At 38.5% G+C, this 72089-nt stretch overlaps 2 protein-coding genes across 2 annotated transcripts; both read left to right on the forward strand.

Moving 5' to 3' along the window:
* The first annotated feature begins 4416 nt into the window (after positions 1-4416).
* On the forward strand, positions 4417-6485 carry LOC145148419 (EEIG1/EHBP1 protein amino-terminal domain protein). Its single transcript, XM_079075140.1, has 3 exons — positions 4417-4917; positions 4999-5148; positions 5238-6485. The coding sequence occupies exons 1-3, from the start codon at positions 4537-4539 to the stop codon at positions 6360-6362; spliced, it is 1656 nt and encodes a 551-aa protein (XP_078931266.1). The 5' UTR covers positions 4417-4536; the 3' UTR covers positions 6363-6485.
* Positions 6486-27303: 20818 nt separating this feature from the next.
* LOC145148435 (vesicle-associated membrane protein 711-like) lies at positions 27304-28926 on the forward strand. The gene is made up of 4 exons (XM_079075141.1): positions 27304-27737; positions 28094-28284; positions 28392-28555; positions 28645-28926. The coding sequence occupies exons 1-4, from the start codon at positions 27521-27523 to the stop codon at positions 28733-28735; spliced, it is 663 nt and encodes a 220-aa protein (XP_078931267.1). The 5' UTR covers positions 27304-27520; the 3' UTR covers positions 28736-28926.
* The last annotated feature ends 43163 nt before the right edge of the window (positions 28927-72089 follow it).

Here is a 72089-nt window from a genome sequence, read left to right on the forward strand (position 1 = left end):
TTATAAACGAAGAAGAATTTGTGAAAAGATGTCTAGGTGAAGGTGTTTTAGGAGATTACACCTTCAAAGAACATATCCGTGAAGGATTTTTAGGTGAGAATTCTAGTTGAAAGAGAGTAGTAGAATATAAGGAACAAACTACTAAACCTCTAGCCAAAGTATATCAGGTATATAAATGGTCTTAGGGCATCATAGCTACTGGAGGTTTATTTTTTTTTTTAGGTTTTTAGAGGGAAAATATGAAGTTGTCAGATAAGTTTTTTGAAACAAAACCTTTGCAAATATACAGATCTGTAGAGAGCTTTGGACAAATGAAGCTTATGAAGAGCATATTTTTGGAGATCTTTGAAGAGATAAGACCTTTGAAGAACCAATCTATGGAGATCTTTGAAGAAATGAAGTTAAACCTCGGGCAACAATGACTGTTTGCTCGGGTCCCGCGAATGGCACCAATTGATGTAACGTCAGCTCAGGTCGTCGGGTCTTGGTGTCGGATCTAGACTTGAGATATGGAGGTGGTGCCGCTAGCGAGTTTCCAACTAGATACCTAGCTGCCATCACGGTGCAAAGTCCTTAGAACCGCCCATGTGACTGTGCCCCAGGAGCAGACTCCGATGATCAAGTCAAATCGGTTTGTGAGGTGAGGTGGTTTCTCCTGGCCGGAGAGAACCACCTTGGTGCAATGGGAAAGTGCATGTGCATGGTGGAGGTTGATCTCCCAAGGTAATAGAGGCCTGAGTAGTAGAGGTCAAATGTGGGAGAAGATCCCACTTGGAAGTGGATGTCCCTCTCCATGGAGGAGAACATGTTTTATTTATAGGAGACAATCAGGCCAGGGGAAATTAGGTCAGACCATGAGCCAACCCAATTCAGTCCCAGCCAACCAAGGGCTAGACTGAGTTGTCAGACAATGCTGCCGGGCGGGGATGTTAGACATGGCCGTCGGGGAGGGTCGGCTTGCCGTAGCGCCGACAGTCAGATCTAGCAAATAGACCTAACGCCAACACTACGCAATTAATATTTTAATAATTAAATTATTAAGAAAGAAAATAAAAATACATTAAGTATAGTTGAGTGCTAACCATAATTTCAACTGGAAAGGCTAGAGAAATCTTAGTTATGAAAGTTATTTGAAAATATGCTTTTAACATATTAGTGGGATACTTGATGCTTATGGAAGTTATTTGAAACTTTTGATGGTTGTGGCTGTTATTTGTTCAAGATATTAGGTATTCAGAGAAGGTTATCTTTGACTTTTTACTTCCTTATTTGTAACATTTTAATATAACCATGTATTTGCTTAATAATTAACATTAATTTTTATAAATTTTATAGAAATTATGGAATCTATCATGAAAAAGAAGACAAACGATCAAGATGAAAATTATACTGGACATGATAGTAGTGAAAGTTGGATTGCATACCAGTTAGAAATCAATTATTTCTAATGTTTTGTATACACAAATCTTTGTGTTGGTGTTATGATCATATTATTTTCAAACTTGAACAGTTATTAGAGTTTTTATGTAATTTTATTAGAAGGATTATGGGATTTTTAATTTTAATATTTTTAAAAAGAAAGTTTAAATTGTCAACTCCAATTTAATCCGTTTATTAAATATGTTGTACTGAAGAAGAAAGAAATAATCACATCAACACGAAAACATTTAATAAATATAACTGAATTGGATTAAAATTTTCAACAAATTTAATTAAAGATATAAACCCAAAAATGGTCCAACCAACCAATTGACATCCTACCCAAGAGTAATCCTTACTTTTCTTTAAAGTTCACCATGAGTCGTCCAAACCATTTTTTTTTCTTCTGAGTCGTGATATTATATTTGTTGAGTAAGTTATTTAAGTTAAATTCTTTTTTATATTAGTCTTTTAGTCGTCATTCGTCATCCAAAGTGATTAACTATTGATAATATATTTAATAATAACAGAGTATTTTTGGATTGTCTTCATGACCCAGTTGGGCATAAAAAAGTTAGAAGAAAATAAGTTTATTAATTTGTTATAGTTTAATAAAATAATTGAAATTATTTTAAGAATTAATTAAATAGTTTTAACTAATTAAAAGGTTAAATATTAATTAATTAAATGTTAATTAATTGAAATATTTCAGAATTCTTAAAATGATAGGTAGGAATTCTACTCCATCCCACATGGGATGAGAGATGAAATTAAGACAAGAATCCAAAGATATAAATAGGATATTAGGGATCTCATAATCCTTTGCATCTTGGCTTGATTTTTCGCCATCTTCTTTTCTCCCCTTCTTAGTGGATGATTTCTATTCATCTTAGGGTTAGTGAAATTGACCCTCTTCCTAGTTTATTTTTGGTTACTCTCTTTGAGTTTTGGATATGAAACAAAAGAGATTCTTGCTATTGGGTACTCTTCATCCAAAGCAAAGATGGTTGTGACCAGAACTCAGTTAATGAATCTTCAAAAAGATTAAGATCATCAAGAGGTTAGTAATCCTTCTATTGTTTTTTGATAAGTAGGTTGTTATAATAGAATAAGCTTAGATCTTTTAGGGTGCATGTATATATAGAGTTTTATATTGCTTTCACTGCCATATAACTAGTATGTATAGAATTAGTATGTATAGAATGTTAGAAAACCCATCATTTAATATTGTTTTACAATTATAGTATGTAGTTTCCACCAAGTGTTACATAATGCTCTATTTTTCTCATCTCTACTATAATTTGTCATTACTTTTTAAAGAAGAAAACAATAAAGATAAAAATTACAAAAACCAAAATATAACATACCTTTGTACTTAATCAGCTATTATTTCTATTTTTACACTTACAATAAGTATTAAAAAAAAATAATTATTAATATGAAGTCTGAACCCAAATAATATATTATGAAAACAAATGTGATGAAGAATTACGAACTGTAAGAAATATATCATAAACTGATTAATTTGCAAAATAAAAAATGATATTTTGGCCAATATTTGTATTTATCCAGAATTCAAGCCAAGTTGTGAAGTATTTAAGTTTACAGCGAAGCAGATATGCTTGTTTTGTCACAAATCAAAAGATTTTTGGTAATCAGCAAAACGTAAGTTTATAAATAGTTGAGGGTTGACTAGTAACTTTTTTATAAAATGAAAAAGCACTTCCAGAAGTTCAGCCTTCCTCACGCGATTCCATTACTCTCAAACAGGAACTTCTCCTTCCTCACGTGAATAAACCTCTCGAGGTTTACAACTAATTTGCAATTAAAACCTCTAACTTAAAAAATTGTATGAAATCAACCCTAAAGTAAGTTTTTTTATCTGATTCAACACTCGTTCGTTAGAAAAATATAACAATGAAATATTCTCACAACATATTACTGTTGATAATAATGCAAATATATATATATATATATATATATATATATATATATATATATATATATATATTAATTGTGACATCCATGTATTACATGAGTTAATTTAAAAAAAAATTAAATATAAATGTCAAAATATTTAAGAACTTTAAATTTATAAGAAAATAAGAAAAATAATGATTTATTATAATGAAAATGTTTTTTTTATTTTTTAAATTTAAACAAATAATTTAAATAAAGAAAAGAAACTAATGAGCTTTAATTTTGAGAATTTTGAAATTAAAAAGTAAGTTTATTAGTGAAATTGATATTCATTTATTACTACATTTATTGGTAAGTTTATTAGTGAAATTAATATTCATTTATTAGAGATGATATATATTATAAACCATGGTTGTTAAAATCGCGATCCAGATCGTAGGATCGTACAATCCTACGATCCTAGGTATGAAAAACGATCCGGATCGTAAAATGATCGTATTTGGGGTAGGATCGTAAGATCGTAGGTAGGATCGTAGGATCGAGATCCGATCCGATTCTACCTTCCCTTGATTTTTTTTTTGTTTGCATATGAATTTTTTTAACACTTTATATCTTTTACACTTTACCAACTTACCATTTATCATTCATTTTGTATTGTGGCTTATGACTAATATTTTGAAGTTTTTATAACTTTTGAACGAAAAATTGAATGTTTGAAATATTTTTCATAATTAAAAATTATAAATTAAAATTATATTTTATTTTGTGGGATCTTAGGATCTCGATCCCGATCTTACGATCTCGATCTTGCAAATCCAAAAACGATCCTAGGTAGGATCCCGATCTTAACAACCTTGTTATAAACATAGCTAGTGTACAAATAGAAATAAATATGATAGAAATGTTAATCGATTTTTCTGGAATTGATCTACACACAAGGGTAGAATTTATAAAAACTCCAAAATATGGTGCAAAGTCCACAAATTGATATAAACTAAAGGGTCTTTTTGTAACTTAACTGAAAAAGAAATTTTCAATAAATGTTTCCCCCACGCCGCGTCCAAAGTCTAAAAAACATGGTGACTTTCCGTGTTTGTATCCCTTCAACGCCGTCCTCAAAACCATGTATAAAACAACCTTAAATTCTCCCTCTTTTTCAACAAGATTTCTATTTTCTGACAAAATTCTTCAAATCAAATGGTCGTAAAGATGAAAAAATGGTCTCCGTGGCAGCATCAGCCGCCGGTAGTCACGGGATCCAAGAAGTTTCGAGTGAAGGTGGAGCGGATAAAGCTAGAAGGATTCGAACATGGAGGCGGAGGCGGAGAGAAGGTTATGGGAGTGGAATTAAGGTGGAAAGGGGAACGAAAACATGGTTTAGCGGCGGTCGGGTTTCACCGGCGGCGGCCGGGAGAGAGGTGGTGCAAGGAGAGGATTGTGAGGAAAGGAGAGGTTATCGTGTGGGAAGAGGAGGATGATTTGGAGAATATTTGCTGGTTTTCAACGGTGGCATCAAATGCTTATGATTTAAATCAACACAAATTTGCACCATGGATTGTAACTTTCAAATTCACCTATGTAAGTTCCATTCCTATGGAATTGCAAGTACTATTTTGCTAATTTGCTACAACTGTATAACTCAATGATGGATGATTGCAGGGAGAATACAACAAAGGAAAAACGGCGGTGATCGGAAAAGTTTCACTGGATTTGGCTGAATTAGCTTCGAGAATTGATTCTCCGGTGATCGAAAAGAAGCTTCCCGTTGATCTCGAGGTCGCCGGATTCACGACGCAAGCTACAATCTCGGTAAGTTTCTCGATCGGAAACATTTAATTTTGCAGAAAATGTCCATTAGCCAACCATTACTAAACATCTATTGACCACAACCACAACAGGTTTTGCTGAGTTTTGTAGAAATCTGTGACTCGGTCCAACTCGCTCACGAGGCAACACAATCCGAGGATGTTGTAGAAGTTGCAAAAGCCGAGAAGAAACAGTCGAGTCTCGAGGAGATGATGTTTTCGGACTCGGATAACTCGGTCACATTCGACTCGGAGGGGACATCCGAGTCACGAGACGTGACTCCACCACGGTCTATGGTTGCCGTTCAGCCGGAGTTGGACAAAAAGGCTAATTTCTTTAACTGGAAGAGGCAACGACTGAACCATCGGCGGGAAAAATCGAAAGTCGAAGATTCCGGCGAGTCAATCGTCTCCGGTTCAGAGCAAATAAATTTAATCCAAAATTCATTTCCTAACACATGGGATGCAAGAAACTTCGTTAGTCGAGATGGAGAATCAAAGCTCAACACACAGTCATTCTTCGCCTCCTTTGATCAACGGAGTGACAAAGCCGCCGGACCAAGCGCCTGCACCGCCTTGGTAACAGTTATCGCCCATTGGCTGGAATCAAACGCCGCCACCACCACCATGCCAACTGTCCAACAATTCGACTCTCTCATCATCTCCGGCTCCTCCGAGTGGAGAAACCTCTGTGAAAAAGAGACCCACGTGGCAGAATTCCCAGACAAACATTTCGACCTCGAAACCGTTTTACATGCCGGAATCCGGCCATTATCAGTTTCTCGAGGGAAATCATTCGTGGGGTTTTTTAGCCCGGAGAAATTCGATTCGTTGACAGGAGTGATGTCGTTTGATGAGATATGGGATAACGAGATTAGTCGAAGCCCTGGGGTTTACATCGTGAGTTGGAACGATCATTTCTTTGTGTTGAAAGGGGATGAAGATGGTTACTATATTATCGATACTTTGGGTGAACGGCTTGTTGAAGGGTGTGATCAAGCTTATATCTTGAGGTTTGACCATGGCTCCTATTTGACTGAAAGTGGAAGCAACGAGGTGATTTGCAGAGGCAAAGAGTGTTGTAAAGAGTTCATCAAGAGGTTTTTAGCAGCCATACCACTAAAAGAGCTTGAAATGGAGGAGAAAAAAGAGGCTGTCCCTTACTACTCGTTGCACCACCGTCTGCAGATCGAGTTCAACTTCTGTAGTACGGTGTAACCACCACCTTGGTGCGGTTTCCGACGACCAATGAGGTGGTGGACTTGTATATTTGTGTATATAAACTAAATTATGAAAGCAACGGTAACAAATTATGAAATGATAATGGAACTTGGAAGGAAACTCAATAACTCGTATACTAGTTTTTGGTAAAGAAAAAACTTTTTTCAACCAATCAACATGAAAACAAAAACATATTGTTTTAATGCCGGTTGTAATTAATTTTTGTTATGTCATTTTATCAACATATGAGGTCGTGTTAAAAATATAATTTTAGTTTTAAAAGAAAAGCATCAATGTAAGGAACTTTTAATTTTGGTTACATTTAGTCATTAATTTTTTTTGTGTTTGATTTACCTTTGAATTATTATAAATTCTTCATATTTTATCCTGTAACAACCGGCCATAAGAGTAAATATAAACAATTTCAAATAATTTAATGGTAAATCAAGCACAAAAAAAAATACAGTGACTAAATATGAACAAAGTTAAAAGTTTATTACCCTTTCAAGGCATTATACATTTTTGTAATAATCTGTTAGTTTATTTTGTCTATTGGTAGCAATTACTTAGATTAATAATTTTGATTTCAATCATTACGATTTATTTTGTGTTGTCTTTGTAAGGAATATTATATAAATAGAATACCTACCACAACCATTTTTTAGTTCATGACTTTAATCCTAGTTCATGAGATAAACGTTTAACTAGAGTTTATTTATTCACCCATAAGTGAAACACCAACCCACACAAAAGAAATAATCAATAGAGTTTTACAAAGGCAAAAAGACACATATACGACAATAAAACTAAAAATAAGATCGAAAATCAAAAGGAGTACAGGGAGAAGTACATATAGAACCAACATACGAATAGAAAAGGTAAATACAAGTAATAACTAGGAAAAAAATATCTACAAAACAAGTTGAAAGCAAAATAGTGAAAACTGGGTGAAATGTACAAACAATGTAAAGGAAACTAGCACCTAGACTACTAATGTACTGCTCCACGTCCATGATCTTATACGTCCACACACTCTAATCAAAGCATGTGTCCTTTTTAAGAGAAAAACTTCATTCAAATCTAACACCACATTATCTTCACATTTCTTTATCCTATGTTCTCTCTTCTTCGTACAATCTACAACGAACGTCTCCGTCCACTAGAGTGAAAACCGTTGCCTATGTCCTAAGTATATGTCTGAAACCACCACAATCTTTTTTTCTTCAGTTTCTATGTGATTGAAGTCGATTCTAATGCATTTCCAAGTGTTGTTTTTGGTATCTTATATAGTAAAAGGTATATCATACAAGTACTACAACATCTTCACTTTTGTGACCTCCATATTCCGTTTGTGCTTATTCTTAATAAAATTTAGAACCATTTACAGGATAATGACTTGAAAGGGTAACAAACTTTCAATTTTGTTTATATTTAGTCATTGAACTTTTTCGTGCTTTATTTACCGCTGAATTATTGAAATTGTTCACATTTTACCCTTATAACCGGTTGTTATCGGTCATAAGGGTAAAATGTGAACAATTTCAAACAATTTAAGGATAAATCAAACACGAAAAAAAAATTAGTGACTAAATGTGACTAAAGTTGAAAATTCGCTACACTTTCAAGTCATTATCCGTACAAAAAACATTGAATAAAAAAACCTAGTTCCTAACATAATTTTTTGCTTTTGGGTCGAAGAAATAAACTCATAATTTAAAATCTACTTTAAATAAATATTTTTTTTTAGATTTTAACAAATCAAGTACTTTTAAACATAAATAATTCATATTTATATTTTTAGTAATTATCTTACGATTAAATATAAATATATTTTAATAATTTTGTTATTTGAAACAAAATATATATCCTATACGATTAAATATAAATATAGTTTAACAATTATGTCGTATTTATTTGAAACTACCATATCAACGAATTTTATAATTTATTAATACGCATCTAACAAATAAATATTCATTTGAGTAAATTACACGAATGGTCCCTATGGTTTAGGGTAATTTGTGTGTTTGGTCCCTAACTTATTTTTTAACTCGGAAGGTCCTTACTGTTTGTTTTTGTAACGCGCTTGGTCCCTATCTTACCTAAAAAAATTATTTTGCCATTGACTTTTTAATTTATTTAAATAAACAAACCCCCAACCCCACTCATCACCTTACCTTACCTACCTCACCATTTTCCCTATTTAAATAATAGACTTTTTAGGTAAGACAGGGACCAAGCGCGTAATAAAAACAAATAATAGGGACCAAACGCGTAACAGAAACAAACAATATGGACTTTCCGAGTTAAAAAAAAAGTTAGGGACCAAGCGCGTAAATTATCCTAAACCATAGGGACCATTCGTGTAATTTACTCTATTTATTTATTAAATGTGTAACACCTTATTTCGAATCGTTCTGTGATTCAGGACCGTGGACCGTAATTTGGTTATGTGTAGGCTTAAGGGCTTTAAGGAAGTAAGGTTTAACCTTTATTGGAAGAGATTATTGTTGGTAATGAGATCAAGGCCTGTGAATTGTATACTTGTAACCAAGGATGAACTGTGGAAAGCTAAGCGCCAGGCCGCTTGCGAGGGCTAATGTTTTAAGTTCGAAATGTGGTGAGCTAAAAGTATCGATGTAGACGTGTAGAGCTCTTCAATACCTTTCTGTGGATATAAAGAACGCTGAAATCAAAGTTAAAACAAAAAAGTTGTGATTATTTGAAGTTAGACAGTAATTTGATGAAAACTCGTCCTCACGAGGTGACAGATTGTGTCAAGACGTGAGGGGCTATAGTGAAGGAAAAGTGTCTGCATCATGCTCACGACGTGAGCTATGGATGCTCATGACGTGAGATGTTTTGCAGCCTTTAGGGTTTCCTACGTATTTAAGCTCATCTAACTCAATTTTAGGGTTCATTTCTCACCCTCTATCCCCCCCCCCCCCATCAACCTCAGAAAAACCCTAATCCTTTCCTTCTTTGTGGTTTTGGCTTATTTTGGGTAGATTTGGTGCCCTTGGAAGGAAGTGAGGTAGTATTGGTGCAAGGATCAAGCAAGAAACACCTTCCCATCTTGGTTATCACCTATTAGACCATTTGTAAGGATTCAAGTCTCTACATTTTTAGTTATTCTCGTAGATTTAGGTTGTTTTGGTCCCTTCTTGGTTCACAGAGTTGGTTTGAGTGAACGTATGGAATAAAGTTGACAACTTTATTGCTCTCTAGTGTCCCTTGAGCATCATATCTTATAGATCTAAAGTTTGGTGGTGATTTGTGAATCTTGCATGAGTTTTAGGCCATTTCCTTTCCATTTGACCTAAATTGAGTTGAGAACATGCATGAGGCATGCATGTCTATCAAGTAATCATTTTTATGGACCTTTGGTTCCCCACTTAACTTCTCGAAGAGTTAGGGTTGAAGACTTATTGGATTAAGGGCTCAAAACATTAGGACTTTACATCAGATGAAGCTCACAACGTGACATAGGGAGTGTCACAACGTGAGAGCAGCATATCACGACTCTTTTGACCTGATGTGCTCACGACGTGACTAAGCATAATTCACATCGTGAGGCTGCCGAGTGAATCATCCAGGATCGAGTTGCCGAGTTGAGCTGAGATGAGTTGGAATCAGTCTGAGTGAGCTCTCACGATGTGACCAAGGGCTAGTCACGATGTGAGGCTAAATAATTGACACTTTGACTTTGACCGTTGACTTTTGATCGAGATTGACTGTGACATCCCCAAATTCACGGTCATATTAAAAATTTTATTTATGCTTATTTTAAAATCAGAGTAACCTTTTAAAGAAAAGTGTTGCAGAATTTGTTCCCATAAAAACATGATAAATATATTATCAAAGCATTTCCGAAGAAATGTATTTTATTCCTTTTTAAAACATTGGGATGTCATCGTTAATACAGAAACATAAGCATAAACAGACCTTACATTAATTTACACTAGTGATCTACATCTCCTTAGTCTCTGTAACGCCCGCAGATCCGGGCTAGTCAATTTAGAGACGATGAGCATCAAAAATGAGTTTTTGATGGAAGTTTATTTAGAAGGATTAATCTTAACCAAGTTGTAGTATATGTTACAAGGGTTCCGTACATATAAAGAACGCCTAAATCCGAGTTATAACGAAGAAGTTATGGCCCGTCGAAGTTTTTCGGCAAAACCGGCACGGCACCGGGAAACGTAAATAGTGAATTTACGATAGAGCGACTTTTAGCCTTAGTGATATAAACGAAAGTCGTAGAATATGTTAAACCGAGAACATCCATAAAAAAACGCCCAAATTTGACTTCGTATGAGGAAATTATGAATTTTTTAAGATTTGGCAGAGCAGTGCATAGCCCGAAACTCGAATTTTAGGTCAAGCGGTTTTTGGCCTACGCGACCTAAATGAGAGTTGAAGATCTCATTAATAAAAACTCAACGATAAAAAGACAGACGAAAACGGAGTCCGTATGTAGAAGTTATGAATTTTACGCGGACATTTAACAGTATAATCTCCTCCTACTGTTAAATTTAAGATCGGTCGAGAATTAGCCGACGGAGTAAAATGAAAGTTGTATATTTTATTTTTACCTATGCGTGGATATAAATAACGTCAAAAACGAAGCTCGTATGCGAAAGTTATGGACGAAGCTTAGTCTCTACTTTTCGAGCGCGGCGAATTCGATACAGTTTTGTAAATCCGAGATAGAATGAGAATTAGCCAACGGGGTCTAAATGAAAGTTGTGGTACTCGTAAATACCAACGCATGGATATAAATAACGTCGTAAACGGAGCTCGTATGCGAAAGATATGGACGAAGCTTAGTCGCTACTCTTCGTGCGCGATAAATACGATACAGTTTTTGTAAATCTGAGATAGAAGGAGAATTAGCCGACGGGGTCTAAATGAAAGTTGTAGTACTCGTAAATACCAACGTTTGGATATAAATAACATAGAAAACGGAGCTCGTACGCGGAAGATACGGACGAAGTTTAGAGACTACTCTACGATAAAATCCGTATAAATAAAGGATAAATCATTCATATTTTCTTCACACCATAACCTCTCTTTCTCTCTCAAACTTCTCTCTAGCCTCCCTAAACCCCTCCCAAGTCTAGGGAACCTCCCTAGCACGAGAAGGAAGCCACGGAGCGCCCGACGGCTCCGAGAAGAAAAGCTTTCGGCTCGGAAACGCTGCTCCAGCGAAGCCCGGTTTTTAAGAAAAACTCGCTGTAAGTGAGCTATGCCTATACTATATTTAATATACCTTTTATTTAAGTATAACAATGTTATTAGGACCTTATAATAATTATTTTGACTATTATTATGGTTTATATAAGTGTCGTTATAATATCTTTTTAACCACTCGCGGTACGGAGAATCTGGTTTAGAGGGCCGCTTGGGTTGATGGATTCAGAAGTGCTATATGCCAAAATGATCCTACCCTCCGGTGTTCCATGTCTGGCCCCTGTCTGTACATAGTGGGTGAAGAGTATTGTTTAACGCTTATATAATAGTAATAATAGCTAGACTATTAATTAGTCTCGATGAATATTAGACTAAACTCTAGTGGTAATGATACTAGGTTTTGTCAAAGGAAAATTGTTTTAAGAGTAACGAACCGCTGTCCGAGTACCGAGTCACCACCTTATCAGGTGAGTGCATAGTTACTTTCATCTTACACATAGATATGAAGTATTTAATATAAATTACATGCTATGTGTGCATATTGTCTGTATACTTACCGTCTATGCTGGGTGAAAGATTTTTATACATGTTTTAAATGATTTAAACTGTATATGTATTTTATATCTACAAAATGTGTTGGGTAAAACATGGGTAGATGAAATAGTTGTTGTGTGACAAAAACAAAATGATGAGAGGTGATATAGACCATGAGATAAGGGTGATAGGTAAACCATGAGAGAAGCCTTTTACCTATGTGTTGGCCCCGTCATTCAGCAGAGTATGAATGACAACCACGAACTATTCTAGACAGTCCAGTGGACACTAACAGGCTCGCAACCTGTAGGTGTTTTGAACTGTGTATTCACCAGCTGTACTCTAAAAACCCATTGGCATGTATTGCGAGTGGATTCTCAGAAACGATACTGTCGATAAACGAGATAAAAACCCATTGACATGTATTGCGAGTGGATTCTCGGAAACGATACTGTCGATAAACGAGATAACCCTGGTAGCTATGGATTTAGTCCCTGATGAGCAAACCCTGGCAACTATGGATTTAGTGCCTGTTGAGTAAATCCTGGCAACGATGGATTTTGTGCCTGTTCCTTAGGATAATCCTTAGGAAAGAATGAACGAGGAATAGCTAATTCTTAGGGTAAATCCTTAAGAGTAAAGAAGATAATGTGGATGAGTAATTGGGTGGGGATGGGTAATTGGGTTAATTGTTTGATGATTAAACATAATAATTATATTATTGTGGGTTAAAAACCCTATGTACTCACCAGGTTTCCCAACCCGACCCACTCCAGCTTATTTCTATCACAGGTGTCGATATGAAGCTACTTTACACTGAGAGATTTAAAAGAGATGTAGATCACTAGTGTAAATGAATGTAAGTTCTGTTTATGCTTATGTTTCTGTATTGACGATGACATCCCAAATGTTTTGAAAATGAATAAAAATACATTTCTTCGGAAATGCTTTGATAACGTATTTATGTAACGCCCACAGATTTCGGCTAGTCAATTTAAAGACAATGAGCATTAAAAATGACTTTTTGATAGAAGGTTATTTAGAGTAAATAATCTTAACCAAGAAATATTACATGTCTCAAGGGTTCCGGAGATATAAAGAATGCCGAAATCCGAGTTATAACGGAGAAGTTATGACTTGTCGAAGTTTCGCGACATAACCGGCATGACACTGCATGACGTAAAAGGTGAGTTTACGATAAAGTGCTTTTTTAGCCTTAGCGATCTAAACGGAAGTCGTAGTGTTCGCTAAACCGAGAGCGTGCGTAAAAAGAACATCCAAATTTGGCTTCGTATGAAGAAGTTATGATTTTTCCAAGTTTCGGCACAACAGTGTGCAGCCCGGAGTTCGAATTTTAGATCGAGCAATTTTTAGCCGATACAAACTAAATGAGAATTGAATATCTCATTAATAGAAGCTCAACGATAAAAAGACAGTCGAAAACGGGGTCCGTATGTAGAAGTTATGAATTCTACACGGTCGTTTAGCAGTGTAATCTTCTCATACTATTAAATTTAAGATCGGTCGAGAATTAGCCGATGGAGTCTAAAGGAAAGTTGTAGAGCATGTTCCTACCTACGCGTGGATATAAAGAACGTCTAAAACGGAGCTCGTATGAGAAAGTTACGGGGTTTAGAAGTCGGCAGGGTACTGCAGCGAAATGGGTGACGTGGCGCAATCTGATGACGAAACGTGGCACCAACTCGACGAGTTGGACCAGCAACTCGACGAGTTGGGGGTCAGAAACTCGACGAGTTGGGCCAGAAACTCAACGAGTTGGAGCCTTTTCCAGCCTATAAATACCACCCGAGAGCCCCTTCGTTTCTCACACTTTTTACCCTTTCTTTCCCTCTCTACTTACTCTCCAAACCTCCCAAAACATCCCCAAAAGCCTAGGAAACTTCCCTAGCACTTGAAGAAAGCCCCGGAGTGCTCGGAGTCTCCGAGAAAAAGAGTTTTTCGGTTTGAAACTCTGCCCGCGTAGAGTCCGATTTTCAAGGAAACCTCTCGGTTTCGTCAAAGAAGATTATTTTGAGAAGCGAAGTGTTGTCCGAATCATCATCTTATCAAGTGAGTGCATAGTCCCTTTCATGAACATGATTTTAATACAAGTACTAATTAAAGTATTAATATCTGTTAAAGAATTAAATATTTGTTAAAGAGTTTATGTGTGCATATTATCTGTTTACTTGAGATATGTGCTAGATGAAAGATTTAAACTTCTTTGTTTTTCAGATCTAAACCATAGATGTATTTTGTTTTCAGATCTGAACCTTTTTCTTCAGATCTAGGCTGTAGATGTATTTTGTTTTCAGATCTGAACCTTTTTCTTCAGATCTAGGCTGTAGATGTATTTTGTTTTTCAGATCTAGTCCTTTTACTTCAGATCTGAATCGTATATGTAATTTCTTTTCAGATCTAAACTTTTTCCTTCAAATCTGAAGTGTATATGTATTTTATATCTACAAATATGTTGGGTAAAACATGGGTAGATGAAATAGTTGGTTTTGATACTGCCTGGAATACGTGTTAAGAGCATATCTGATAAATATATGATGATTTAGGATACAGAGTAGGCCTAAATAAATTAAGAGGGATATTGGGTAGTATCTCCTTGTGAGTACAAATGAGATATACACGGAGGGAATAACTTTAAGACTTGCCATCTATCTGAGAGTATGGATTAGGTAAGAAGGTAAATTTTAGATCCTGGAGTATGGATCAGATTTACCCGATCCGGGAGCATGGATTAGGTAAAGAGGTAAATTTTAGATCCGGGAGTAAGGATCAAACATACCCGATCCGGGAGCATTGATTAGGTAAAGAGGTAAATTTTAGATCCGGGAGTAAGGATCAGACATACCCGATCCGGGGACAAAATTCTGCAACACTTTTCTATAAAAGTATACTCTGATTCTAAAAATGAAGCATAAACAAATCGGTCTTTTCTGGCCGTGAAAATGAGGATGTCACAATTTATCATGTTTTTCCGGGAACAAATTCCGCAACACATTTCTTCAAAAGGGTACTCTGATTTTTATAAAGCATAAACAAAATCGGTCTTTTCTGGCCGTGAAAATGGGGATGTCACAGTTGGTATCAGAGCATTAGTTTAAGCGAACTAGGAATAAGGATTTATTTCTAGACTTAAACTTAGAATGCTAAGCGATGATCGTGAGGAGTGTGTCTTATATATTTTAGGAAGTGCACCTGAATAGACACGAGCACTAGCTCATTTAGGGAAGATGTCTAAATTGCTTTTATGTGCTAAATGATTTGTGATGCTTTATGATGTTATCGTTTGATCGGATTTATGGTCTGTTGCCGACCGGATCTGGAAACTTTGTGTGTTCAGATTTCTAAACGTTTAATTACGATATTAGAACTGTAATGTAATTTTTTAAAGTAATGAGGAGGAATACGCGTCTAAAACTTCCTCTATCTATATTCTCGTCTCGATACACCAAACGACTGCTTTGGTGTGTAGAACATCATGGTGAAGACTCGTAGTGAATTTAGTAAATGGAGGAAATGAGAAGGCTTACGATATTGAATGGTACCTATCGGAAGATATCGTAAGAGTGATATGATGCCTTTAGAATGAGTTTAATAAATAATACGTCTAGTACGGGAGAAGCACACTTTCGATTAGCAGAAAGAAAGATTATCCCATCGTCTGAAATTTCCATCACCAACCGAGTTGAAGCAGAATTAATGATTGAAGATATACATGGAAGAAGTCCTAGTTGAGTCTAGGGAAAATTATATGATTGTTTGGACACATTTGTATGTGTTAAAATTGTTTTTGTGATAATGACTTGGAGAACTGCGAGACAATACTTGGGACGAGTATGAGTAGGTGTGAATGGTAGTAGAGGCCTATACTACCGGAAGCACAAGACTCACACTTGGATCAGGGAAAGTCACAAGGTTACCAAGAAGCTAGTTTTTGATACCATTTTATTCAAGTATGTTGTTACCATTGTTTCAGTAATGACTAAGAAGATTGTTGTTATTCCGACCCTAGTGGTCATATCGAATTGAGTCCGACTAAGACAAGTATGATACATGGTTCAGAGAACCAAGTCCGATGTAGCATCTGACTTAAGCTAGAAGATTAAAGTGAAAGATAATCAAAGCGATCAATAGAAGTATCGTGATCGTTGTTAAAGAAGCTAGTAGCTAGAAATGCTACATGTTAAAATGTGATTAAATCACATTAGAACATGAAGGAAAGTATATTCCATTATGGAATTTGACTCTAAGAGACCTGAGTCTAAGCGTTGCAACATACGATGATAGGTCATTAGAATATGACACATTGTTCCACTGTAGTAATAAAAAAAACTTATCTTAAGTTCGTATCCAATGAGGATCGAGATTGTGACTTGAAGGTCATAATTTGGAGTCTAACGCTAGATAGGGAGCAAGTGCAAGATCGAGCACCGCCTGCAGTCGAGAAGTCCAAGAATTAGATACTCATTCGAAGGAACATAGAAGTTACAATTATTACCTAGGATAAAGAGATAACGCACGGAGTCATTATACAACCCTGTTTCGTTGATGATTCCAGGATGTAATCATCCTAAGAGGGAGATAATTGTAACGCCCGCAGATCCGGGCTAGTCAATTTAGAGACGATGAGCATCAAAAATGAGTTTTTGATGGAAGTTTATTTAGAAGGATTAATCTTAACCAAGTTGTAGTATATGTTACAAGGGTTCCGTACATATAAAGAACGCCTAAATCCGAGTTATAACGAAGAAGTTATGGCCCGTCGAAGTTTTTCGGCAAAACCGGCACGGCACCGGGAAACGTAAATAGTGAATTTACGATAGAGCGACTTTTAGCCTTAGTGATATAAACGAAAGTCGTAGAATATGTTAAACCGAGAACATCCATAAAAAGAACGCCCAAATTTGACTTCGTATGAGGAAATTATGAATTTTTTAAGATTTGGCATAACATTGCATGACCCGAAACTCGAGTTTTTAGTTCGAGCGGTTTTTGGCCTACGCGACCTAAATGAGAGTTGAAGATCTCATTAATAGGAACTCAACGGTAAAAAGACAGACGAAAACGGAGTCCGTATGTAAAAGTTATGAATTTTACGCGGACATTTAACAATATAATCTCCTCCTACTGTTAAATTTAAGATCGGTCAACAATTAGCCGACGGAGTAAAATGAAAGTTGTATATTTTATTTTTACCTACGCGTGGATATAAATAACGTCAAAAACGAAGCTCGTATGCGAAAGTTATGGACGAAGCTTAGTCTCTACTTTTCGAGCGCGACGAATTCGATACAGTTTTGTAAATCCGAGATAGAATGAGAATTAGCCAACGGGGTCTAAATGAAAGTTGTAGTACTCATAAATACCAACGCATGGATATAAATAATGTCGTAAAAGGAGCTCGTATGCGAAAGATATGGACGAAGCTTAGTCGCTACTCTTCGTGCGCGATAAATACGATACAGTTTTTGTAAATCTGAGATAGAAGGAGAATTAGCCGACGGGGTCTAAATGAAAGTTGTAGTACTCGTAAATACCAACGTGTGGATATAAATAACGTAGAAAACGGAGCTCGTATGCGCAAGATACGGACGAAGCTTAGAGACTACTCTACGATAAAATCCCTATAAATAAATGATAAATCATTCATATTTTCTTCACACCATAACCTCTCTTTCTCTCTCTAACTTCTCTCTAGCCTCCCTAAACCTCTCCCAAGTCTAGGGAACCTCCCTAGCACGAGAAGGAAGCCACGGAGCGCCCGACGGCTCCGAGAAGAAAAGCTTTTGGCTCGGAAACGCTGCTCCAGCGAAGCCCGGTTTTTAATAAAAACCCGATGTAAGTGAGCTACGCCTATACTATATTTAATATAGCTTTTATTTAAATATAGCAATGTTATTAGGACCTTATAATAATTATTTGGACTATTATTATGGGTTATATAAGTGTCGTTATAATATCTTTTTAACCACTCGTGGTACGGAGAATCTGGTTTGGAGGGCCGCTTGGGTTGATGGATTCAGAAGTGCTATATGCCAAAATGATCCTGCCCTCCGGTGTTCCATGTCTGGCCCCTGTCTGTACATAGTGGGTGAAGACTATTGTTTAACGCTTATATAATAGTAATAATAGTTAGACTATTAATTAGTCTCGGTGAATATTAGACTAAACTCTAGTGGTAATGATACTAGGTTTTGTCAAAGGAAAATTGTTTTAAGAGTAACGAACCGCTGTCCGAGTACCGAGTCACCACCTTATCAGGTGAGTGCATAGTTACTTTCATCTTACACATAGATATGAAGTATTTAATATAAATTACATGCTATGTGTGCATATTGTCTGTATACTTACCGTCTATGCTGGGTGAAAGATTTTTATACATGTTTTAAATGATTTAAACTGTATATGTATTTTATATCTACAAAATGTGTTGGGTAAAACATGGGTAGATGAAATAGTTGTTGTGTGACAAAAACAAAATGATGAGAGGTGATATAGACCATGAGATAAGGGTGATAGGTAAACCATGAGAGAAGCCTTTTACCCATGTGTTGGCCCCGTCATTCAGCAGAGTATGAATGACAACCACGAACTATTCTAGACAGTCCAGTGGACACTAGCAGGCTCGCAACCTGTAGGTGTTTTGAACTGTGTATTCACCAGCTGTACTCTAAAAACCCATTGGCATGTATTGCGAGTGGATTCTCAGAAACGATACTGTCGATAAACGAGATAAAAACCCATTGACATGTATTGCGAGTGGATTCTCGGAAACGATACTGTCGATAAACGAGATAACCCTGGTAGCTATGGATTTAGTCCCTGATGAGCAAACCCTGGCAACTATGGATTTAGTGCCTGTTGAGTAAATCCTGGCAACGATGGATTTCGTGCCTGTTCCTTAGGATAATCCTTAGGAAAGAATGAACGAGGAATAGCTAATTCTTAGGGTAAATCCTTAAGAGTAAAGAAGATAATGGGGATGGGTAATTGGGTGGGGATGGGTAATTGGGTTAATTGTTTGATGATTAAACATAATAATTATATTATTGTGGGTTGAAAACCCTATGTACTCACCAGGTTTCCCAACCCGACCCACTCCAGCTTATTTCTATCACAGGTGTCGATATGAAACTACTTTACAGTGAGAGATTTAAAAGAGATGTAGATCACTAGTGTAAATGAATGTAAGTTCTGTTTATGCTTATGTTTCTGTATTGACGATGACATCCCAAATGTTTTTAAAATGAATAAAAATACATTTCTTCGGAAATGCTTTGATAACGTATTTATCATGTTTTTCCTGGAACAAATTCCGCAACACATTTCTTCAAAAGGGTACTCTGATTTTTATAAAGCATAAACAAAATCGGTCTTTTCTGTCCATGAAAATGGGGATGTCACAGTCTCTCAGTGTAATGTAGCTTCATATCGACACCTGTAATACAAATAAACTGAGTGGGTTAGGTTAGGAAACCTGGTGAGTACATAGGGGTTTCAATCCCACAATGTTATATCATATATATAATTGAGAACTCACAAAATATACAATTTCACAATATATATATATATATATATATATATATATATATATATATATATATATATATAAAACAACTCTTACCCCACCCCGTCGATCCTCACAACGACACTATACATACTTTCGGACCTTAAGATTTATCTCTTTACTTAATCCATACTCTCGGATCTAATCCATGCTCTCGGATCAATAACTGTGCCCATTCCATACTCTCGTACTAGGGACAAATGTCTAAATCTATACTCCCGGATTAATGTCAAATAACTATGTTCTATCCATACTCCCGGACTAAGAACAACTGACTATGTTTTAATCCATACTCCCGGATTAATGACAACTGACTATGTCTTAATCCATACTCCCGAATTAATGACAATTGACTATGTCCAATCCATACTTTCGGACCAGGGACAATGACTGTGTCTAATCCATGCTTCCGGATCAATGACATATTTTAAAGTTCTATTCTATGTGTATAACTCACTTGTACTCATAAGAAGATACTACTCAATATTTCCCATAATTAATTTAGGTTTACTCTTTATCCTAAATCATCATATATAATCAGGTATGTTCTTTAACACGTATTTCAGGCAACATCAAATAACTCGCACATACATATATTTAATACTTCCATCAATACTTGTATTAAAATCATGTTCATGAAAGGGACTATGAACTCCACTTGTTAAAGTGATGATTCCAAACTCGGGTAGCGCTTCGCTTCTAACGATTCTATTTTCCTTCGACGAAACCTAACACTATTATTGCTAAGTATTAGTCTAATATTTATTGCGACTAATTATTAATCTAGATTCATCATTAACTCAAAGTCTAATTTCATGATCTATCAAGTAAGGAACAACCAGGTAGGATCATATCGGAGGTAGGGTCCGTTTGGTATACGAAGTATACTTTTTGGAAATCCCACTTTAAACACCTCACTAAATCACAGCCTAGACATCATCCCCGTAAGTAGATCAATAAATATAACGACTTTGAATCATTGATAAATCTTATTTAGAGGTTCATAATAACGATATTATATTTAAACATAAGCTATATTTAAAGTAAGGCAGACATAACTCACATATATTGGAGTTTAGCGAAGAACCGGGCTCTGCGCGAGGAGAGCTTCTGAGCCGAAAGATCTTCTTCTCGGGGCCTTGTGGCGCTCCAGGACTCGCTACTAACTCCTAAGAAAGGCTAGAGAAAATCCTTGATGCTTTGGGGGTATTTGGGAGAGAAGTTGAGAAAAGGTGTGAAGAAAAATGAGGAAAAACGCCTCTATTTATAGGCTGCCAGCGCCGAGTACGCTGAGCGTCCTCAAGAATTACGCTGAGTGTAATGGGTTTTTAAGGGTTACGCTAAGTGTACTCAAAATTACGCTGGGCGTAATGTGCCACGTGTCGCGATCTCATGCAAAGTTGTGGGGAAGAAGGTGCGGCTCAAATTGTGCCACGTGTCACTCGCTGGTTATTCTAAAAACTAATTATCTTCTAAAATCTGTAACTTTTGCATACGAGCTCCGTTTTTGACATTCTTTATATCCACGTGTAGGTGGGATCGTACTCTACAACTTTCTATTATACTCCGTTGTCTAATTTTGATTTTATTTTTTAAGTTATATTTTTAACAGGCCGGGACAGGAAAAATTCGTTAAAAATTCATAACTTCTTCATCCGACGTCCGTTTTCGTCTGTATTTTTACCGTTGAGCTACTATTAAGGAGACCTTCGATTCTTGTTTAGGTTATGTCGGATAAAAATCGTTCGATCTAATATTCGAATTTCGGGCTGTATATTGTTGTGTGAAATCTTAGAAAAATCATAACTTTCTCATACGAAGTCAGATTTTGACGTTCTTTTTATGCATGCTCTCGGTTTAACATATATTACAATTTTCATTTAGATATATCAGGCTAAAAAGTATTTTATCAAAAATTCACTTTTTACGATTCCCGGTGCCTTGCCGGTTTTGCTGTAAAACTTCGACAGGTCATAACTTCTTCGTTATAACTCGGATTTCGGCGTTCTTTATATGTACGGAACCTTTGTGACATATACTGTATGTTGGTTAAGATTATTTATTCTAAATAATATTCTATCAAAAAGTCATTTTTGACGCTCATTGTCTCTAAATTGACTAGCCCGAATCTTCGGGCGTTACATTGACTTTTGGCTAAAATAGTTGATTTCGGTATGTAGTCTAAGGTTTAACCTTGTATGTTGTGATAGGAGTGTTGTAGCGGCGACTGCGTGGCTTTGAGCTGAGGGTTGTCAGCTTTGTGATTCAGCTAAGTCTCTTCACTGTACCCGTGGGTCGAAGACACCAATGCCGACCCACTAGGATATGATATGTGTTTGTTGTCTTTGTGACTCTTGTTGTATGCCTAAACTCTATTCCTTTAAAGACCAAGATCTTTACTTAATCGCATTGTGACCCAAAATCCCAAAATAAGAAATGTCCTAAAAGTAGATGTTACATCCCACCTAACACCTTATCAAACTACTATAAATAAACGTTAAAATCATAAGGTGATTCACATCCATTTCCTATATCTTTGTTAAGAAAAAATGTCTCATCTAAGAAGTCTAAGAAAAGGGAAACCAGTTGCAATCTCCTTTAATACTAGAAAATGTTGTTATCATTATGAAGACAAAAATTTTCATTGTTCAATGTTTAAACCATTCCCTAATGTCCAATTATATCTTGAAGCTCTGTTGAGATATGAGGAAGACTAACAGAGTGTTTGGGATTTTATTTTGAAACTCAAAAGAATTTTTAGGCAAAATAACTTATTGACTTATGGTTGTAGGTAAATGAGTTTTTAAAAGAGTATCTGTATTAGTTTTTGTGGTGGGAAAAGTCAGTAAGTCAATAAGTAAAAAGATGTTTGTCTTAACTTATAGATTTTTGAAGGGATATTTTAGCTTTTACAATCCAAAAAATCATTATGAGTTTTGAAAAGTTAAAATTCCTATCTTATTGAAATCTCATTTTTAAAGGGTTGATGAAAAGTTATTTTAAAAATCATTTTCATATTCTCAAACATTTTTTTTTAACTTATTGACTTTTCAAATAGCTAATAAGTCAATAAGTTGTTTTTAAATGAAATCTTAAACACCTTTTAAGAGAGAGGTCAAAAAAGGTGTTACAAAATCACGACAAATAGAGATGCTCTCGTACTAGAGATCCACAAAAAAGAAATAGGTTACTGTTATGAAGAAAGAAATAAAATTCACGGAAAAGTGAATATCTTATGCAAATATATAGAGTTTTGAACTTCTCGAGATTAACCATATTGAAAATGATATTAGAACTAAGAAAAGATTTATTATGCTAAAAATCATTGTATCCATTATAAATTTTGGAATTATAGAATTTGTTAAACATTTGTTTTAATATGTAAGAAAATCTATGTTTCACAAGAATAATTTCACAAGAAAAGGATAAAGGCAAGATAAATGATTGAGAGTAAACTAGAAGACCTTTATGCCAATGTATGGGATTATTTATGCAAACTTTTGAGGTCTAACCCAACTAATACATGCAAATTTGATGTTAGTGTTAAGAAGGATTATTTTCAAAGGTTTTATGTTTGTTTCAAGGAAATAAGGGATGTGTGGAATAAAGTTTGTATACATTTAATAAGACTAGATGATTGTTTCTTAAAGGTTCAAGTTAAAGGTAAACTTTTGACTGTTATCATAAGAGAAACCGAGAATCATATTTATCCAATAACATGTGTTGTAGTAGGCATGGAAGACAAATCATTTGGACTAGTTTTGGAACTTTTGGTTGAAGACATAGGAATTGATGTTGTAAGGGGGCTAATGGTCATTTCAAACCAACATAGTGTAGGGATAGTTCTTTTGTTTATTAATTTGTATGCACTTATCTAACAAATCAACCAATTGACCATTGTCTATATGTTTTAGGGTCTTTCTAAAAGTTGTGAAAGACATCATACCCAGTGGTGGATCCAAAACGAAATATAACCAGGGTTCATTATTGATAAAAAAAATACATACCAGTATAAAATTGTGAAATTAAAAAAAAGTTGGGTTATTTTCAGAAAAAAATATCAATAGGGATATTTGATTTAAAAGTGGGTGCTAAATGTGGTGGGACCCACCTCTTAGTGGGGCCATGCACCCCACTTAAAGTGGCTGCCTCAGCTACTGAATTCATACCTCATGTTGAACATAGGTAATATGCACGACACATTTATGAAAACTTCAAGAATGCATACATTGGTTTAGAGCTAAAAACATGTTTTAGGTTGCTGCAACAAGTATCATACATGTAAATTTCTTGCTTAAGATGGATTTGTGAAGATATGGAAAATGACATTTGTGAGTGTTGTTGGAAATTAGGGTTTGTGGTGGAGATCTGGATACCAACTTGGATCGTGATATCACTTTCCGAACTGATATTTCTACCCTATGCCTGGGTTACAAGAAATTCAGCCTAGGATAATCCAAGTGGACACTTACGTTTCTAGGCACAGAAAACGTAAGCCAATATGCTAGAGGATTATGTGAAAGTATGATGAAAAACGAGAGCTTAAGATCGTAACCCTCTTCTGTAGAGGAAGAGTTGTTTATATATTAAACAAGATTAGGGTTTCATTAGGGTTGGGCCGTCATTAGTTGCTTTGGAAGCAAGTAATATTAATCCATATTTAATGAGGATTTAAGGTTACCAAAACTAACGAGTTTCGTTAGTTTTGCCATAATCACCCTCAAGAAATTGAATTTTCCACTATGTTCCCATATGTAAATCCGGATTTAATGAGGAGCGGGACCCCAGTCAGGGGCTCTGCCCCTTGGACCCCGCTAGGGGCGCTACCCCTAGACTCGGCCAAAGGGGCGCTGCCCCTTTGGAAACCCCGGACCCAGGGGCGCTGCCCCCGGACCCCCAACTAGTCGTCGAACCGGCTCCTAATCCGATCTTATACATGCGTGCAGTCCGCACAACCCCGTACATATATATTAGAGTACAAATTATGAAACCCCTTAGCTCACATGTTAGTTCCAATTACTTAAAATGACATGGTGACACTAAAATCACCAACAAGTGTTTTAATTTCATAATCATTGATTATAGAAAAAAAAACTTTGCTTTAGCATGCTTGAAGAAATGAGAATTTACATGATTGACAAGTTTCATCACATGCCAGATAAACCTATAAATGGAGTTCTAACATTTGTCCAGTCATTATGAAGAAAATGGACTTTAGAAGGAAAATAAGGTATGACTATTTAGGTTATAAATCTCCAATTAAGTGATATTAAAGACTTAACTTTACCTTTGTTATGGTTAATTACAAATGCAAGTATTGGAAATTGATTGTTGGCAGAAGGTTATTTTTGAAATAAGGTATGGTTATTCATCTTACAAAGTGGACTAGGATGACTACTATTGCACTTGTCATCTTTGGGAATTTCCGGATGTAGATTGAGTTCATGCACAAGCTGCCAATATTTACATCCACTTGAATCCACAAGATTTTAATAGTCCTTGTTAAACAGAGGACAAACTTATAGATGCTTATAGGACTAACATTTTACATGTTAATGGAAGCATCATATAGACTCACCCTAAATATATTAAACCATTACATCCATTGATTAGGAGGATGAATGGAAGGCTTTAAACCTAAAGAAGAAGACATGTTGCCGTATATTTACGTATGTCAGTATGTCATCCTGGTAGATAATTTGTAGTTTTCTCGATAAATATTTTTTACTCATACCTACTTAAAAGTACAAAAATATGTTTGTTGTGTTCCTAAGTACCAATTATAAACTCTAGATACTTATAGGACTAACATTTTACATGTTAATGGAAGCAACATGTAGGGGCGGACGCAGAATTTTACAGTAGGGGTTGTACGGGAGAGTTAGGGGTTGCACGGTAGTAGAAAAAATAAAAATTTTGAAAATTTTTGAAAATTTTTCGACTGCGTCCAGAAAAGTTAGGGGTTGCCGGTGCCACCGTGGACCACCTCTAGGTCCGCCCCTGCTAACATGTGGCCTCATCGTGAGTATACTAAAACATTACATCCATTGACTTAAAAACATGTTAGTGTAAATTTAGGTATCCCATAGACAATTGTAGTTTTCTTGATAAATTTTTTTGAAGCATACACCAGTTAAAGTACAAAAATGTGTTTGGTGTGTACGTAAGCACCAATTATAAATTATAAATGTGATTACTTTAAAGATTCAGTTATTTAAAAATTATTCAAGTTAATGAATAAACATGTATCGGCTATATAATTTTAATAAAATTTTGGCTTCCAAAGAAAAAAAAATCTTTATAATTTCTCCTTATATTTTCTATTTGGTGTTCAAAAATGAATTAAACTTGCCAAACATTAAACAAGAATCATAACATTATTTACCTTATTTAAAGTATTTTCGGTAGTAATTTTTTATAAAACTTTTTATTATTTGAATAGACATACCTCCGTTTCCTTCCAAAATCCAAAGTCCACCATTTAGGCATTTACTCATTTTCCTTCCAAATTTTCAATATTACATTTTTTTCAACAATGTCATCTTATAAAAGTACAAAAGGGTTGGTTAAAACTTAAAAGAGACATTCATTTACAATATAAACACCCTACTTAGTTTTTGAAGTATTTTTATTGGTTGAAATTACATTGTTTTCTGAAAAAAAATTAATTATAAATACTTAATTATAGATTGAATTTTAATAAATGTATCCATAAGATTAGGAGTATCAATTTAGCAACACGCACCCAAGTAAATCGTTGGTTTCAATGGAAGAATAAGGTAAGTGAGGCCTAAATATTTTAATTAAATAAATAAAGAAATAATAAAAACAAAAAATATATATATAAAATAATATTCAATAAGGGTTAATAATAAGGGAAAAGTGAATATACATTACAGCCCCATCTAAGCTTGGTACTAAATCTTATGAAAATACGTTGTTTTGCTATATAAAGATTGCGATTAAGGGATTTACGATTAACACTTGAAGATGTGGATTCATAATCTACGACCTTCGTGACAGTGGAAAACAATATTGTTCACTGAGGTGAAATAATAAACGATAATGGAGGAAAGAAAGCAGGGATTGTAAAACGATAATGTAGGAAATAAATGTTATCGGGGACAATATATTTACCAAGTGAAAACCAAATCGAATATAATTACTAAGTTAAAACGAAATATTTTAGATGTTTAGTATCTAAGCTTAGGTGTGACTGTAATGTATATATTCCCTATCCCCTAATAATAATCGGTTCATTGGATAACAAAACCGTACGAAAGAGCTTCTAGCCCAGCGGTATCCGGTGTTGCCCTCCCTCCTTGAGGTTGAGGGTTCAAGTCTTGTCGTGGACATAAGTGGATTTAATGTGTAGTTTAAAAGTAAGTTAGATTTGCCGTTTAAAAAAAATTAACAAAATCGTGACAAAAAAAATTACAAAAATAGGCCAAGTTAGAAGATTTAAGAACCAAAAACACAATTTACCACCCTATGGACCAATGTAATTTAGTGTAAAAGCAAAGTTTACCATTTCTTGTATTTGGGCCTACTTTTTACGTTTTGAAAAAAAAAATTAAGCAGTTAGATTGATTTGCAGGCTATAGGGATTTGACTAGGTTCATAAAGCTCGGAACCGAAGATGGATGCCAACCATGGAAGGGTCCCAACGGAGAAAAACCAATATTTACATGTTGAAACCCTAGCTTTCGTCTACTTCCGATCCCCTCCCACCCTCTCCAAATCCATTTCATAACAATCTAATTCCTCCCAAAAGCCCTAATTTTTCTCTCGGTTACAGTTGGATCATTGTTTAGATCGAGAGGAGAGTTAGGGCTATTGACGGAGAATGACAATTCTTTACGCATTGGTGGCGAGAGGATCTGTGGCGTTGGCGGAATTCAATAGCTCGCAGACGAACGCGAGCACGATTGCGAGGCAAGTTCTCGAGAAAATCCCGGGAAATAATGATCTGAACGTTTCGTACTCGCAAGATCGGTATATTTTCCATGTTAAGCGTACTGATGGGCTCACGGTTCTCTGTATGGCCGACGACGTCGCCGGAAGTAAGCTAAACATCATCCTCTTAGAATTCATATGTTTTTTTTTCGTTCAATTTAAAGTCATGCAATTGTTCCGGAATTGTTAGTTGCGCGTGTAAATTGAATTTCTTCCATAGATCTTTGATCATAGAAAATTATGTTACAAAAGTTGGAATTTTAAAATTCAGGATTTTGCGTTAACTGAATTGCTCCTATATAGGGAATTGAAAAGGAAGTTGAAATTAAATAATCTTGGGTAATTTAAACTTCTCAAAGTAACATTGTTGAACACTCTAATTGTTGTTTGGTTTTTGCTTGAATTAGCCACTTGATGATTTGCAGAATATGGACAAAGTATCTGATACATTATTATTTTGCAGGAAGGATTCCTTTTGCTTTTCTTGAAGACATTCATCAAAAATTTGTGAGGACTTATGGTCGAGCAGTATTATCAGCCCAGGCTTATGGCATGAATGATGAATTTTCAAGGGTTCTTAACCAACAAATGGAGTATTACTCAAATGATCCTAATGCAGATAGGATAAACCGTATAAAAGGTGAAATGAGCCAGGTCAGCAGCTTCTTCTTCTTCTTCTACAATTACAAATCATACATTTTTAATTAATCATTTCTTCATATATTTCAGATTACAATTGTTGATTATGGTTTTGTAAACAGGTGCGCACAGTCATGATACAGAACATTGACAAAGTTCTAGAGAGAGGTGATCGATTGGAGCTACTTGTTGATAAAACTGCCACTATGCAAAGTAATACTTTTCGCTTTAAAAAGCAATCTAGAAAATTCAGGAACTCAATTTGGTGGAGAAATGTCAAGCTCATGTAATTTCTCTTTCTATCATCAACTTCTATATTACAATTACTTTATTGAATTGCTAACTTAATGTTGGATTTCTAAATCCAAATTGCAGGTTTGCTTTGATATTTCTTCTACTGGTGGTGGTATATGTTGTGGTTGCATTTGCTTGCCATGGGCTTACACTTCCTGCTTGTTTAACGTAAACAACTTTTTCTACTAAAAAAGGAGATATGGGTTACATTAAGGAACTTAAGATTTAGGCTCCTGAACTGAAACTGGATCAAAGTTAGGTTTGTAGTTCAAATGAAATGATTGCTTTGACAACCTGTATCGAGTTTTTAATCATGTGAATGTTCTTCTTGGTGTTTATAAGTGAAGATGCTCAATTTTTTCACCCTTTGAGAACTTTCTTGTATACATGCGTTGTCAAGTTAGTACGACGTATACATTCAAAGACGATTGCGTGACTATAATCTAAGTACGCACATTCAGGAAAGCTAGACTCCACCAAAAGCTTCTTTCTGGTGAAGTGCCATAACGCCTTGAAAACGGATATGTAATAAAAATTAAATTTGTAAAATGAAATCTAAATATAGACTAGAAACTTTCGGAATTACATATTTTGGTGATATTTTCTAATGAGACAAGCAATGAATACTATTCATTGAAATCGATGATTTATGACGATTACAATTAACGGTGGATACATTTATAGTATCAATTATAGTAAAAAAAAAAAAAGATATGATTTATTAAAATCAAGCCATTTTGAACATACTTAATCTTTAAGGTGTGGCAGAGTTTTTATCGCCGACATTTCTATGTGAGACCTATTGCCGACGGTAAACACCGCCTCTCACTCAATATTTCACCATCCGTAATCTTCAACGGTGAATGTTCATTGACGACATTCTCTCTTTCTCTTTTCCGTTTACCTTCTTTTTTATCTTCTCTTTACAGATGACATCATCCCTTAATATATAATTTCATCGGCAAATAATTGATTGTTGAAAAAGAAATCTAGATGGTATGTGATGCCAATGGCACCACACCGTGCAACCTTAGAAACTTATATTTAAGTATTATGACCTATGAAGTAAAAAACTTATAACATTATAAAGAAAACTAATTTTTGAGACCGGAAATTTACCGTGTCTAAACTCTAATATATGTCAGTTTGAGACAAATTTACATCACAATCAGTGGCGGAACTAAAAAGTTTTGCTAGGGGTAGCACAAAAAATCTCCATAAAAGTAGTAAGATGTTTTTTTTATTGCGGTTTTATTAGTTATAACAAACAAACGTAAAAGTCTTACATTATAAAGTTGACTTCTTCGTTTACCTATTTTCGAAAGCACTCTATCACTCGTTCGATCTTAACATTTATAAATAGTTCTTTTCCAACAGTAAAAATCAAAACATTGTTCAAAAAATCATCACTCATTTTATCAGAACTTCATTGCGGAAAAACGTTTTTCAACGGTTGCAGTTGTGAAGACAAAACCGAAGTCAATTTAAAAAATATAACATTCATTTAGAGATTTAAAAATCATCACCGATTTCCAATGGAACCCTACAAACACAATTAAAAATTTACTATTGAAGATTTAAACTTAATTTCACCGATAACATAAAAAGTAAACAAGTAATTAGTGAATTTTAAGTTTACAAATTAAACGACTAAATTAAAATAAAGTAATAAAACATTAAAAATCAATGTAAATAAATAATACTTTTTTTATTCTTACTAGTGGAAAAAAGAGAAGCGAATTAGCCAAGTAAATGTGAATGCGGGAGAACCTAAAAAAAAGCCACGAAGTGAAGCAGGGAACAGGAAAAAAAACAAATTTCTTTTCCTTCGATTATTTTACTGCTGACCTTTGATTATTTTGCTGCTGACCTTGGGCTACTAAATGGTTAAATAGATTTTTAATTTAACCTCTATGGAGCACACTTGATTTTCCCCATGCATACCTTATAAAATGTCTAAAAAATTCAATTTTTCTTTATATGTGGGGAGTAAATAAGGGGTAGCATGTGCTATCATTACCAACACACTAGACGAATTACCGCGCGTTGCGCGATATAGGTTAAAAATTTATTGTTAGAATATAGTTTTCAAACACCTTTTAGTTAATTCGATTCATTAATTTAGTTTCTTTTATAATTATTATATTTAATATTTTCCTTTTAACTATGTTAAAAAATATATATTGAATTTTTTTTAAACATTATTTGATATTTTACTTTAGGTTTTAAATTTTACACTAAATTTTTAAGCTTATTTGATAAGTTAATGTAGGTTATTTATTTAATTATATATTGAAGTTAACAAATTAAGTATATCATATTGGTAAGTCACAAATTCTTCTATTTATGATAATGTTTACAACTAAAAGCATATTTAAGTTAATAAATTAAGCATATTGTATGGAAATATGAAAAGTTTGGAGTTTCAAATGAATGTTGTGAAAGAAAAAATGCTTCCTTTATAATATACTAGACGAATGCCCGCGCGTTGCGCAGAATGGCCTATATGGTTGAAATATGTCTTTTTAACTATAACAATAACGTTGTTGTTAAATTTGATATAATAATTTGTATACTAAATTGATATAATATATTGATTATTTTGAATTATATGATAATATATACATATATTATAATTGTATAATAATAACCGTTTGAATGACTTCTGCGCGTGAGTTACTCATGAATAAAATTAAATATAATATATGGTTTAATGTTATTTACAGTTGTTATTGTTAATTAATTTTTTAAAATTTATTTTTTTAACGTTTTAAATTCTATCATTATAATTATTTAAAACATCAAACACTGTTTTTTGATTTTAAAGGTAACAATATAATCATTTATATAGAGTTATTTTTAACTGTTGTTATTTTAACTTATTTTATACTACTTATTTGAAAACTTTTACCGATTATAAAAATATATTTAGGAAATATTTTAGTTAAATTGATATTACAATTTAGTTTTTGCATTTAACACTATAATTTACCACTTTTATCTATTCACAAAATATTCATTGGGTTTTTTATGTGGAACTGAAATTTATATTTAAGTTGATACTGTAATGTTATATTTAAATTAACAATTTAAGTATTTTGTCCAAACTGTTCAAAAGTTATATTTTTAAACTGATAATGGTTTACATACAACAATATATTAAATATAATAAATTAAGTATAATATGATAGAAGTTAAAGTCATAACTTTATAAGTAGAAGTAAATATATTATTTTATTATTGAAATTTAGTTTATTTATGGTTACACTTTATATTTGATATTTATTTAACCTCATTTACCAAATTATAATCAGTATTAGAAAGAAACTACAATTTACCATTTTTAAATATTACAAAATATTCTTTGGGTTGTTTAAGTTAAACTAAAAATTATATTTAAGTTGATATTGTAATATTATATTATTTAAATTAATAATTTAAGTATTTTATACAAATTGTTCAAAAGTTGTAAGCTTTAAAATGATAATGTTTTATATCCAACAATAAATTAAAATTATTAAGTTAAGTATAATATGTTAAAAGTTAAAAAACATAACTTTATATGTAGAAGTAAAGATATTTTTTTAATATTGAAATTTAGTTTGTATATGATTACACTTTAGGTATGATATTTATTTAACCTTATTAACCAGCATATAATCATTATTTGAAAGAAATTGAAAATTCATGGGAGTTTAAATGAATGTGGGGAAAGGAATAATGCATGGGAGTTTCAAATGAATATGATGAAAGGAAAGACCTATATAGTTGAAATCTTTACAAATATATGTTTTTTTTTTAAATATAACAATAACGTTGTTGTTTAAGTTAAACTAAAATTTATATTTAAGTTGACCTATAATGTTATATTTAAATTAATAATTTAAGTATTTTATACAAAATTTTCAAAATTTGAAACTTTAAAATGATAATGGTTTACATCCAACCATATATTAAAACTAATATGTTAAAAGTTAAAAAAACATAACTTTATAAGTAGAAGTAAAGATATTTTTTTAATATTGAAATTTAGTTTAAATATGATTAGACTTTAGGTTTGATATTTTGTTTAACCTTATTAACCAACTTATAATCATTATTAGAAAGAAATTGAAAAGTGATGAGAGTTTCAAATGAATGTGGTGAAAGGAAAAATGCATGGGAGTTTCAAATGCATGAGGTGCTTAGAAAAATGCCTCCTTATACGCAAAATGTGGGTAAATATTTTTTGATTTACAAATATTTTATACTAATAAAGAATTCAAAATAATTATTCCGTTAATATAGATGTATGTAGTCTTATTAAAGGTAATATTTAAAATTATATTTCAAAATTAATACTCCACACTTAATTAATAATAGTATATTGTAATATAATGCCACACACATTTTAATACATGTTTAATGTAATGCAACTAATGAATATTTAAACTGTTGGATTTATCTCTCGAAAATTGAATATATTTAGTCTTTGAAATATAAGCTTCATGGAGTGGCTTAAATTTTTAATGTGATTATCATTATCTCATATGAATTCTCATTGATTATGTGTGATTAATTATTTAGAAGGTGAAAAGGTGTGGGGTTTCAAATGTATGAGATGTTAGCAAATTCTTGTGGGGGTTTCAAATACATGAGAATCAAGGGAAAATGCAAGCTTTATAAGTATAGAAGATTATGATTAGTTCAGCGGGTGATCACAATGTAGATAAAAATTAAAAAGTTTCAATGATATATTTAGATTTATATTGAACATATGTAACAAAATCTATGATTGCAAACTTAAAATAAGACAGTCTAAAGTAAATACATAGAAAAAAAATAAATCAAACATTAATATGTTAGTGATAGAGAATTGAAACGTAACAAACGTCTATGTAATAAATCATAACATTAAACTGATATAAAAAAAAAAAAAAATTAGAATACATATACAAAAAATAAAGTTGGAAGAAAATTATAATTTTTTTTGAGCAAAGTTCATAAAAAAAATTAAAAATTAGGCAAAAGAAAAAAAAAGGATATATATTCACTTCATAAAAAAACGGACTACAAAATGAAAAACAAAAGTATGTTAGGGACCCAATTGGTAGTACAATTAAAATGATGAGTCAAAACTGAAAAAATTAAATAGGTTAGGAGTGGGGAGAGGTTGTAAACAAAGAAAAAAAACAACAACAAAGAATACAAAATAAACACAAGTATGTTAGGGACCAATTGGTTGGTAGTAAAATTAAAATGATGAGTCAAAACTGGAAAAATAAAATAGATAGGAGTGGGGCAGAGGTTGTAATAAAAAAAAAGCGTCTAAACCTACACCAACTAATTACACTAACAAAAGACTTACCACTAAGGGGCAATCCATAATGGGGTTCAGTAAAGGTTGAATAGTATATAATTGAATATAATATTAAAGAGAAGATGAAGTTGCATGCTCATTGAATTGAAGGCATCATAGCATTTATAATGTAAAATCATGAAGGATTTAAGAAATTATGAGATCTCTTGTTGGTATTAAGAGTTGAATGGATAGTGGATGCCCTAAGTTAGAGTAGTTTGATTGTACATTCAACATCAATTATTAGTTATAAAGTTCAAATATATTATTAAACTAATAAAACAATATTCAAGCCAACATTTGTAATCGTCACGTACACTAATATAATATCACAAATAGAGAAATCAAAATTACAATAGAAAATTCACAATCCATTCAACATTTTTCAAAATAAAGACAATCATTGTCTCCAAATGGTATGTCTAAGTCACATTTAGGATCACAAAAAAGATTCGAATTTTTTTTTAATATAAATTTGAAATGTGCATATACACGTCTCAATGTTCATACATATGTATATATTCACATTTTGTACTTTTTTTGTAATTTTTTCAAAACCAACATAACAATGAGACTATGCCAACATTTTAAAAAATCATAACTTCAAAACTTAAAAAAACACAAAAAATAAAAATAAATAAATATGCATATATACATATTTGATACATATTCAAATGTGCATACATGTATATTCAAATATGCATATATATACATCTCAAAAAAAAATCGTCATTTTTTAACTTGGATCTATCTTAAACATTTAATTTTGAACAGATTGGTAGTGTTGGTTTTGAAAAATGTTGGTCGGATTAAGGGTTTTCGGGTTCTCACGAATATTTGAGTTATCATATATATATATATATATATATATATATATATATATATATATATATATATATATATATATATATACACACACACATAGTAGTTGTTTACTCATGCTAAACGACGGATACGAATAATTATTATAAGGAAATCTCCAGAAAAGTTCTTATATTTTATACTAACTTACAAAAAAGTCCAAAACTAAAATTCGTTTACCAAAAAACATGAATTATCGGTAAAACTCACGATGTAACCCCTTTTTCTAGGTCCAATTATTTTAATATAATTTACTAGTAAGTTCCAAACTAAAATAAGTGATGATTTAACCTTTTTCTCCATGTAACATACATATTACCCGATCTCATTGCTGACTTGGACGTCTAGTCATTAAATGAGCTGGTGAGATGGATATGTTGAGTTATATAATGTTATGTTTACCATAAAACTTGATATCCTGATGTATTGTATATTTTTTGGAATATAAAATGCATCCAACGAAGACTGTAATAATTACATAAATTAGTAACAACTTTGTCCTTTTTAAGTGTATAAGAAATTTCAAAATGTCTAACTAATCTTATGTAACCCATTATATCTATCTCATTAGCTCATTCCCACCATTTTTCTCGGAAACACACATTTTACCGGTTTCATTGCTAACATAGATACATAATCATAAATGAGCCGATGAGATGGTGTAACACTCTAAATTTTCAAACAAATTTTTAATTTTTAAAATCACATAAAACTCCAAGTCAAATTTCTCAAAAACCACAATGTATAAGTTATCAAAAGACAAGTCAACAATTGTTTGATAATATCCCTGAATCCTCAAAACCTAAACTCCAACTCGTGTGTACAATCAAGCGGGCGCCTTCCCGCGATCCTGAGAAGTACTTGAAACACATATCACACAATATTGTAAGCACGAAGCTTAGTGAGTTCCCCAAAATACCATACACAAATAATTAGCCTCTCATGGCTAAATCTCAATAAGGACCCTTCGGTGATGTGTCTCAGTGTGGACCCTCCGGTCTCACAGCTTGGATCGAACCCTCCAGTCTGGTATCTTAGTGAGGACACTCCGGTCTCACAGCTCGGTTTGGACCCTCCAGTCCTAACTCAATAAAACACAGATATAATATACAACATAAATCACACAGACAAAATGCATAATATCACATAACTCAGTATAAGCACATAAGACCCTTCAGTCAGTAACTCAAATAAGACCCTCCGGTCGATAACTCATATAAGACCCTTTGGTCATACAGTATTACCACTCAGGTAAGTATAGTGGGAAGACTCACCTCGTAAGCAAAGTAAATATGTCCTGTACTCAACAATCGGTCTCGACTCCGCCTACATATCATAACCATCTCTAATTAACACTTTGAAATAAACACTCTAAAGCTATTAAGCTAACCCCTTACTAACTCTTGGAAAAGGTGAAAAGACTATTTTACCCTTCCATGGTCTTCAATTCTATCACTTGACCAAACCCTAAAAGTGTACGGAAGTCAACACTCGAGTCAATAGTCCATGTTGACCCGACTCGTCGAGTGCACCTATGCGACTCGTCGAGTTCCTCCTGTTCTCAGAAAAATCAGGAAAACTCCAACTCAACTCGCCGAGTTGTAGCGCGTCCAGCCTATCGGGGGAAAACCCTAACCGACTCGTCGAGTTGGCTGATGCACTCGTTGAGTCACTCTAGTCAAATTCTCATTCAGACGATTCCAAGCAGAAATAATGTCCCAAACTCTAGATCTAGCCTCCCAAGGCCGAACTACCACGTAAAGCTGCAAGCTTTACGTCCATGCATGGCACCTAGGGCTCAAAATGCCAAAACAAAGCTCTATAGGAGGTTTAATGCTTGGAACTTGGCCAATAGCTTAATAAAGCATGGATCTTTGTGCTCAAGGGACCTCATACAATCCAGATCTGAAGTTTCAACTTCATGGCATGCTCAAACAACCCAAAGGCTCAAAAATAATGCTAAGAATGGCCATAACTTCCTAGTGAAGATATCTAACAACTAAATGATCAAGGTGACGACTTTTTACCTCTAGATGGTTTCTACAACAGTGTAGATGTTGGATCTAAGGTCTCCTTCTTGTTCCAAGCCTCTTGCTCCTCAAGCTCCTTCAAGGATTTCACCACGATACACTCTCTTAACCTCTCTCTCTCTCTCTCTCTCTCTCTCTCTCACACACACACACACAAATGACACTAGCTCGTTTAGGGTTCTATCAGGGTGTTAAAGTGATATGGGAGGCGGAAATGAGGGCTTAAGGTCCTTTAAATACGGCACAAACCCTGAAAATTAGGGTTTTCTCACTTAGCACCTACTCGCCGAGTTGGGTCCACCGACTCGTCGAGTAGACTCTAAAACTCACGCATTCATCTCCATCTCTACTCGGCGAGTTGGGGCCTCCAACTCGTCGAGTTGCCCTAACAAAATGAATATAATATAATTAAATTTACCTGGGAGTCGGGATGTTACAGATGGATACCAAATTTTACGGTAAAACATAGAATTATATAACTCATCGTATCCATCTAATCAACTCATTTGATGACTAGACGTCCAAGTCAACAATGAAAGGGGTAAAATGTATGTTACATGGAAAAAATGGTAAAATCATCACTTAATTTTAGTTTATGACTTATCCGTAAATTATGGTAAAATAATGACACTTCAATAGAACCAGGTAAGTACTGAAATCGGTAAACTGGGAAAAGGGGTCAAATCGTCATTTTTACCGGTAATTCATATTTTTTCATAAACAAAATTTAGTTTGAGACTTTTCGTAAATTGAGGTAAAATATTAAGACTTTTTTATAGATTTTCCAAAATTATATGATAGAGAGAACGTATATTTGCATGTACGTATGTATGTGTATGAGTGTATCCATGAATTTCCGATTGTAAATATATGTGGAGCCCCATATTATTTGGAGATGATTGGTGAGAAAGTAAAGGAAAAACATGTTATTCATGCAATTAATGGATATCAAGTAAATTTGATAATATTGGCAGTTTCATCCACAGCAGTAAACCAATCTTGCCGTTTGATGAAGCCAAGTCCATGTTACTTGTTGAAGAGCATGGACTTCTCACCACCAGAACACCTCCACCATCGCATGACAATCATTCCTCATCGCATTAGATTCTTAATGTTACCAATTCAACGCCGAATCGAGGAGGGAGAACCCATTCCCGTCACAATCACCGTGGGGGTTCATACAATAACATTCACCGCCATCGCCCACCATCGTATTCCACCACCGTTTATCCTGCTGCCACCACCGGAACTCCAGTTGCCGATAACGCTACAACTGGTTCTTCATCTCACCGCTGTTGATCAATCAACCACATTAGTGGCCTTAAACACAACTTACCAGACCCCTGACTCTTCGTGGGACTTTAATCAGCAACAACCCAATTACCCTTGGAGTAGGCCCAACTCAAATAATGCTACTAGGCTTCTAGGAAACATGCCACATGCCAGAAAACTCAGCATAACATCCCACATGCTTTTCACCAATCCAACAATCCTGTTTAGCCCTCGTGGGCCTGGCTTAGCAGTTCGGATCAACTAAGTTCGCTTCCGAGCATATTTAGCACGATGACATTGAACGACCCATCAAATGGTGGATGGGTTATGGATATCGAGGCCACTGATCATGTTCATTCTGATTTAGGTATTATCAAATTTGTTTGTAATAATGCTTATACCCCTAACTCTATTTTTGTTGGTAACGGCTCTGCAATACATGACACGACCTCATGACACACCAATTTACCTTTTTCAAATTCATATCGTCCTTTACACTTGCAAAACGTCCTTATAACACCAAATATCATTAAAACCCTTATATTTGTACGTAAATTCACCACTCACAATAATTGTTCTATTGACTTTGATCCTTTTGGTTTTACTGTTCTTGATTATTAGACACGTCGACTTCTAATACGATGTGATAGCTTCGGTCCCCTCTACCCAGTCACTAGTTCCACAAGTCATGCATTCGTCTCCACTAATCCATCGCTTGGCATCAACGACTCGGTCACCCCAACAATCAAGTCTTGAAACATTTACTTTCTACCAATTCAATTTCTAGTAGTTCACCAAAAAATAATGTTATTTTTCAAGCTTTTCAACTTAGGAAACACACTAGACTTCTTTTTTATCTTTCTGATTATGTTGCTGCAGCACCTTTTGAAATTATTCATTCGGACTTGTGGACATCTCCTATTTCTAGTTTTGGTGGTTTGCAATATTATATTTTATTCCTTGATCATTACTCTCATTATCTATAGGTCTACCCTCTAAACAGAAATCAAAAGAATTAAAATTTTTTTTTTTACATTTTTCTAACATTATCAAAAACCAATTTGGAGGTACCATTAAACAATTTCAATGTGATAACGATCGTGAATATAATAATAAATCTTTCCATGACCCTTTTGTGTCCAATGACATCACTTTTCGTTTATCTTGTCCTCACACATCCCAATAAAATGGAAAGTCTGGACACATGATTCGCATCGTTCATAATATGGTTCGTACTATCCTTTTCCACTCACACTTACCGCCAACCTTTTGGCTAGAAGCCCTCCATATAGCCATTCACCTACTCAACATTCTACCATTCGTATCCATCTCAAATGACACTCCTCACTATCGTCTCATGTTGGATTAGTGTCTAAGCCCGTAACTATATTTAGTAAGTATTTGACCCGGTTGTGCATGGTCCTTTTGGGTTGCCTTCACCAGTACAACTTGACAGGGTGATTTATTAAGAGAGAGAGGTTATTATGGTTTATTAATATATTATATGAATAATATATTAAAAGATAAATCATATAGTTTAATTAATATTAGACAAGAATTAATTCTATGGCTAAAAGACATTAATTAAATAACGGGGACTTAAACTGTCAAATGTGTGATAGTTGAGTATTGGGCTGACAAGGCTTATGAACTAAGGCTTGGACGAAATTAGGGATGTGTCCATCCTAATTTCGGCCATAAGGCCTTATTCCAAAAGCTTCCTTGGATTGCTTAAGGCCTAAGCTGTCCATTAGGGGTTTGACTGAAACCCTAACAGCTCCAATATAAATAAGACCCCTAGGCATCCAATTTTCGGCCACTTGAAACCCTAGAGAGTTCCATAGCCGAAATTGTGCATCTCCCCTCTCTCCAATATCATCCTCTTGCTTGTGTGGTGTTTGTAAGCCATTAGAGGAGTGACACTTGTGACTCTAAGCTCCAGGACAAGAAGATTCAAGCCATCAAAGAAGAGGTAATCATCTAGATCTGATTTCTTATGTTGATTTCGACCTATGAATGCTAGATCTAGGGTTTATAAGTCTTGGATGAATTGCATGTACAATAGAGAAACCTAGATCCAAGCATTAGGGTTTGCATGAGCACATAGGATGTTCTTTTGGCTCAAACCCATCAGCGGTATCAGAGCCTTGATTGGTTTCTATTGTATTGATGCTTTGTGTTTTCATTCATGCTTGAAAATCGATTTTTTGGCTCCCTGACTAACAGACTCGGCGAGTCCCATAGTTGGCTCGACAAGTAGGATGAACTCGGCGAGTTCCATAGTGGGACTCGGCGAGTCGGGCCGTCAGACAGAGGGATTTTCGGGATTTTATGCCTATTTTGCTGTGGGATAATTACCAAATCGTTTTTAACTGATAAAATACGAATTTTATTAATATTGGGTGATTATCCTTGCCAAAATAAAAGATATTTTCAAATTAATTGATAAATTAATTTCTTATATGATAAATGCTAATTAATTGAATTTATTTGATCATTATCTTGCATAAAATTGGATTAGGTCAAATTTAGATAATCATTAAATTAAATGTTTGATTTAAATTATTTACTATTTGATCCTATGTAATTTTGAAAAGTTCAAAACATGCTCTCAAGTTTTGAAATTTAAAATTTTTAATTAAAAGTTTAATTTGAATTATTTAAAATTCAAACCCTAGAATTTTACAAGTTTAAAATTCAACATTATAGTTTATAATATTATAAGAATAATAATTATATATGTATAACTTAAATGCTAGTCTTACCGTTAGTAGGCCTCATTCACGAAGACGATCTATAAGGGGGGTATAAGGTTATGGCCTATAAAATGGCCGTTTAATGGGTGTCCACTCTCACCCACTGCTTCCTTGATTGGTGGAGGGTTGTTAGCCGAACGGGTAGGATAGGGCAAACCTTTCCTCATTAAAAGTATAATGAATTTATAAAGTAACTAAATGCTTTTTAAAAAATTCTCAATCTTAGTTACTTTAGGCAAAAGTGAACTGATGCAATTCCATGAAATTACACTTTGTACCCTTGCTAAGACGTTAATGGAGCGTGTGTGGTTAACAGGCACACTAATTGGGCTCTAAGCAAAGGTGGCAAAGGGTGACTCAATGTTTGTCATGGTTCGATGGAGCGTGTGTGGTTAACCGGCACATCAAATAGGTGACTGTAACATTGAGGGCACCATGTACATTTGCATGGTTATTCACACCCGCTTTGTGATCCTTGGCATCCCAGTCACAAACATGAGGGGCATATCGAGATTTAAACATGTCATTTAAAAGTTCAATGAATCTAAAAAGATCTAGGAGTTTTCAATACATTTAAAACTTAGCTTGAATTTGTTTTTCATGATGGAAATTAGTGAATCGTCATTCACTTACCTTCAAATTATTTACTTGTTAGATTACGACATCCTTCTTCTAATTTGTAAATAATGTTGTTGGATCCTAGCCCTAATTTCTCATTTGGGTGTTTAATTGGGGATTCGTTTTCTAATCAAACTTTGTTCTTTTTCCTTTTCAGATGCCAAACGTCAACAACAACGCTTATTGTTCAACTTCCTCTGGCCCGTTCTCGCTCATGAACTTGTGTGGGAGAGTGATCTTTGACGGGTCCAATTTCAATGATTGGATCCACAACATTCGAATGGTCACTCGTTACGAGGACAAAGAGTATGTCCTCGATGAGAAGCTAAAGGAAATCGACATTAACACTGCCTCTGCTGAAGAGATCGCGGCCTTTGAGGCCCATGAGCCTGATGCTACGAAAGTCCATTGCATCATGCTGGCGACTATGACTGCAGAACTCCAGAAGTCCTATGAGGACATGTACCCCTATGAGATGCATCAAGATCTGCTGGACCGGTACCACCAAAGCGCTAGGCAAGAAGGGTACGAGATCATCACTTCGATGATCACTACCAAAATGGGCAGTGGAGAGTCCCTTACCGCTCATCTGCAAAACATGCAGAGATATGTCGATGACCTGCTAAAGTTGAATGTGAACTTTGACGAAGAGCTGGCAATTGATATCATCCTTCATTCCTTGCCTCCCTGCTATAGCCAGTTCCGCATGACCTACCACATGAACAAGGAGGAGGTCTCCTTGAGCAAGCTTCAGGGCTTATTTGTGACATCCCCATTTTTACGGCCAGAAAAGACCGATTTTGTTTATGCTTTATAAAAATCAGAGTACCTCTTTTGATAAAAATGTTGCGGAATTTGTTCCCAGAAAAAAAACATGATAAATACATTATCAAAGCATTTCTGAAGAAATGTATTTTTATTCATTTTAAAATATTGGGATGTCATCGTCAATACAGAAACATAAGCATAAACAGAACTTACATTCATTATCACTAGTGATTTATATCTCCTTAATCCCTCAGTGTAATGTAACATCATATCGACACCTGTGATACAAATAAAATGAGTGGGTCAGGTTGGGAAACCTGGTGAGTACATAGGGTTTTCAACCCACAATAATATAATTATTATGTTAAACATCAAACAATCAACCCAATTATCCATCCCCATTATCTTCTTTACTCTTAAGGATCTACCCTAAGAATTAGCTATTCCTCATTCATTCATTCCTAAGGATCATCGTAAGGAATCGACATGAAATCCATCGTTGTCAGGGTTTACTCAACAGGCACTAAGTCTCATAGTCGCCAGGGTTTATACAACAGGGTACATCTGGTGAACACTTAGTTCAAAACATCTGGTGAACACATAGTTCAAAACATCTGGTGAACATGTAGTTCAAAATGTATGGTGAACACTTAGTTCAAAACATATGGTGAACACTTAGTTCAAAAATACCTAGTGAATACGTAGTTCAAATACACCTACAAGTTACGAGTCTGCTAGTGTTCCACTGGACCGTCTAGAATAGTCCGTGGTCGTCACCTATACTCCGCTAGATGACTAGATCATCAATAACATCGAGGCCTCTCATTATTTTATTTTATCACACAACAACTATTACATCTACCCATATTTTACCCAACACATTTTGTAGATATAAAATACATATACAGTTTAAATCATTTAAAACATGTATAAAATCGTTCATCCAACATAGATAGCAAGTATACAGATAATATGCACACATAGCACAGAATTTATATAAAATACTTCATATCTATGTGTAAGATGAAAGTAACTATGCACTCACTTGAAAAGGTGGTGATTCCGAACTCAGACAGCGCTTCGCTTCTTAAAAAAATAATTTCCTTCGACGAAACCTAGTATTATTACCACTAGAGTTTAGTCTATTATTCGCCGAGACTAATTAATAGTCTAGCTATTATTAATATTATATAAGCGTTAAACAATACTTATATAACCCATAATAATAGCCCAAGTACTTATTATAAGTTCCTAATAACGTTACTATAATTAAATAAAAGCTATATTAAAAATAGCGTAGGCGTAGGTCACTTACAACGAGTTTTATAGAAAATCGGGCTTTGCTTGGAGCAGCGTTCCCGAGCCGAAAATCTCTTCTTCTCGGAGCCTTCGAGCACTCCGGGGCTTCCGCCTCGTGCTAGGGAGGTTCCCTAGGCTTTTCGGGGGGTTTCGGGGCTAGAGAGAGGTTCTAGAGAGAGAGTAAAGAGAAGAAAAAATGGGAAAGGTGTGAAGAAAATGAGGGTGGCAGAGATTCTATTTATAGGGTGAAAAATGGCTGAACTTGGTGCCACATGTCACCATCTAGTGGCAAGACTTGGGGAGAAAGCAATGGCCAAGATTGTGCCACATCACCCATTTTCGCACAGCACACTTCCGACTTCTAAAATCCGTAACTTTCACATACGACCTCCGTTTTTGACGTTCTTTATATCCACGCATAGGTAAAAATAAGATCTACAACTTTCATTTTGACTCCGTCGGCTAATTCTCGACCGATCTTAAATTTAACAGTACGAAGAGATTATACTGTTAAATGTCCGCGTAAAATTCATAACTTCTACATACGGACTCTGTTTTCGTCTGTCTTTTTACCGTTGAGTTCCTATTAATGAGATCTTCAATTCTCATTTAGGCCGCATAGGCCAAAAGCCGCTCGATCTAAAATTCGAGTTTCGGGCTGTGCACTGCTAAGCCAAATCTTAGAAAATTCATAACTTCCTCATACGAAGTCAGATTTGGGCGTTCTTTTTTGTATGTTCTCGGTTTAACGTATACTACAACTTTTGTTTAGATTTATAAGGCTAAAAAGTCCTCCATCGTAAATTCACTATTTACGTCTCCCGGTGTCGTGCCGATTTTGCCATAAAACTTCGACGGACCATAACTTCTTTGTTATAACTCGGATTTCAACGTTCATTATATGTGCGGTACCCTTGAGACGTATTCTACAACTTGGTTAAGATTATTTATTCTAAATAATCTTTTGTCAAAAAGTCGTTTTCGACCCCTATTATCTCTAAATTGACTAGCCCGGATCTACGGGCGTTACATTATTGAGGACTGCTGAGAGCAAACTCAAGGACAAATCTGTTGCATCATCTCCAACTGCTTCTGCTGCCCCAATCCTGGAAATTGGGCAAGGGAAGGGTAAGAAGAGGAAGGCTCCCTCAAAGAACCACCATAAGGGAAAGTCCCAAAATGGCTCCTCTTCTAGTGGAACCAAGGTTAGTCCTGCTAAACCCAACTCTAACCCCAAGGAGGCAGAGTGCCACCACTGCCACGAAATAGGGCATTGGAAACGAAGCTGTCCGAAATATCTGCAAGACATCAAGGATGGAAAGATCAAGCTGTCCTACGCATGTATTTACACTATTAAATCTAATGATTCATCACATGCTATTTCTTGGGTTCTTGATACAGGATGTGGTTTTCACATTTGTTCTGATTTGTAGGGCCTAAGAAGAAATAGGGATATGGAGCATGGGAAGATAAATTTGATCATGGGGAACAGAAGATCGTCGCCTGTCACCAAGATCAGAGTTTACTCTTTAATGCTCAGTAGTGGATTAGGATTAGATTTCAGTAATTGTTTCTATTCGCCAGATATGGCAAGAAACATCATTTCATTTCATGGTTTGTATAGACAAGGTTTTGATATTCATTTGATAATGAAAAGGGTTCTATTAATCCTTATCTTAATGGTGTTTTCTATTTTGAAGCATTGCCTTGTAATGGAATATATGAAACTGTGATGGTTGTAGACAATTTAGGAAATGATGTGTTATGTATTGATTCTTCAAATGATTTGGATAAAGCATGCTTGTGGCATTGTCATCTTGGACATGTCAACAAGAAACGCATAGCCCAACTCCAAAAGGATAGAGTGTTAGAGTCATTCGACCTTAGGGACGACGACGTGTGTGAGTCTTGTTTACTTGGAAAGATGACCAAGTCACCCTTCACTGACACTTGTGCGAGGGGTGAGGGTTTATTGGATCTCATAAATACTGATGTATGTGGGCCTTTTAGATCCACCACAAGGGATGCTTGCCGCTTCTACGTGACTTTTACCGATGATTATAGCAGATATGGCTATATCTACTTAATCAGGCATAAGTCAGAAACCTTTGAAAAGTTCAAAGAGTTCAAGCAAGAAGTGGAGAATCAATTGGGCAGGAAAATCAAGATGCTTCGATCTGATCGAGGTGGAGAGTACCTAAGTCTTGAATTCCACGACTACCTCAAGGAATGCGGAATTGTTTCGCAATAGATGCCCCCTAGGACACCGCAGTTGAATGGTGTGGCTGAGAGGTGTAGTCGAACCTTGCTAGACATGGTTCGGTCCATGATGAGTCGTGCTTCACTACCTATCTCATTCTGGGGGTATGCCTTAGAGACTACCGCCCATATCCTTAACTTAGTCCCTACGAAGAAGGTTGCCAAAACACCTCACGAGATGTGGACATGGAAAGCTCCCTCGTTGGCACACATCAAGGTTTGGGGTTGCGAGGCTTTCTTAAGACGAGAGACTCACGACAAGCTCGAACCTCGTAGTGAGCGGTGTATTTTCATCGGCTACCCACAAAAGTCATTTGGTTATCTCTTCTATAGACCGAGTGACAATGTTGTCTTCGTTGCGAGGAGAGGGGTTTTCCGAGAACGAGAACTCATAAGCCAAGGGGACACTGGGAGGCAAATCGATCTTGAAGAGCTTCAAGAGTCGAGTGATGAAGGAACCTCTAACACTGACGCTCAACCCGAGGAGAAAACTCCGGTTGAACCGATTGACGAATCCTTACCTCTTAGACGTTTCAGTAGAGTTAGTGTTCCGCCTGTGTTGTTTGGTTTTCATATAACAAGTGAGGGTGATACGTTTATTAGTGATAATACACTAACAAATTTAGACGAACTTAACAGCTATAAGGAAGCCATGGCAGGCCCGGAGTCTGTGAAATGGAAAGAGGCTATGGACAATGAGATTTAGTCCATGTATGACAACCAAGTTTGGAATTTGGTTGATAATGTGCCAGGTCGTAAGATGGTCGGGTGTAAGTGGATCTTCGAGAAGAAGACCGATATGGATGGGAAAGTACACACCTATAAGGCGCGATTGGTTGCGAAGGGTTTCACTCAAACTCCCAGAGTTGACTATGATGAAACCTTCTCACCAGTTGCGAAGATAAAGTCTAGCAGGGTGATGCTAGCCATTGCTGCATTTCATGACTATGAAATACGACAGATGGATGTCAAAACCGCTTTCCTTAACGGGAAGTTGGTTGAGGATGTTTACATGAGTCAGCCAGAGGGTTTTGTCCATGCGAAGCATCCCAATAGAGTGTGTAAACTTGAGAAGTCCATTTATGGACTAAAACAAGCATCTCGCAGATGGAATCTTTGTTTCGATGAGAAAGTCAAAGAGTTTGGTTTTCTGCGACGCGAGGATGAATCATGTGTATATGTCAAAGCCAGTGGAAGTATAGTAAGCTTCCTCGTATTGTATGTCGATGACATACTACTCATAGGAAACGACATCCCAACCCTGAAGAAAGTTAAATCCTGGCTTGGGAAGTGCTTCGCTATGAAGGACCTCAGACAGGCTGCCTATATTTTGGGAATAAGGATAGTGAGAAACAGAAGTAAGAGACTAATAGGACTTAGTCAGAACAAAGAGACTAATAGGACTTAGTCAGAACACTTACTTGGACAAGGTGCTAAAACGTTTTAGTATGGAGAATTTGAAGAAATGGGAGTTACCGATCCAAAGTAATGCCAAGTTGAGTAAGACTCAAAGCCCGAGTACCGAAGTGGAGATAGCAGAAATGAGCCGAGTACCATACGCTTCCGCAGTTGGCTCGATTATGTATGCTATGACATGTACTCGTCCTGATGTGGCCTTCGCTTTGAGCATGGTCAGCAGATATTAAGGGAACCCTGGCAAAGCACATTGGACCGCAGTCAAGAATATTCTTAAGTACCTTCGGAGGACCAAGGAATGGTTTCTAGTCCTTGATGGGAGTGATGACTTAAGGGTGCGAGGGTATAGTGACGCCAGTTTTCAAACCGACAGGGACAACTACCATTCGCAGTCGGGCTGGGTCTTTACCCTGAATTGAGGAGTAGTGACTTGAAAAAGTTCCAAGCAGGAGACCGTAGCTGATTCAACGTGCGAATCAGAGTATATAGCGACGATCGAAGCGTCAAAGGAGGCGATATAGTTGAAGAACTTCATCGGAGACCTTGGAGTTGTACCAGCCATAAAGGAGCCCATGGAAATTCTCTATGATAATGAAGGAGCGGTTGCCTTGACCAAGGAACCAAGGGATCATGACAGATCTCGACATATCGACAGAAACTACCACTTTATTCAACATCGGGTGGAAGAAGGAATCCTCATAGTGAAGAGGGTATCGTCCGAAGATAACCCAGCAGATCCTCTTACGAAGGGATTGAGTAGGGTTAAGCACTTACAGCACGCTAGGAGCATCGGGCTGAAGGACGATATTAGTTTAGATTAGATAGTTAAGAAACGTGTAATAGATAAATGTAATTGACATTTGATGATTAAATAAAAGAGTATTATTTATAAGTAATGTTACTGTCTTATGTTGATTATTTACCTATTGTTTCATTTTGCATGTTTTGACTTCCTGGATAATAAGATTATTCGAATGTTCCACAGTCGCTCATACTTTGGGAGTAGGTATGAAAGAAGATTGTCATGAATTGGTTTGTAGATTGTCTAAAGTGTATTAGACATAGCAAAGGTTTGCTGCAACGTTCATGAGTGCTTATGAGTTTGATTTGAGCATTGGATTATGTAACATCCCATTTAAAATAGAATAATTAAATAATTAACCGGAACCCAGAGAAGAAATTATTATTATTATTATATATTAGCGTAGTCCAAAATCAAATGATAATTAGTGGAGTGTTGGTTTCAGGAAGCCAAATGGCGATGTTTGAATCTCTGGGGGATTAATATAAAAGAAATTATCGAAACAGGGGTTAAAAAGTAAATATCGGATTTATTTTGTAAGGATTTTAGGAGACAGGGTGGGAATGGTAATTTCTCGATTGAATTTGAAGAAAGAAGGACAAGGAGGGACTAAATGCGTCAATATGGGATAATATTTCAATGGAGTCGGTATTTAGCGTCCACCACTCTGTAACCCTAACCCTAAATGCTTCATTCGGCTGCCACCCTCACTTTACCTCTCTCCAGCCGCCATGCTTGTCGCCGTCGGAGTTCATTGGAGCACCATCGCCAACCGCCGACGAAGCCAACCTTGCACATCCTTATTGTCGGTGGTACCGGAGATCGACGTGAAGCTTCGCCGGAGACTGACGTCGTGGCTGGTGGAAGCAGATGGACAGTATAGTCGTTGTGTATCGCTGCCGTCACCCCAGTCACACCTCCTCTTCGTTCCAGTCGTGCTATGCTTGGCTGTACCTGACGCCGCCGTAAGCTCTGAGTGACCACCTCCTGTGGTATTTCCGTCCGCCGCACACCGATGGGGGATGGTGGTTGGGTTCGTGGTTTGATATACGATGGCGTGTGGGAGTGGTTTATGTCAAGTGAAAGGCGTGATGAACCACCATGGCAGCCGGCCATGGTGGCTGTCGCCAATAAGGAAGCTATTGCCGATAACCAATGTTGTTGCCGGTTGTTTCGTTCAACGCCATCTGCCACCATGTTCAGCCGCCTGCCGCCATAAGGTGGCCATGTGTGTGTCGTGTGTGTATTGGTCTTGGTCGGAGTCACAAGAAGGGCCACCACCACCACCGTGAGGTGGTGGCTGCCACTCCCTATCGCCCCTTGCCGCCACGAGGTGGCTGTATATTCTATTTAAGTGTGTTATTTTGTTGGGTGTGTGTATTGTTGTAATTTGTAACCGGAATGATAATATAAGTCTAAACCACCACCGTAAGGTGGTGGTTGCCGCCTCCTGTCGCCACCGGCCGCCGTGTCGGGTGGCGGTGTGCTTTGATTGCGTTTGGACCTCGGTTGGGATGATTGGACAAGAATGGGCCCAATGAAACCCTAGTGGGCCCAAAGAGACCCTAATGGGCCCAATAAGGCCCAAAGTGACCTAAAAGCCCAACCAATGGACTAATGGGCTAGTACTGGGTTTGGAAAACTCTAAGAGCATAAAACCCTAAATTGTGGGAATTGTTTGGGACACACACGAGAATTAATTATTAAACCTAAAATAATAATTAATAATCATTGGCAAACTAACCTAACACAATGATGGACTTAATGGATTAAGTCCTTAGTTGGATAAGTAGGAGCACTTAACCCTAATCGTCATTTCATGTGAAAACCCTAATTTCACTTGGGCCTTGAGTTGGGCCTTCTTATTGGGCTTTGGCGATTGGACTATTGGTGGGCCATCCAAGAAAAAGTTAATGGACCAAAGTAATTAGATGGGCTTTAGGATAAGGCCCATGTGAGGACTTGGGCCCAATTTGGAAAATTGGGCCATAGATGGGCCATAATTGGGCCTTTATGATTATGTGATATTGGGCCATGGGAATTGGATTGGAATAATTGGATGGGCCTTAAGGAAAGACCATGTAGAGGTCTGGGCCCAATTTGGCCATATGTCGGGCTTTGGCCCATGATTTGACTTTTGAGATTTTTGTAGTGTGAGTTGGACCTTGGGCTTGGAACCCAATTATTGATTGGGTATTGTTTGATGTGGACAGTTCGGGAATCTGTCAACTAGCAGCTAGAGCTTTACCTGCGGGACTTCAGCAGTGCCAAGTGAGTTATCCTCACTATACTGAGGGGTCTAAGGCACCAAGGCCGGCCCATTGGATTTGATATCCTACTAGTTATTGATATGTTGAGTATGAGTTAGTGATGTATGCCAGTTGATATGCTAGTCTGATAGATCTGTAGGAATACCTGTGTTACTACTTATTTACCTGTATGTGCATTAGTTATGTTATATGTTGACATGTTATGTGGGTTGCGTTGAGGTTGTACTGCCCTGTGCGGTAGCCAACAAACCCTAAAGTATTCCAGATATGAGCTGAGGGCCGGGAAAGGCATACCTGACTCATACTGAGGACTCGGGAGCATTCCAGATACGAGCTGAGGGAGACTCGTACTGTGGGCTCGGTGGCAATCCAAATGTGAGCTGTAGGCCCAGAAGGCAATCCAGACTCACACTGTGGGCCCAGGGGTAATCCAGTCGGTGGAGCAATCCAGATACGAGCTGAGGGAAACTCGTACTGTGGGCTCGGTGGCAATCCAGATGTGAGCTGTGGGCCCGAAAGGCAATCCAGACTCACACTGTGGGCCCAGGGGTAATCCAGTCTGTAAAGTTGTGGACCCATTGCATGCTATTCAGTTTGTTATGTTATTGCTGATATTGTTATGTGTATCGGTATTTTGGGGGTAACTCACTAAGCTTTGTGCTTACGGTTTCAGTTTATTGTTTCAGGTGCTTCAGATGACTTGGCAAGGCGAAGGCGTGACCGTACACATCCTCGTGTTTTGGACTTATGGTTTTTGGGATACTCTGATATTAAAATATTTTGAAAACACTTTGTAATAACGAATGGTTTTTGGATGTTTGAAAAAGTTTTAAATTAGGTTGAATTTTACGGGTGTTACAAGTTGGTATCAGAGCCTTGGTTTGAGTGAATTGGAGGAGCACTTGTGTGAATCCAGTCTCAAACTAAGGAAAAGGTTTTCAAAATGGTTTTTAGAAAGGTTTTCGAAATGATTTTTAAAAAGGGTTTTCAAAATATCAAAGGAGGATACATGGTGTACGATCAGCCGAAGCCAGTAAGTAGACCCCAAAATACCATACAGTTATTGACATTGTGATATGTTAGAACAATATGCTAGTACTAGGCTAAGGATCTTCAGGAATTGCATGATAGAATTGCCTGATTATATGATGCCTGATAGCCTAGGGTTTTCTTTATATGAAATTGACATCTTTACTGTAGTTGCTTATTGTATGCATCACGGCCGTACATAATTAAGATCTTATAGCCTGAGAATGTTTGGTTTGGCCTTATTTCCTATTCTTGTTTGATGAAGGGCTTAGGGTAGGATCAGGTATTCAAAAGTCTATAGGGTCCAATGTTATGTATGGTTAGCATACACTAGTGCTGTAGGGTTGGTGGAAGTTTCATGGGTGGGTCGTGAGAGGCCGAGAGGCCAGTTATGAGATAGTTTATTATTCCTATAGGAGTGAGGATTGAGCGCTTGCCAGGTTATGTATACAGTTAGGGCGTTGTGGTGATACTTGAGACAAATATGGGTAGGTGTGGAAGGTAGTATGGGCCCGTACTACTAAAAGCAAAGGACCCATACGCGTATCAAGGAAGTTACAACCCATGGGGTTCAGTTAGGAGTTTGTTCCCTGTCATCATATGGGTTATCGGAGATCTTTCTGGTGTATTATCAGAATGATGGTTATGAGACGTCTTGAGATCGGATCCGGATCAGGACCGGGAGCTGGCAGCCAAGATAGGACAGTATTGTCAAAGGATCGTATCAGGGAGATCATCCGGGAGAGGGGTGATCGAGATTGTCTGGGGACAGTAGCCGGAGATGTTGGGGTCTATTAAGACCGCCATGGTTGAGTATTACGATGAGCACTATGCAGCCTTGCTGAGACGGCTGCCGCAGCAGCTGCAACAGCTGTAACGACGGCAGGGGGAGGAGTTGGTCGAACTTTCTAGTACCGAGACTTGTTACTGGGACACATTTTGATGAGAAGAGGGATGCAGTTACTTGAGATCAGGGAGATGTTCCGTACTCGTTACATTCCGTGGGTTGAGCGGGAGAGGCTAGCACATAAGTTTCTAGATTGAGGCTTTGGGGGGTTTTGCTCGAGGTTGGGATGTGAGTCGCGGGACTCAAGAAGGGAGTGATGATTATGATCAGCTCGAGTTTTACAGCTGGAAGTAAAATGGTCGATTGATAAATTGGAATGTCGTTTTCTAGGGAAAGGATTTTGCCGTTTCAGTTTTCGAGCTCGAAGGAGGGAACAAGAATGTGACCCTAGGATCAGGTGGTATTCCATCTTGGGGTCAGTTAGTCGCAGAGGTTGGCGACAGTATCTCAGAGCTGGTGAGCGCAGGTGGGTCGATGTGGCATGAGTATCTTATGAGGCGTACGCGACTACTGTTCTGACCCGTAGGAGCTAAGATCTGATTCGCCTTGGGTCTCTTGCAGCGGACAGTAAGGATGGGTTGTGCGATCTATTGCACTTTCGGGATTTAAGACTAAGTCTTGGGAGTTGTTGTAGCCGGTTTAGGGCAGTGGTTGCTTCAGCTACTGCATTTCAAATGAGTACGATTGAGCTAGTGAGTGAGTCAGGGTGCGAGACCCTGAATGATATGATTTCTAGAGCCCGAGAGCAAGAAATTTGTTTGGAGCACTTTGGGAAGATGGGTAATATGTGGGAGGTCTGTGGACAGGGCCCCACAGGATGGGTATTCAGCATCGACAGGATTCAGCGGTTGTAGTGATCGTTATTGATTGGCGGATGAAAGCGCCAAGGGAAAAAGCTTGTTGTTGAAGTATTAGTTAGAGCATCTATCTTTTGGTCTTCAAGATTTGAGTGTGGGATCATTCAAGCATCAAGGACTGTCGGTTAAGTTATGTTTCAATTTCACACCAGTGGGTGGTGATTAGTGTTCTAAGTGGGGGAGAATTGGGAATTCTCAGGTTGAGCGTCAGCCATTGAAGGTTTTGTTTGTTGCTGATCAGATTATGGCTTCCAGAATGGTCGGACAGGCGTTAATCGGTGAACCTCTAAGGGAGTGGGAATTCTCCAAGGAATTCAAGAGACGACAGTTGAGAAGCTAGGAACGCGTCATTAATTCCCTTATGCAGTGTGTTTATGTTTCCTAAGTCTTTGGGGTATGTTTCCCCTCGATGATGGAATAGAATTTCGATTCGTATCGAAATCGGATTTTGGTAACCTTCGGGATAATCGTGGAAGTCTTCTCGGACTAGTTTGGTATTAGTAGAATCGGATCAGTCTGGGTCAAGTATGGGTTTTTATGCCGAGTGAATATGGAGTTATGGATTCCCAAATATGTGCATGGTAGTGATTCTTCGTGTGTATCTGTGGGTATTCAAGGTGGCAATAGGGTTGGTTCGGCTTACGTGCTTGATCAGGTCTGGGTAATGGTTGCAATTGGATTCAGAGTTCGGCTATCATACTATTCTAGGGTCATGTGCGACCATGAGTTGTAGGAGTTTGCTTGGATAGCAACTTATTATATAAGTGAATCGTGCATGGTGGGGTTTCAGCATCGTGGCGCTGGTTGGTGTTGCGAAGGACGTGGGTTAGGCCTTTCCTTTTGGACAAGGTTGATAGTCTATCAGGAGCATTTCGATCATGAGCTGAGGGCTAGTTAGGGCATACCAGACTCATGCTGTGGGCTCAAAGGCAATCCAGACCTATGCTGAGGGCCTTGTAGGGGTATTCCAGTCATAGGCTGTGGGCCTAGTGATCCTAGTAGTTCATTCATCTGTTGGAGCGCTTTCAGAATGGACACATTGTTGAGATTCGCGCGAGCCGTAATCAGCTACGAGGAATCAGAAGATTTAGTGCGAAATACAAGGGTAGGTCCCTGAACCTCAAGTTGTGAGTTTAGACCCGAGTTCGTATATAGTGGTATTATGATATAGGGTATTCCATCCCGAGGATGACCGAACCCTATGATTGATTGGACCTGATGAGTTCGGTATGCCAACCCGAAGGTTGATTGGGGCAAACATGTGTATGATACGAGGGTATACCATCCTGAGGATGACTGGACCCATCGTGGGCATGCCTGGTATTCCAGCCCGAGGCTGATTGGGCCAGGTATGAGTGTTTGAGCTTATGAGCCGGTCATTATATGTATGTGATTCAGGAACCAAAGGAAACATTGTTATGTTGATCCAAAAGGGGTCATCACCCAATTTACATATCGTTGTTCGTTATATCGCTAGGGATTGGTTATCAGAACGAATTTCTCTAGAAGGAGTACCTAATATCTTGTCACGAAGAGAGTTGGAGTTTGTAGTGTGGAATTTGTGATTTTGTTTTCGGGGGATGACCCCAGGTTATTAGCAGTTGAGTAGCCAATTGGGAGATAAGTGCAATGAATTCAACAACAAGGATCCAGTGTGGGCAGTCTGTCATGAAGCCAGACCACCTCGAGACTTCAGAATTCAGATTAAGTAAATGTGATCATATTGAAAGGGATTCGTTTATTTTCAGGTTTTAGAACCCTACGAGGGTTGGTTACGGTTGCCTTGGAAAGACTGGGGTTATGCTCGTAGTTCTGACCATGAAGCTCAGGTTGTCGGGCGTGTAAGGAATGATAAGAAACGATTTCGAGGACGAAATGAAATTTGAGTGGGGGAGAGTTGTAACATCCCATTTAAAATATAATAATTAAATAATTAACCGGAACCCCGAGAAGAAATTATTATTATTATTATATATTAGCGTAGTCCAAAATCAAATGATAATTAGTGGAGTGTTGGTTTCAGGAAGCCAAATGGCGATGTTTGAATCTCTGGGGGCTTAATATAAAAGAAATTATGGAAACAGGGGTTAAAAAGTAAATATCGGATTTATTTCATAAGGATTTTAGGAGACAGAGTGGGAATGGTAATTTTTGGATTGAATTTGAAGAAAGAAGGACAAGGAGGGACTAAATGCGTCAATATGGGATAATATTTCAATGGAGTCGGTATTTAACGTCCACCACTCCGTAACCCTAACCCTAAATGCTTCATTCGGCCGCCACCCTCACTTTACCTCTCTCCAGGGACATGCTTGTCGCCGTCGGAGTTCATTGGAGCACCATCGCCAACCGCCGACGAAGCCAACCTTGCACATCCTTATTGTCGGCGGTACCGGAGATCGACGTGAAGCTTCGCCGGAGGCTGACGTCGCGGCTGGTAGAAGCGGATGGACAGTACAGTCGTCGTGTATCGCTGCCGTCACCCCAGTCACACCTCCTCTTCGTTCCAGTCGTGCTACGCTTGGCTGTACCCGACGCCGCCGTAAGCTCTGAGTGACCACCTCCTGTGGTATTTCTGTCCGCCGCACGCCGATGGGGGATGGTGGTTGGGTTCGTGGTTTGATATACGATGGCGTGTGGGAGTGGGTTATGTCAAGCGAAAGGCGTGATGAACCACCATGGTAGCCAACCATGGTGGCTGTCGCCAATAAGGAAGTTGTTGCCGTTAACCAATGTTGCTGCCGGTTGTTTCGTTCAACGCCATCTGCCACCATGTTCAGCCGCCTGCCGCCATAAGGTGGCCATGTGTGTGTCGTGTGTGTATTGGTCTTGGTCGGAGTCACAAGAAGGGCCACCACCACCACTCCCTATCGCCCCTTGCCGCCACGAGGTGGCTGTATATTCTATTTAAGTGTGATATTTTGTTGGGTGTGTGTATTGTTGTAATTTGTAACCGGAATGATAATATAAGTCTAAACCACCACCGTAAGGTGGTGGTTGCCGCCTCCTATCGCCATCGGCCGCCGTGTCGGGTGGCGGTGTGCTTTGATTGCGTTTGGACCTCGGTTGGGATGATTGGACAAGAATGGGCCCAATGAAACCCTAGTGGGCCCAAAGAGACCCTAATGGTCCCAATAAGGCCCAAAGTGACCTAAAAGACCAACAAATGGACTAATGGGCTAGTATTGGGTTTGGAAAACCCTAAGAGCATAAAACCCTAAATTGTGGGAATTGTTTGGGACACACACGAGAATTAATTATTAAACCTAAAATAATAATTAATAATCATTGGCAAACTAACCTAACACAATGATGGACTTAATGGATTAAGTCCTTAATAGATTAAGTCCTTAATGGGTTAAGTAGGAGCACTTAACCCTAATCGTCATTTCATGTGAAAACCCTAATTTCACTTGGGCCTTGAGTTGGGCCTTCTTATTGGGCTTTGGCGATTGGACTATTGGTGGGCCATCCAAGAAAAAGTTAATGGACCAAAGTAATTAGATGGGTTTTAGGATAAGGCCCATGTGAGGACTTGGGCCCAATTTGGAAAATTGGGCCATAAATGGGCCATAATTGGGCCATAAATGGGCCATAATTGGGCCTTTATGATTATGTGATATTGGGCCATGGGAATTGGATTGGAATAATTGGATGGGCCTTAAGGAAAGACCATGTAGAGGTTTGGGCCCAATTTGGCCATATGTCGGGCTTTGGCCCATGATTTGACTTTTGGGATTTTTGTAGTGTGAGTTGGACCTTGGGCTTGGAACCCAAATATTGATTGGGTATTGTTTGATGTGGACAGTTAGGGAATCTGTCAACCAGCAGCTGGAGCTTTACCTGCGGGACTTCAGCAGTGCCAAGTGAGTTATCCTCACTATAGTGAGGGGTCTAAGGCACCAAGGCCGGCCCATTGGATTTGATATCCTACTAGTTATTGATATGTTGAGTATGAGTTAGTGATGTATGCTAGTTGATATGCTAGTCTGATAGATCTGTAGGAATACCTGTGTTACTACCTGTTTACCTGTATGTGCATTAGTTATGTTATATGTTGACATGTTATGTGGGTTGGGTTGAGGTTGTACTGCCCCGTGCGGTAGCCAACAAACCCTAGAGTATTCTAGATATGAGCTGAGGGCCGGGAAAGGCATGCCAGACTCATACTGAGGACTCGGGAGCATTCCAGATACGAGCTGAGGGAGACTTGTACTGTGGGCGCGGTGGCAATCCAGATGTGAGCTGTGGGCCCGGAAGGCAATCCAGACTCACTCTGTGGGCCCAGGGGTAATCCAGTCGGTGGAGCAATCCAGATACGAGATGAGGGAAACTCGTACTGTGGGCTCGGTGGCAATCCAGATGTGAGCTGTGGGCCCAAAAGGCAATCCAGACTCAGACTGTGGGCCCAGGGGTAATCCAGTCTGTAAAGCTGTGGACCCATTGCATGCTGTTCAGTTTGTTATGTTATTGCTGATATTGTTATGTGTATCGGTATTTTGGGGGTAACTCACTAAGCTTTGTGCTTACGGTTTCAGTTTATTGTTTCAGGTGCTTCAGATGACTTGGCAAGGCGAAGGCGTGACCGTACACATCCTCGTGTTTTGGACTTATGGTTTCTGGGATACTCTGATATTAAACTATTTTGAAAACACTTTGTAATAACGAATGGTTTTTGGATGTTTGAAAAAAGTTTTAAATTGGCTTGAATTTTACGGGTGTTACATATTAGACCTGCGCTTGCTGGTATCACTTCATGGAATTTATCACGAGTGATCACAAGATGATAATATCATATGGTCTTAAAACCTAGATATATGGTCTATTGTTTTCAAGTTGGTTGTATATTGATAATGCGTAAACGCATCAGTAAATTGATGTTATAAAACGCATTGTTGTGTATGATTTGATTTGTGAATGGTAAATGCATATAAGTCAAAGTTTATCTGTTCCTTTTATCCTAAGAGGGTAAAAGCGATATTAGGGCCCCTCGATGATTTTGTTTGACTTATGTGTCGGGCCTGGTCAGGACTGAATTGATTTGTTCAATTAAGTTCTATGTCAGACGAATCAGAGATCGAGAAACAACTGCTGGACAATAAGTATGACTATGTTCCATGTATTTGTCCACACGATATCTAGAACGGAGGACTATACGATCCCTTATCTAAAGGACAGGTTACTGATATGATTAGAGTTCGACAGCGTATTTGAGAGCTACGATTGCTAATTGGATTGTACCTACACTATAGTTACTAGACTTATCCAAGTGGGAGACTGTTGGATTAGTGTCTAAGCTCGTAACTATATTTGGTAAGTATTTGACCCGGTTGTGCATGGTCCTTTTGGGTTGCCTTCAGCAGAGCAACTTGACAGGGTGATTTATTAAGAGAGAGAGAGAGAGAGGTTATTATGGTTTATTAATATATTATATGAATAATATATTAAAAGAGAAATCATATAGTTTAATTAATATTAGACAAAAATTAATTAAGAATTAATTTTATGGCTAAAAGACATTAATTAAATAACGAGGACTTAAACTGTCAAATGTGTGATAATTGAGTATTGGGCTAAGAAGGCTTATGAACTAAGGCTTGGACGAAATTAGGGATGTGTCCATCCTAATTTCGGCCATAAGGCCTTATTCCAGAAGCTTCCTTGGATTGCTTAAGTCCTTAGCTGTCGATTAGGGTTTTGACTGAAAGCCTAACAGCTCCAGTATAAATAAGACCCCTAGGCATCCAATTTTCGGCCACTTGAAACCCTAGAGAGTTCCATAGCCGAAATTGTGCATCTCCCCTCTCTCCAATATCATCCTCTTGCTTGTGTGGTGTTTGTAAGCCATTAGAGGAGTGACACTTGTGACTCTAAGCTCCAAGACAAGAATATTCAAGCCATCAAAGAAGAGGTAATCATCTAGATCTGATTTCTTATGTTGATTTCGAAATATGTATGCTAGATCTAGGGTTTATAAGTCTTGGATGAACTGCATGTACAATAGAGAAACCTAGATCCAAGCATTAGGGTTTGCATGAGCACATAAGATGTTCTTTTGGCTCAAACCCATCAGCGGTATCAGAGCCTTGATTGGTTTCTATTGTATTGATGCTTTGTGTTTTCATTCATGCTTGAAAATCGATTTTTTGGATTCCTGACTGACAGACTCGGCGAGTTCCATAGTGGGCTATCCCACTTATCATCGAGGTTTTCGTTGCTACCCCATCATATGATTCATGCATGAGCACATAGGATGTTCTTTTGGCTCAAACTCATCATCTCATTCGTCGCCACCCCATCATATGACCATCTTCGTGTCTTCAGATGTTTGTGTTCTCCCCGTATTCATACTATTCATAAACTCCAGCCCCGCTCCACACCTTGCATTTTCCTCGGCTATCCCACTTATCATCGAGGTTTTCGTTGCTATGGTCTCTCCACTCGGAAGATCATTATAACTCGCCATGTTATATTCGATGAGACAATCTTCCCATATGGCTCGGTTACCCCAACCGAACCCCCATCCTATGATTTTCTCCGTGACACAGATGTTTCCCCATTTGTTAGGGAGATCGTCAACCTTTACCACAAACACCATTAACCCTATAACAGACATTGTTCCCCCTCATTCCGACCTGGTCCCTCTTATAGAGTACCAGGCTCCCAATTACTCACCTTCTCCATCTCCTCCCCATATAGTCTCAACCCTTCATGCTCATCCCATGACCACTCGCTCTGAAAGTGGAATATTCAAACCCACACAATGCCTTAATCTTCACTCATCATCCATCTTCTCTATCCCGAGGTCACACATTCAAGCTTAGAAAGATCCCAAACTACCAAAAAGCCATGAATGAGGAATATAATGCACTTATTTCAAATGGTACTTGGGTCCTGGTGCATCGTCCTTTGGAGGAAAATATAGTCCTGCCATGTGGTTATTAAGCATAAGTTCCATGCATATGGATCTCTTTCAGTTTACAAGCGCGCCTAGTGGCTAATGGGCGCAATCAACAACCTAGAATCGACTATGATGAGACTTTCAGCCCGGTTATTAAACCGACCACTATACACAATGTTCTTAGCTTGGCTGTTTCGAGACACCGATCAATTCATCGATTAGATCTGAAGAAGGCTTTTCTTCATGGTCATCTCCAGGAGACAGTTTACATGCATCAGCGACCTGGCTTCCAAGACCCACAAAACCTAGATTATGTTTGCGACCTTCAAAGGTCGTTATATGGCCTTAAATAGACCCCTCGTCCCTGGTACCAACAATTTGATCAACGCGTCATTAGTATGGGCTTTCAGTACAACATGACATATTCTGTAACGCCCCATTTCTGGTATGAGATTTAAATAAAGTATTTTTCATTTCTTAAGGGGTACTCGACGAGTCAGTAGCCCAACTCGTCGAGTAGAGACGGGATTGCTCGCGGCTTAAGTTGGCAACTCGACGAGTCCATATCCTCGGACTCGGCGAGTCTGCCAGTCTGAATGAAACCCTAATTTCAAGGGTTTACACCCTATTTAAACATCATTGTGCGCCTCAAACCTGCCTCCATCACCCTCAGAACGTCCCTTACTAAACCCTAGCCTCCCTTTAAACATTTTTGGAATATTTCTCTTTGTGTGGAGGATTTTTGTGCATTTTGAAGTTAGAAGAAGAAGAGAGAAGAGGGGTTCTCAAGAGGAGCAAAGAAGATCTGAGCTTAGTGTGTCCTTCCAGCTTCCATCAAGGTATAAAGCTCGAATCTTTTCTTGTCATCATGTAGATCTCCATAAAAGCTTTCTAGTCTTGTTTTTAAGCCTTTTCTAGACCTTGAGGTCGATTTATGGGTAGTTAGTCGAATGGGTTTCAGATCTAAGCACTTCAGGACTCCTTAAGCTCAAGGTTGCCACCTTTATTGAGCTATGCACCCATTCCAAACCTAGATCTCCTCTTTTAGCTCCTTATTGGGCTTTTTAGCTTATCATGAGCATGCATGAACGTAAAGTTAGAAACTTTACGTGTGAAATCAGTCCTAGGACCCCATATCTATGAATTGGATGCAGTTTCCGGACTTCGATCCGATGCAGAGGGCAAGGCCCTGGTTAGTTCCGGACTTCGGTCCGATGCAGTTTCCGGACCTCGGTCCGATGCAGAGGGCAAGGCCCTGGTTAGTTCCGGACTTCGGTCCGATGCAGTTTCCGGACTTCGGTCCGATGCAGAGGGCAAGGCCCTGGTTAGTTCCGGACTTCGGTCCGATGCAGTTTCCGGACCTCGGTCCGATGCAGTGGGCAAGGCCCAGTAGTTGCTTTATATGCTATTGTATGGTATGTAGTAGTTTGGGGGAGCTCACTAAGCTTTGTGCTTACAGTTTCAGTTTTTGGTTTCAGGTACTTCCGCTAGTAAGGGGAAGAGCTCGGGATGATGACATGGCACACACCACAGCTTCAGCTTATCCTGGGAGTTTTATTCAGACATTTTGATATGTTTTGACATCAGTTGATTTGATTAACTTATTATGACATTATGAGACGTATGACCCATGGATTTATCTTTTAATATTTAATATTATGGTTTAGTTAAGTTTTCAAACGAAAAATTTTTGGGTTGTATTTTTGGGATGTTTCAAGTTGGTATCAGAGCCTTGGTTTGAGGGATTCAGGCACACTTTCGGGTATGACTGGACTCAAACTAAGGAAATGGTAAAAGATTTTCAAAAGAAAATGTTTTCGAAAGAATTGTCGGAAAAAGAAACTTAAAAAGAAAAGAGTTTTAGAAAAGCAAAGAGAATTTTTAGAAAGGAAAAGAACTTTAAAAAGAGAAAAAGGGTGTGGTGCATGCAATCATCCGAGCTCAAGTAAGTACTCCCACATTACCCATACAAGTTTATGTTATGATTTTCAGTTTCAGTTTCAGTAGAACAGCATGCTAGAATAGGACTAAGGATCTAGGAGGATGCCTTATGTGCCTGCTATATGTGTTTCAGCTTCATGAGAATTGCATGCTAGTATTGAGTAGACAGTAGTAGGATAGCCTGTTTAGGTTATGCCTGATAGTATGAGCTTAGCATTGCATGCTAGTACAATTTCTCGTTATAAGAATAGATTTGTTTGAGTAGTTTCCTGTGTCCGAATGTTGCTTGCTTTGTGCTTTGTAGGACTCTGAGTGATGGGAGTTAGCCGTTAGGTGAATACGTCACGTCACATGTGATCAGGGTTGAATAATCTCAGAGTGCTGGATTTGACCCTATTGCGCAACTCTTGTTTGAGTCTAACCGTTGTAGGGACGAGTCTTTTACTCGAAGGATTATCTAAGCCTCGTCACATGTGATGGTATTCAGGTGATGGCTAATTGGCATTACAAGGAGGCCTTCAGTAGCTGAGGACTGGATTGGGTGGAGTCAGAGATTTCCCTAGGGCAAGCCTAGGATGAGAGTAGCAGAGATCAGTAGTAGTAAAAGTGACTTGGTGGAGTCGAGGCAGTACTTGAGGAAAGTATGGATAGATGTGGAAGGTAGTATGGGCCCGTACTACTGAAAGCAGAGGATCCGTACTTGAATCGAGTAAGGCCGAGATGAGACCAGGAAACTTGTAGTAGTAGCGATCCCTCGAGATATATCAGTGTTTCTGACGTTTGTCATGGTGTGTTTTCAGAATGGTGGTTTTACGCCCTAGGCCAGCAGTCGGCAGTTCAGCAGCCGACGAGGGATCAGGATCAGGCTCGGGGGCCGATCATCTAGACGAGCAGACCAGAGAGTTCCTCTCTTCAGAGGTTACTCGCATCATACTTGAGCAGACTCCTGTGAGCTTCGGTTCGGTCAAGGAGGGTATCCTAGAGCTTCAGGATGAGAAGCTAAGCGCATTTCGTACTGAGGTAGCGGCCATGATGGGATCGCGCACATTGACGTTCAGGGAGTTCAGAGCCTGTGGAGCTCCAGACTATCATGGGGCGCGGGACCCCATAGCGAGTACCAGATGGTTGGCTGATGTTGCCAACGCTTTCCACACTAGCAGATGTCCCGAGGGGGACAAGGTCAAACTAGCATCCTGTCTCCTGAAGGACAGGGCACGGGATTGGTGGGAGGAGATCGGACATGTCATCGGGGATGACGCAACGCTTGATGCGATGACTTGGGTTGATTTTACCACCAGGTTCAGAGCCGAGTTTGCACCGGTTATTGAGGTGCAGCAGTTAGCCAGGAAGTTTCAAGATCTCACCCAGACTACAGAGACCGTGGCGGAGATTACCGCCAAGTTCAGGGAGAGGGCTCTTCTTGTTCCTCAGTACGCAACTGATGAGGAAATGAAGAAGGCCCGTTATCATGAGATGTTGCGGAGTGATATCCACCAGTTTGTGAGCCGGTCCAGCTGTAAAACGCTGGATGATATGATTGCGAGGGCTCGAGAGAGGGAGATAGATCTGGAGATGGAGAAGAAGAGGAAGCCAGAGGTGGCTTCTGGTACAGGGAGTTCGGGAAAAAAGCCCAAGGTATCAGATCACAGATCTAGAGGACAGCAGAGCCACAGTCGGTGTGGCAAGTGTGGGAGATTGCATGATGGGGCGTGCAAGGCAGGTAGTGCCGGTTGCTATAAGTGCGGCCGGACCGGGCATATGAGTAGAGATTGTACAACTACCACCACCACCACCACAACAGCTGATCTGATTTGCTTCCATTGCAATCAGAGGGGACATAAAAAGTCCCAGTGCCCGAGTTTAGCAGCAGCAGGGAAGGTGGCAACACCCGCCCCTGCTACCTTGAGGATTACAGACGGCTGTCAGGGCTGGGGTGAGACACCAGTGGCGAAGAGTAGAGCTTTTCAGATGGCAGCAGAGGAGGCACGAGCGACTCCTGATGTGGTGACAAGTATATATTTTCCTCTTATCTCCTTATTAATATTGATTGTTTCTCATGGTTATATGCTTTCGTATAGGGTCGTTCTCAGTGAACGGCATTTCAGCTACAGTACTGTTTGATTCGGGGGCTACCTGATCATTTGTTTCACTTGCGCTTAGCAAGAGGTTTAGCAGAGCTCTGGGGGAGCTGGATTGCCCACTTGAGGTTGAGATAGTTGATGACAGGACCGTCAGGGTCGCGAGAGTACATAGGGCGTGTTCGCTGCAACTATTTGATGAGCAGTTTTCAGTAGACTTGGTTCCTATTCCCCTACGAGGGAATAAGGTTATAGTGGGTATGGATTGGCTGAGCCCCGATGGGGCAGTGATTGACTGTGAGTTGCAGTTAGTGAGGGTTCGCACTCCTAGTGGGGGAGAGTTAGTGGTTCAGGGCGAGAGGCCACAACGCGGACCGATTCTTTGTTCAGCAGCGAGAGCGAGACGCTACTTCCAGCAGGGTTGCGCAGGGTACATCGCCTATGTTATAGATGCCCGAGAGAAGGGTAAGGCGACAGTGGACGATGTACCAGTGGTGCGAGAGTATCCGGACGTATTCCCGGAGGACTTGCCGGGGATACCTCCGGAAAGAAGGTTGAGTTTCGGATTGACCTGGTTCCGGGTGCGACTCCGATAGCTAAGGCACCATATCGGCTGGCTCCTCTTGAGATGCAGGAGTTGTCTACGCAGCTGCATGAGCTGCTAGACAAGGGTTTCACCAGGCCGAGTAGTTCACCATGGGGAGCCCCGATCCTGTTCGTGAGGAAGAAGGATGGGTCGCACCGTATGTGCATATATTATCGAGAGCTGAACAAGGTGACGGTGAAGAACCGTTACCCGCTCCCGAGGATAGATGACTTGTTTGACGAGCTTCAGGGATCATCTTGGTTCTCCAAGATTGATTTACGGTCAGGATATCACCAGATGCGGGTCAGGGATGAGGATGTGCAGAAGACCGCTTTTAGGACCCGCTATGGACATTATGAGTTTGTGGTGATGTCGTTCGGGCTCACCAACGCTCCAGCCGCGTTCATGGATCTCATGAATCGCGTATGCAGACCGATGCTGGATCGGTCAGTGATAGTGTTCATTGATGATATCTTGGTTTATTCCAAGACTCAGGAGCAGCATGAGGAGCACCTGAGGGAGGTGCTAGAGACTTTGAGGAGGGAGAGACTTTTCGCGAAGTTCTCCAAGTGTGAGTTCTGGTTGCGCGAGGTGCAGTTCCTTGGACACCTCGTCAACCAGAAGGGTATACTAGTGGATCCGGCCAAGATAGAGGATATGATGCAGTGGGAGGTCCCGAGGTCTCCAACTGAGATTTGGAGCTTCCTAGGACTGGCAGGGTACTACAGGAGATTCATCCAGGATTTCTCCAAGATAGCAGTTCCGCTCACCCGACTGACCAAGAAGTCGGTGGTGTTTCGCTGGGGGCCTGAGCAGCAGGCAACATGTGAGACCCTCAGATAGAGATTGTGCGAGGCGCTGATTCTCACCCTGCCAGAGGGAGTAGAGGATTTTGTAGTCTACTGTGACGCTTCGATCACAGGTTTGGGAGCGGTTTTGATGCAGCGAGGCCATGTGATAGCTTACGCCTCTAGACAGTTGAAGCCTCACGAGGCTAACTACCCAACACACGATTTAGAGCTAGGGGCGGTGGTGTTCGCCCTCAACATTTGGAGACATTACCTCTATGGGGTCCGCTGTAGCATTTACACGGATCACAAGAGTTTGAGGTACCTCATGGATCAGCCGAATCTGAACATGAGGCAGCGCCGATGGTTGGACGTGGTAAGGGATTATGACTGTGAGATCCTTTATCATCCGGGCAAGGCCAACGTAGTGGCCGACGCCTTGAGCCGCAAGGCGGTAGCAGCCCCGATCAGGGATGTATGTATGAGGATGACAGTGATTACTCCATTGTTGGAGCAGATCAGAGAGGCTCAGGTTGAGGGCCTGAAGGAGGAGAGGCAGAAGTGTGAGAGGATTGTGGGCCGAGTAGCTTCCTTTGACTATGACAGTCGAGGATTGTTGACCCTTCATGGAAGAGTTTGGGTACCATACTGGGGAGGAGTATGGCAGGTACTGATGGATGAGTCCCACAAGTCTCGATTCTCCATTCACCCAGGGGCGACGAAGATGTACAGAGATCTTCGACCCGATTATTGGTGGCCCTGCATGAAGCGGGACGTAGCTTGGTACGTGGAGAGATTCCTGACCTGCAGGAAGGTCAAGGCGGAGCATCAGAGACCCCACGGCAAGATGCAGCCGTTAGACATTCCCGTGTGGAAATGGGAAGATATCACTATGGATTTCATCACTAAGCTTCCCAGGACCGCACTTGGAGTTGATTCGATTTGGGCCATAGTGGATTGGCTGACCAAGAGCGCGCATTTCATACCGATTCAGGAGAGCATATCGGCCAGCCGATATCTATGTGCGCGAGGTAGTGGCACGGCATGGGGTGCCTGTATCAGTAGTATCGGACCGAGATGTCCGGTTTACTTCCAGATTTTGGAAGCGGTTCCATGACGAGATGGGTACTCGTCTCCATTTCAGCACCGCTTTCCACCCTCAGACGGATGGGCAGAGCGAGAGGACGATTCAGACTCTCGAGGACATGCTTCGGGCATGTGTATTAGATTTTGGTGGCAGTTGGGATACGTATCTTCCGTTAGCGGAATTTTCGTATAACAACAGTTACCACGCTAGTATTGACCGCCCTCCTTTCGAGATGCTCTACGGGAAGAAGTGTAGGACCCCAATTTGTTGGGGCGAGGTCGGTCAGCGAGTCATCGGGAGTACCGAAGTGGTGCTCAAGACCACAGAGTTGATCCAGCAGGTCCGTAGCAGATTGCAGACTACGCAAAGTCGGCAGAAGAGTTACGCCGACAGGAGGAGTTCGGACTTGGAGTTTCAGGTGGGCGATATGGTCCTCCTGAAGGTATCACCCTGGAAGGGTGTTATCAGGTTCCGGAAGAGGGGCAAGCTGGGCCCCAGGTTTATTGGTCCTTTTAGGGTTTTGGCCCGGGTGGGTCAGGTTGCTTATCGGTTGGATCTTCCAGCAGAGCTTAGCCAGATCCACAACACTTTCCATGTTTCTCAGTTGAGGAAGTGTTTGGTGGACGAGTCAGCAGTAGTCCCCTTGGAGGATATTCAAGTTGATAGCAGCCTGAATTATATCGAGAGACCAGTTGCAATCTTGGATCGGAAGACGAAGACCTTGAGGAACAAGGTGGTTCAGTTAGTGAAGGTGCAGTGGCAGCACCGAAAGGGTTCAGAGTGGACGTGGGAGATCGAGGAGGAGATGAGGGAGCATTATCCAGAATTATTCTCAGATTCAGTAGCAGGAGACTTCGAGGACGAAGTCTAAGACAAGTGGGGGAGAGTTGTAACACCCCATTTCTGGTATAAGATTTGAATAAAGTATTTTTCATTTCTTAAGGGGTACTCGACGAGTCAGTAGCCCGACTCGTCGAGTAGAGACGGGATTGCTCGCGGCTTAAGTTGGCAACTCGACGAGTCCATATCCTTGGACTTGGCGAGTCTGCCAGTCTGAATGAAACCCTAATTTCAAGGGTTTGCACCCTATTTAAACATCATTATGCGCCTCAAACCTGCCTCCATCACCCTCAGAACGTCCCTTACTAAACCCTAGCCTCCCTTTAAACATTATTGGAATATTTCTCTTTGTGTGGAGGATTTTTGTGCATTTTGAAGTTAGAAGAAGAAGAGAGAAGAGGGGTTCTCAAGAGGAGCAAAGAAGATTTGAGCTTAGTGTGTCCTTCCTGCTTCCATCAAGGTATAAAGCTCGAATCTTTGCTTGTCATCATGTAGATCTCCATAAAAGCTTGCTAGTCTTGTTTTTGAGCCTTTTCTAGACATTGAGGTCGATTTATGGGTAGTTAAGTCGAATGGGTTTTAGATCTAAGCACTTCAGGACTCCTTAAGCTCAAGGTTGCCACCTTTATTGAGCTATGCACCCATTCCAAACCTAGATCTCCTCTTTTAGCTCCTTATTGGGATTTTTAGCTTATCATGAGCATGCATGAACGTAAAGTTAGAAACTTTATTTGTGAAATCAGTCCTAGGACCCCAGATCTATGAATTGGATGCTTTGGAATTAAGAAAAATCGACTGTATAGTTTGGCATGCTTGGGACTCGACGAGTTGTTCTTCAGACTCGGCGAGTCAAGTCGCGAGTCCTCGGTTTTTCCCCGATTTGAGAGTTTAGGGTGAATCAGTGAGTAGAGTAAGGACTCAGTGAGTTAAGACTTGGATCTGGAAGCAGTCGGACTCGACGAGTTGTTCATACGACTCGGCGAGTCAAAGTCTGGGTGTGTTCTTCTGTTCAAGGGAACTCGACGAGTTGTTCATACAACTCGGCGAGTCGGATGAAGATTAGACTCGATGTTAGTATCGAAAAAGGACCCGTCGAGTCTTTGCCAAACTCGACGAGCAGAAGTGAGTAGAGGATCTGAAAGGATGAGAGGGACTCGGCGAGTTGGCGGCCCAACTCGGCGAGTCCGGTCAACTGAAAGTTGACTTTGACCAGGAAGTTGACTTTGGCCAGGAAGTTGACTTTGACCAGGGGTAAAATAGTCACTTTACCCTGAGATTAGTTATCAGTATCTGATTTAGTGTTTATGGGATTTGTAGCCGGGGAGTTCCGGAGCAGCAGTCAGGCAGTTTCAGATTTAGCACCTCAGCAGCCAGCGTTACGAGGTGAGTTTCCTTCCATTAGGAACGGGTCTACGGCCACAATACCGGCCCGTTTAGTTAGCAGTAATTCCGGACCTCGGTCCGATGCAGTAGTTCAGTGTGCTTGATGTCTTTGTGATTCAAGCATGTCTTTGTGTTATGTGTTCCGGACTTCGGTCCGATGCAGTATGCAGTATATGTGTTTATGCTAGTAGTTATGATTATGCTATGCTATGTTCAGTCAGTTTCCGGACTTCGGTCCGATGCAGAGGACAAGGCCCTGGTTAGTTCCGGACTTCGGTCCGATGTAGTTTCCGGACTTCGGTCCGATGCAGAGGGAAAGGCCCTGGTTAGTTCCGGACTTCGGTCCGATGCAGTTTCCGGACTTCGGTCCGATGCAGTTTCCGGACTTCGGTCCGATGCAGAGGGCAAGGCCCTGGTTAGTTCCGGACTTCGGTCCGATGCAGTTTCCGGACCTCGGTCCGATGCAGTTATATGGTATGTGGTATGTGGTAGTTTAGGGGAGCTCACTAAGCTTTGTGCTTACAGTTTCAGTTTTTGGTTTCAGGTACTTCCGCTAGTAAGGGGAAGAGCTCGGGATGATGACATGGCACACACCACAACTTCAGCTTATCCTGGGAGTTTTATTCAGACATTTTGATATGTTTTGACATCAGTTGATTTGATTAACTTATTATGACATTATGAGACGTATGACCCATGGATTTATCTTTTAATATTTAATATTATGGTTTAGTTAAGTTTTCAAACGAAAATTTTTGGGTTGTATTTTTGGGATGTTTCATATTCATCTCTATTTCCTATCATCACGACACTGATACTGCCTATCTACTTCTATATGTCGATGACATTATGCTCACCACCTCCTCCTCGACTCTTCTACAATAAAATATCTCTAAGATTATTCGAGAGTTCGCCATGTCTGATCTAGGGGCTCTTAACTACTTTTTGGGTATCTCTGCCACACAGAACACACAAGGTCTCTTCCTCTCCCAAAAGAAATATGCATCGGAGATACTTCAACGGACACACATGCTCCTGTGTAATCCAGCTCGTACTCCAACTGAGACCACCCATAAGCTAGATGCCATTGGCTCGCCTGTTTCAGACCTATCCCTATATTGCAGTCTTCGACACTCTTCGGTACCTCACATTCACTCGACAAGATATTGCATTCGCAGTTCATCAAATCTGTCTCTTCATGCATGATCCTATAGAACCTCATGTTTATGCTCTCAAGCATATTCTTCGCTATATTAGAGGGACACCAGATCACAATCTCCAACTTCATGTCTCTCCCTCCAGGGGCGGAGCTTCAACATTTAATTCGGGGGGCGGGGGGGGGGGGGGGAGTATAATATGTATAAAAATTGGTAAGCAGGGGGGGGGGCACAACCAAAGTTTTATATTTTTTAGGTCTAAAATGTATAAAATGGAATTAGAAGGACTATATCAAACCAAAAAATCAGGGGGGGGGGGGCTCAGCCCCCCTTTCCCTAATGAAGCTCCACCAATGTCTCCCTCTTCGGAACTGGTTGCATATTCTGATGCCGAATAGGGCAGGTGTCCGGTGTTTCATCGCTCGTCTTCTAGCAATTGTGTATTCTTTGGAGATAACCTTATCTCCTGATACTCTAAACGGCAATGGGTTATCTCTCATTCCAGTGCGGAGGTCGAGTATGGTGGTGTGGCCAACGTTGTTTCCGACACATGCTAGGTTTGAAATCTTATTCGTGAGTTGCGGTGCCCTTGACAAAATCCACCATTGTCTATTGTGACAATATTAGCTCGATATACATGTCATCGAACCTAGTTCAATACCAATGCACAAAACACATAGAGATTGAAATTCATTTTGTGCCGATCAGGTTGCACGCGGGTTAGTTTGCGTTTTTCATATTCCATCTTCCGCACAGTATGCAAATATTTTCACCAAAAGACTTCCGACACAGCTTTTCAATGACTTGGTCTAGTTTGGACGTTTGGAATAGTCCTCCCAATAAAATTGTGGGGGACGTGAGTGTATACATGTATATTAGATTGTAAAGCCCATATTCTCATGTATTGTATTAGGCCTAAGGCCCATATATATATTGTGTATATGTATTCCTGTATTGTAATCGTTGGAGGCAATGAGAATCTTTACCTTAACACCGATAGTGAACATGCCCTTTGTGTACATATATTTTCAATGGTCTAAGTTAACATGCATTTGGAAAAAGTATTCATGTAACGAAAGTATTCATGTAACTGAAGTATCCATGTAACATGTAACTGAAGTATTCAATGGTCTAAATTAACAAGCCTTTGGCAATGTGAATCTGTACCTTAACCCCATGGGGTTTTTATGTTGATAAGATTTGGTTATTTATGAAATTGAAGTATTCATGTAACTTTAAAAAAAAACGGCAATACATATTTTCTAACCAACTATTAAAATCTACTTCTTTAATCCATGTATATTTCAAATAAGACTTAACCATCAACTTCATGAGAAAGATATCTCACCATACCACTAACTAGGCCAAAAGCCTATTGATTTACAATCCACTCTCTTGAATAACAGTTTCTTAATCCGGTTCGTATGTTAGGCTTGAGGGAGTGGAGTATGTTAAGATCCTACGTGACATGTCTTACCGCAACAAACACCGCCCCTCCTATTGCGGGTTGGGGTGTGCGGCCAAAAAAAGGAGTGCTCTCTCTCTCTCTCTCTCTCTCTCTCATGGTATACCACTTCTCCTGTGTGAGTGTGGCAAAATAAGGAAGTGTCCCACCACTCCCTTCCACTCTCTTCATCCTTAAGAACTAGATCATAGTATCTATGAAAAGTGGACGTAAAAAAATACAGTTGTCATCTGTAAGCGACCATTTCATTTTTGTGAAACCCGGTCATATTATCCGCTAAATAAAAGGCTAGACGGCACATATTAAAAAAATACAATTTGTTTCTGTGTACGGATGTTTTGAGTTTAGAAAACCAGATACTAAACAAACTCCCATGTATTTGGAATCAGTTATATTTTTGAAGGATGATTTATATACCAAAATAATCTCTGAAACGTGTTTAAAACGGGTTAAAATATGGGGTTCTAGACTTCTAGGTACTTGATTTTTATTTTTATTTATTTATTTATTTATTATTTTTTTCAAAGGTATTATGGATGATATTATTAGAAAACTACTCATCAATTACCGACATAACGCACATGGAGAAAAAGGAATGGTGGATATATGTTATAGAAGTCTACATAAAATGCTTGAATTGGGTGGATTTGATCATTTGACTAATTTCTCTAGGTATTTCAAGTATTGTTTTCTTATCTAAACTACTATGGTAATTGAATAGAAAGCCGATACGTCAAGTCAAGATTACCATAAGTGTTCATATCTTTTTGGATTAAATGTACACATTTGCACCATCTTATCAAACCATCAAAAAGGTGCACGTACTTTGATTCTCATGCATAAAGACTTACATAAAATGGCAATCTTTGTAATTTATT

This window comes from Lactuca virosa, chromosome 1 (assembly GCF_052849685.1).
Source record: "Lactuca virosa cultivar CGN04683 chromosome 1, Lactuca_virosa_CGN04683_v6, whole genome shotgun sequence".
Lineage (NCBI taxonomy): Eukaryota > Viridiplantae > Streptophyta > Magnoliopsida > Asterales > Asteraceae > Lactuca > Lactuca virosa.

Bases quoted from the DNA above. Each gene is read 5' to 3' on its own strand.
- LOC145148435 (XM_079075141.1), top strand. From the start codon at position 27,521: ATGACAATTCTTTACGCATTGGTGGCGAGAGGATCTGTGGCGTTGGCG. The intron at 28,285-28,391 runs GTCAGCAGCTTC...TTTTGTAAACAG, and splicing joins TAAAAGGTGAAATGAGCCAG to GTGCGCACAGTCATGATACA. The intron at 28,556-28,644 runs GTAATTTCTCTT...TCCAAATTGCAG, and splicing joins TGGAGAAATGTCAAGCTCAT to GTTTGCTTTGATATTTCTTC.
- LOC145148419 (XM_079075140.1), top strand. From the start codon at position 4,537: ATGGTCGTAAAGATGAAAAAATGGTCTCCGTGGCAGCATCAGCCGCCG. The intron at 4,918-4,998 runs GTAAGTTCCATT...GGATGATTGCAG, and splicing joins TAACTTTCAAATTCACCTAT to GGAGAATACAACAAAGGAAA. The intron at 5,149-5,237 runs GTAAGTTTCTCG...CAACCACAACAG, and splicing joins CGACGCAAGCTACAATCTCG to GTTTTGCTGAGTTTTGTAGA.